Here is a 72,089-nt window from a genome sequence, read left to right as displayed (position 1 = left end):
ACAGAGCAGAGTGTTAGTATATGTGTTCGTTCAAAAAGGATGACTGAGACTGCTTCTTGCTATCTATAAAACGTTTATTGAGATATATTAAATAATTTGTGTGGCTGCACAGTCCGCCGAAGCTTTCTAAAGAGGTCAAAGTTTCCACAAACCAGTGTTATAACCAAAACTATAGAATGACTGTGTGGTTGCCTGTAGGGATATTGAGGAGGATTGCTCCCATTGATGAACCAGCTGGTTGGACCGCCCCTTATTCTGTGTTGTCCAATCATGAGACGTCACCTGTAGACTGAGTAATCAAAGAGAGAGGAGTAGAGGGAGGGGGGCAGAGCGGAAGTTTGATCTTCTCTGATCTTTCTATCCTGACTGCACTAACCAGAAATACTGACTTGCACACAACTGTATACAAATTCAAAATAATTCTCACAAGAGCTCTTCGTTTTTACTTTCAGAGTATGGAGGTGAAACATAAATGGCTATGACTACCATGGTCATTTTATAGGGATGAATTCTGAGGCACTGAACTGAGCCTTTCTCTCTGTAGATGTTATGTTGGCATTTTGTAGCAGCACAATCACTGCTCTATCTCTGTGTCTCTGTTTCAAGACAAAAAAGGGGATGTGAAACTCTTTAAATGTCAGCTCTGCAGGCATCAGTTCTAAAGTAGACTCAAAACCAAAACCGAGGTCAAGCTGACATTGTGGATGCACATCCAGACAGGTACAAAAACGCACAACCTCAAACCTCAAAGCACAAGTCAAAGTGTGATACTTCACTGCTTCTCAACTATTTAAAGACATGAGCTGTGGACTGTTCCGGAAACAAAGCAATTCCTTTTCTGATATTTGAAAAGTATCACAGCAGATGTGTTTCTCCAACGTAATGTGTCGACATACATGTACCGTTTATTCCAGATCATGACTTTTAATGAGTTTTGTTGATCCACCTGATCCACTGATGTTTACTTTTCTCTTCACCTCAGTTACACTCAGCTCAAGTTGCATTCAGTATGAGTATATTAGCTAGTGTGTGTTTTCCTCCACTAGCTAATATACTCATATTAGTGGGTAAGTGTAGCTGTCCCATAACCCATTAAAGCAAAAAAAAAACAAAAAAACAAAAACATAGACATACAGTAGACGCAGTAACCTGTGCCATAGAGCTTGCACCAGTGGTGCATGCACAGTGTTTATGTAGTCATGGGTTTCAATAAGTTTTAATGGGAATTGTTTTGGGTTTTTTTTTTAAATCTGGCCACTGTGGCCCTGAAGGTCAAAACACAAGTACATTTCACAAAACACGTCATTTCACAAAATACAACGACATTACAGAAAACACCAAGACATTTCACAAAACACAACGGCATTTCAGATTATGGAAAGGACAGGAACAACACTTCTTGTCTCTGATTAGACAGAACCCATGCTAAAATATATAAGCCGATGTGATTGGTCGTTAGTCAAGTCATCAAGAAATGAAAATCCAACAGTGTAGTTATTACCTGTTTTCTGAGCTTTGTCCGTGCACGAATTTTAAGCCACATTGGAAAGAATGGAGGACAAGATGGCGTTAATAGAGGAATATCTTTAATGATAAGTTACATTAAAAGTTACTTCATTAGTTACATTAAGCAGCTGCTGACAACTCCCCCTGTTGCCTCAACATAACAATGACAACTGGTTTTGCCAGTACTCACTTTATTGGAAGTGCATTTTAACAGTTTTAACAAGTTTTTTTTGTAACAAGTTTTATAAAAATATAATAAAGCCAGCCTTTCTTGAATTCATTTAACTTAAATTAACTAAATAATATTTAAAAAAAAAAAAAAAAAAAAATGGTATTACACTTGAGTTGTCCTCATGCTGAAAATGTAACTTGTTGCATACGCGATGTCATTTCCTGAGACACAAGAGGAAAGCAAAACTATATCTTTTTATTCAGGAAAAAGGGGAAAATAGTAACGCACAGTGACTTGGATAAGTAACTTTACTCTGATTACTGGGATAGTAACACATTAGATTAAAAGTGGTCAGATTAGAGTACTGTTACCAGCGTCACTGAAGAGGGCATACATTTAATGTCATTCTTGATATGCTTTCAACCCATCATGATATTAACATGTCCCTCTGAACCCTGAAAGTACGTTGAAGGACTTAGGACTGAGGAGACAAATGACGTTAGAAGGGCCTAAATATCAGAGCTGCACCGACCTGGACAATTGTTTGGTTACAGAACCATGCGGCTGACATGGCAACGACATCTTTCCACAATGTGTTCAGTACATGTTGTCGACTTTCAAAGTGCACATGACAGTGTCTACACTTCCTCATAGGTGAACATTCAGTGTATAAGTGTCATTTCTTGACTGGCAGCAAAACAACCAATCACACAAGCTAATGTTTTAGGGTTCTGTCCAATCAGAAACAAGAAGAGCTGTCCCTATCGTCTCCATAATCTAAAATGTCCTTGCCCTTGAGAATTGTGATGCCATCACAAACACTGGCATATAAAGGGTTAAAAGTCAGACATTAAATTCCGCCTCCCCACCCAAAAAAATACCATCCCAGGAAGACATGGAGAACCTTGCAGACTCACAGAGAAACTACAATGATAGAGATTACTTCTGAATGCTTCATCAGTTTTATCAAATTATCCCAGCACAACTGAGAGTCAGGAGTGGGTCCTGAAGTCCAAAAAGATTAAAAAAGGATGTGCTGTTTTTGTAGATACATTGGATTCCTGCCAGAATGTTGTATCAAATTAGCAAATTTAATAGACCTCCAGGGCTATAGCAACCACACTGATATCATGTCGTCATATTTTATCTGCACATCTGGGAGGTTTAAGCAACCTGCAAGTGAAATGGTTGGATTGGTCTGGATGGAGATTTTGGCACTTAGGGAAATAAAGTCAGAATCTTCAAATTCAAATTGGAAATTGGCTAAAATTTGCATTATTACTTGGATGGAAGCACAAACAATAAACAAGCAACAAATTGCAGGGCTGAGCTATTCACTGGCAGCTGGTGAAATTTGGGGGGTGGGCTAACAGATGCATAATACTGATTAAATAGTTAACACAGCAGCAAAAGGAACATCATGTACAATATACACAGTGACATAATTTTCCGGTACACTATACTTTTTTAGTGCTCTACATCAGTGGTTCTCAAATGGTCTGACTTCTGACCCACCTTAACCCCACTTAACGACAAACCACCACCCAAAGCAAAAAAGAGCATTCGACTTCTCAAACTTATTAAATGAAAAGTTTGAACCTGAGAGAGAATATAATAGTACCACAGTATAGCTATGTTGTTCTTGTTCTATTAAAACTATTTAGTTCAAAGCATTAATCATAAGGCTGACATGACAGAATATTTCACAAACAGCTATTTTGAACACTCAGTTGGTGTTTACTGAGAAATATTAACAAAAACATAAAAAAACTATACTATCCAACAACACTTAACGCTGTTTCCAATGTGTTTTATGCTGCATTCCCATTTTCTAATTTTGTCCGACAAATGTTTCATATCCGCAGTTCCTTGTTGGGTCTGTAGGGGAAGTTATTAAACATTTAAGGCTAACAACTGCACTCGTCAATAGGGGGTACCACTTACAGATGTAAAGTACACTGTAGAAATTTATCAATTAATATTGGATCAATATTAATTATAGGGATCATCTATTTCCAGCTCACAAGCACCTTTCCAGCTCACAAGCACCTTTCTGACAACAATTTAACTGAAACACGTGATTTATTTACATAAATGGTGAATAATGAATCATAAACAATATGAGGAATAATTTAACAGCTGGAGTAATAGAAAATGATGAGATAAACCATTCGTTTAACGAAAGTGAGAAGTGTGAACGAAAATGAGGACGCAAACGGAACTCAATTTCCTAAATTAAATTAAGCGAATAGAGTTAAGGTTTGTTTAGATTTATCACACACACATCAACTCTGCTCATATACGAGTTTACTTATGGGAACTCCACTGATGCTGCTCTGAATTACTCTTTGGTACTACTTGGAAAGCAGAAACAGAACAGAAAAGTGAATTCTTGGCTACATTTGCCGTAAGCCAGCCCTTTCATTCAAACTAAGAACAACTAGTTTATTAATTAAGTTCTTCCTGTCTTATAGCTTGTCTTCTGAGAAAAAAAATGATATTAGCAAGTAATTATGTAATTATGTAAATTCTGCTGCATCACATTTGAATGTGTTTTTGCGTTGTTTATACATGTACCCTGAACCTCTGGATATATACACATGAGCTACTGCCGATAGAGAGATAACTTTTTAAATATAACATCCTGAGAAATGAATCCATATATCTAAAGGAATATTAAGTAGGATTTATTCTTCAGGCTTTTTGGTGTGGGAATTAATTATAATCCAGCGTAGGTTTTTTGGACCATTGCTGCTCAGATGAACGTGTCATGCTTGATCAATCGCAAATCCCTGCCAGTCACTGTCATGGCAAGACATCATCATGGAATCAGTATGTGTCCAAACAAATTTTAAAATATATTGTTGAAGGTGGTCTAGACAGTTTTAATCTCAATCTGAAATTTTTAATAAATATAGCCTATATCATTTCAAATCTTCACAGTTATGATATATTTATATCTTGGGGGCTTTCTAGTGCTGTGAATGGCCATAATGGAGCAGCTTTTATTGTGCCACATATTTTTGTTTCATTTTATTATTCACCAAACATCAAAAAGATAGTGAGTCAGTCAGAGGGCAGGATTTGCTCATCTGTGAACAGTGCATTAAGTGGAAGAAAATGAGTCCAGGTTCTCCTCTTATTTATACAACTCCTCATTCTGTTTATCCCCTTTTAAAGCCAGGCCAACATTATTGACCTTTTGTCAATCTACTGCTTTTGCCCCTTTTATCTAAAACTGAGTCATTTATTTGAAATTAGTGTGCAATGTTACACATTCGGGGGAACAAACGATATAGCGTTGTGCAATGTCCGTGACAACAGAAAGAGATCAGTGACACATAGCATCCAAAATGTCATGAAGAGGGTGATGTTGTCCAGGATGGACTGCACTGTGTTGCATGTGTGTCTCTCAACAATAGTCCTTAGTAAGTCCAGCTTCCTGCCAGTCAGAATACCAGCCTTCTTAACCAGCCTGTCCAGTGCCTTAGAGTTCCTTTAACCCATGCTGCCCCCCAACAGACCACGGCATGAAAAAACCCTAACTCTAAGTAGCATTTCACTGCACACATTGCAAGATCTAAGGCCCTGAAGGAAGAAGAGTCAGTGCTTTCCCTTCCTGCACATGGTGTCTGTGTTAGCAGTTTGTTGTTGAGGCACACTTATAGGTCCCCTACAATGTCCTCCCCTCTAATGCTGACTGGGGGGAGCTGTTGCTTAGATTACAACTTGTATGTAAAATGTTATCTAGTTCAACTGCAGTTTTTTTTTTTTTTTTTGGGGGGGGGGGGGGGGGGGGGGGGGGTTGTTCAAAGTTCTGTTTTGAATTTAGATAAAAGTAAGCTGATGGAAACATGCTGACAGGCCTTTGCTATGTCACAAACCATGTCTGGTGTCACAAGATAAAAGAAGACAGACCTGTTTCTCAGTTGACATTTTGCATTGTCACAGTAGGGAAAACACAGCTGTACTAATGTAATGATAGTGAAACAGTGTGAGGAGAAGCACAACTTCCCCATAAGTGGAATGCAGTCATCATTAACACACCTGTGCCTTCCCCAGTGTGACAATTCTACCAGCGTCAGAAACCTCCAAGAAGAGCAGGAAGCCATCTGGGCAGGAAATTAGTCAGTTTTTTGATAGTTGTAAAAGATAAAATCATAAACTGTGTAATATGCAGAGTAGCCCTACATATTATATAATCAGATTTTCACTTCATGATTTATTGTGGGCAAAAAATGTCACAATAGCCATATTATTATGTATCTTCAAATACAACGACATTTAGTGCAATAGGCAAAGTAACATGGGACAAAACATGAAATCAGTACTTGTCAGGAGATGTGTAGAGGTGAGGACTGATTGATGAGGTGAGACGTTCAAACAAAAAGTATATAATAACAAACAAAAGGTGCTGTGTACAGCAGGAAAATTCAAAGACAAAAATCTAAGAAAGAATCACAGAGGAGGCTTGAAGTCAAGGAACATGGCATGAAGACAAGATCAGGGAAGTAACACGAAGACGGTAACATCAGGTAACATCAACGACAAGACAAGGAACAAAAGGAAGGCAGGGCTATAAATACACAAGAGGGCTCAGGGATGACAAAACACAGATGAGATAGATCAATGACACCATGAGAAACCAATTAACAATCAAGGGACACATGAGGAAACACAGACAGGAAACTAAGAAACTTGACAAAATAAAACGGGAAACACAAAATATGACACAGACAAACATGAAACACAGGGCAAGACAGGTAAGAACTGATAAACTTGACAAAATAAAACATGAAGTTGAAGTCAAATACAGGACAAGGAGAAAACCATGACAGCAGTGTACTTAGCCTAGGTAAACAGCTAATCGTTTCCCTGTTTCCTGTTTTTGAATTTTCATTTGTCTGTGTGCCACTACCTGCCATGCTCCATCTACATCCTTTCACCCTACCATCAATGTATTACAATGGTATTCATCGGTCAGGAGTGGAAGTGCACCAATAAATAATCAACGAGAGCAAGTGCAGCGAGCGAGCACAGATTCCGAGCTGGCAAGAGGCTGGGAAGAAAAAAAATATGATACAGTGGGTAAGACATGGGCCAAATAATTAGGCAGCACGATGTTATCATAAGTGCATTTTTAACACGATATTGAAATTAAATTTTTTAATACCACGATTATCGTCAATAGCAGTATACCATGACAACTCGTTATGCCAAGATTCTGAACTGACTGCATTGCTGTCAACTGTGTGTCACCAAAGAAAAAACCAAGTGAGGTTCCAGGAAATGTTGCTTCCTCTGCATTTCTTACAGACATTACTTTGTCAGGTGATTTGCCTCCATAACTCTGGTGGTTGTTGAGCAGAGAGATGGATTTAAAGATTTATTTTTCCTGCTGACTGTCAAAGAACTACAAATCGTCTTACGGTCAAATCACACCAGCCATTGAAATGTTGACAGTCAGATCCATCCACAGTCCATCCAAGTACTCAGTGGCCCTGTTCAGACCTTGCATTAAGATCAGATCTAGACTATCTGATCGCAAGTGATCAGCTAGGTACGTGTGCTCAGATCTCCAAATGCATCTCTAGCCAGCTCTCCAGATCTGATCTCAGTTCCGCACACTGTATGCAAATAAACCCCGACATCATGTGGGGTGCTTTCTCCTTGTCAGGAGATCATTTAAAATAGCAGTCACGAATGAGACAAATCTAATGCACGAGCACCCTTATTGAGTATAGGAGGTCTTTTATGTGACTAAGGAGTTTACACTACGAAAAAAATGTGGACACATGCGATCCAGACCAGCTCCAAATGTGGTCAGGGACAGTATCTCTCTAATGCCATCTCAATGCATCCTAGGGGTGTTGACGCCTGTCTTTTACGCTGGCCGCTTGTGATTGGATAACCCAGATGTTGTGAAACAGATGTTGATGTTAATGTAAGGTCTGATTAGGCTCAACAAGTACTCTGACCACATCCATATTTGAACTCAACCTTCATTTTGATCTCTGCTACACGGCTGTAATGCGTCATGAGAGCTTCTTACGTAATTCTGATGTTTTTGCATTTTGCAAAATCTTTCCACAGATGGACACAAAAACACCTGTCAAAAGAGTTTGCTGTCGCACACACACTCTGAAGCAATGCTAGCCTAGCTATTGTATTTGGTGATAAACATTTCAGATATATTCAGACACCTGTGCACGTGTAAGGAAAATCTATCCACCAAAAGTGGCTGTTCTTCCTTCAGTCGGTGTCTCCAGGAGCACATTTTGCCATCATGAAATACACACACAGATTCTGAAAGTGAATACAATAAAGATAAAACTGTCGTTGCAGATGAAAAGAATCTGTGCAAGTTGGAGATAACAGTCAGTTTTTATTGTCTTCTCTTTTATAGGTTTTAGCTTGTCTTCAAGTTTGTCCTGAGCAGTACTGTGTGAAGGTTTCAGGCACTTAGAGACCAGGACACACCAAACCATCATCAAAGAATTACCAGCTGACATTGCCTCCCCTGTGTCTAAACAACTTCAAGTTGCACTTGATCACAATGCAGATGACAAAACTATTGGCACATATGTACGCCTCCATGAGACAAACTCTTTGTACTTGGGAGTGGCAATAGTCTGTGTTCCTGATTCTAAAGGAAAAATTGGAAGAACTGAGACCAGCTTCATTCTTTATTATTACTGCTTCTCTTGTCATGTACTGGTTCTCTAAGCTGAACAGCCTGTCAGACTCCTCTAAGTTCAAGTTATAACAAAGATGCAGGACGCCTGGCCAGTCACAGTGCCATGGTTCCGTGTCTGTCTTTTATTTTGTGATGGTCTTTTGAGTTTCCTGTTTTATTTTGTTGAGTTTCTGGTTTTCCTGTCGTGTTTCCTCATGTTTCCCTTGATCACTCGTTGGTTTCTCCCCGTGTGATTGCCCTCATGAGTTTCACCTGTGTCTTGTCACACCCGAACCCTGCCTTCCCTTTGTTTTCTGTTACGTTGTTGTCTTACCTACCTGTATGTTCCATGTGTTACTTCCTTGCGTCCCCATGTTCCTGTGATTTTTGTCCTTTTGCTGTGTTTTTGATTCTTTTGTATTTTGTATTTACCTGCCCTCTGCAGCACCTTGCATTTCCCCTTTGTTTTCATTAAATACCCTTTTCCCTGGATTCCCTCCCTCATCATTTGTCCTGCATTTGGGTCCTCAACTTTAAAACATATTAACCCTGACACACAGATCCATTGCCCGAAACCAACAAATGGCCAACCATCGGCTTGGTGTATCACAGTTGTGTTGCCCATGGCACAGTGGCATCAGGGAGGAATCTGAACAGCCTCAAATGTACAGTCAGTCAGTGACAAGAAGGTTTGACACACTTTGCTTTGGGTTTTCCTCTGTCAGATTAATTTTGGTCCAGATTTCAAAACTCAGAATGTGTTCTTACTGACATTGTTTTGTTACGTTGTTCTCGATCTCAGGATTAGTACCTTGCAACTACTATGTAATTTGACTGGAAAGCATGGTTCTGATTCATAAAAAAGCAAATGAACTACATTTTACACAGTTTGCTGTAGTGGTAATATTAGTGTGTAATATTAAATGAAAAGTTTTTTTTTTTTTTTTGCTTTCAGCTTAGGTGAAAGGTCTCAGAAGATACAAAGACCAAACCTGATCTACAGTGGGGGAAATAAGTATTTGATCCCCTGCTGAATTTGTAAGTTTGCCCACTTCCATAGAAATGATCAGACTCTGGTTTTTATGGTTGTTTACTGGTTATGGGTATAGACAGAATATCAGTCGAAAATGCATAAAAAAACACACAATCTAAAAGTTATAAATTGTTATGTATTTTATTAAGGGAAATAAGTATTTGATCCCCAAGCACAACACAAGTCAGTACTTTGTAGAGAAACCTTTGTTGGCAAGCACAGCGATGAGACGTTTCTTGTAGTTGGTCACCAGATTTGCACACAGCGCAGGAGGGATTTTGGCCCATTCATCTTTACAGACAGTCTCTAAATCCTTCAAGTTTCTTGGCTGCCTCTTGGAAACTCGGAGCTTCAGCTCCCTCCACAGGTTTTCGATCGGGTTAAGGTCTGGAGACTGACTAGGCCACTCCATGACCTTAATATGCTTCTTCTTGAGCCACTCCTTTGTTGTCCTGGCAGTATGTTTTGGGTCATTGTCATGTTGGAAAACCCACCCACGAGGCATCTTCAGTGTTCTTGCTGAGGAAAGAAGGTTTTTGTCCAAGATGTTACAGTACATGGCTGCATTCATTGGCCCCATAATGCGGTGAAGTTGCCCTGTACCCTTTGCTGAAAAACAGCCCCAAAACATGATGTTTCCACCTCCATGCTTAACCGTGGGTATGGTGTTCTTTGGGTCATACTCACGTTTTTTCATCCTCCAAACACGGCGGGTCGAGTTAATGCCAAATAGCTCAACTTTGGTTTCGTCAGACCACAGCACTTTCTCCCAAGCCTTCTCTGAGTCATTTAGATGTTCACTGGCAAACTTAAGGCGGGCCTGTACATGTGCCTTCTTGAGCAGGGGGACCTTGCGGGCACTGCAAGAGTTCAATCCATAACGGCGCAGTGTGTTGCCAACTGTTTTCTTGGTGACGGAGGTCCCAACTGCTTCCAGATCATTAACAAGCTCCTGCCGTGTTGTTTTAGGCTGCTCCCTCACCTTTCTCATCATCATCCTCACTCCATGAGGCGAGATTTTGTGGGGAGCTCCAGACCGAGGACAGTTGATGGTCCTTTTATGGGTCTTCCACTTGCGAATAATGGCACCAATAGTTGTCACCTTCTCACCAAGCCTTTTGCTGATGGTTTTGTAACCTATACCAGCCTTGTGCAGGTCTACAATCTTGTCCCTGACATCTTTTGACAGCTCTTTGGTCTTGCCCATGGTGCTGTAGAAGTTGGAATGTAAGAAACTGATTCTTAGAGCAGGTGTGCTTTATATACATGACGAGTTAAGATCAGGAGTATTGGTAATTAGTTGACTGAGCACAGCTGTGTGCCACATGCGCACCAGCCAATCTGTAGGAGCCTGAATTCTAAGTGAATTGTTGGGGATCAAATACTTATTTCCCTTAATAAAATACATAACAATTTATAACTTTTAGATTGTGTGTTTTTTATGCATTTTCGATTGATATTCTGTCTATACCCATAACCAGTAAACAACCATAAAAACCAGAGTCTGATCATTTCTATGGAAGTGGGCAAACTTACAAATTCAGCAGGGGATCAAATACTTATTTCCCCCACTGTATATCAAAAGAGGAATCCATTTGCAAATTCAGAAGCATTGATGTTTCTCTGTCATCACATGACTGCGCAGAAGCAGAGCAGAAAATAAAGAGCAAAAGAGAAGAAGCCACACGTGGAAATTATACAGTATAGAGAGATGGAGATCATTACTGTGGAGTGGGGGAGGAGAAGGGGGAGGATGACACAGCAGCTCGCGGAGGCAAGGACGCCCAATCCTACGTCTGCAGCCGGCACCAACAAGAGTTGGATTAATTCGCTCTGACTGTGACGCACTCACTTGTCTGTAGGGAAAGACAAGTGCTATATCCTCCCCCTTCCCTTCCTCCCTCACTTCATAGCCTGACTCCCCATCCTCATAGCTTACTCCCAGCTCACCCTTAACTCCCCACCCCTGCTGGGTCAATCTCTGGAGCGCTGATGAGGCTCTGCTGGGGGTTGATGCTGTGGATTTGAGGCGACAGATGGGAGAGTTTGCAGTCAGCTGAGCTTCACGGCACGCTGACTCTGCTTGAGTCACACATGAATGTGCTGTGATGTCATCTTAGTTTGGACTTGCGTGTCCGTGGAGGGCGGAGGAGAGAACTGGGTCGCCTCAGCTGCTGCCCCAAGATCATTACAACTGCACAGCTGGGCTTCAACAACTGACACCGTTTTATGGCAAAAAAATAAACTTTGTGTAGACAGATTGGATAATAGCAAGCTGAGTTAAAGCTGAAAGCACAATGACTGTAATAACTTGAATATATTTTCCATTGTATGGTACTTTATACTTCTACTTCACTGCAATTGTAGATTTATTCGTTCACCAACCACAGACAAGACTAACTTTACACAGAGAACAAATAATCATCTTAAAATGCAAAATTGTAGATTATAAATGCCACACACCCACAGAGGTGTTTTAATGTGACTGATTAGACTTGAGATCAGAGTAAGGCTGCACACGCTGAAATTTACATTACACATTACCAATCACAAGATAACTTTTCTATACAACAAAACTGTCCGACAAGCTGTTAATGAAACAGTTTTGACCATGTTTTGCAAGTTTCAACCTACAGTATGCTATGTTTAAAAAAGACAAATACCATTTATTTACAGGCTGAAAGTAGTATTCTGTAAAACGAGTACTTTGGATAATTAAAATACATTTATCTGACAAAATGTACATAGCTGCTGAAATCCGAATGTGAATGTTTCATATTGCTCCTGGGGGGTTAATGTAGCAGATATTGAACCTGGCTGCAGGCTGTTGATCCTGTTTAGAAACAAGAGCATCAGAAAAAAACATGTTTGACAGACAATAAGTGCTTCCAGTTATTCAATCATCAAAGCTAAATATTCTTCATCTTGTTTAACATTCTTACGTCGTTTTAAAGTGTATATTGTTTATTTTGATTATAAGCTTTTGGGCATATGGAAATAGACATCCGGTTTGAGCTGTGGGTTTTCACCTTTTTGACATTTCTTAAACCAAAGTTTAGTTTAGTTTAGTTCAGTTTAGTTTGTTTCTAGGATCCCCATTAGCTGATGTCATTGGCTATTCTTCCTGGGGTCCTCAGTGCAATTAAAAACACAGTACATACTCACATTCATCGCTATTACAGGTCATTGTGACACATCATCATAATATAAGCAGCAAAACAGTCTAGTCAAAAATGATTGAGTACAAAGAATACACCAGACATCACATTACATTACCACAACAGTTCACCCCACAGACATTTCCCACAATATGTTATTCCACTGTATATTTCTTATTCATTGAATTTATAATTTTTAAATGGTCTATTACTACCTTTTTAAAAATGTATTTTGAGTTCATATTTTTAATGTTATTGTGTAATGTGTTCCATCCTATAATGGCTCTGTACATTACAGTATGTTTCAAAAAGTTTGTTCTGGGTTTAGGTGTAAGTAAATTATGATAACTTGATTGTCTGGTTGTATATTTGTTTACATTTCTGGTGAACACCACCCGATCTAAGAAATACTGTGTTTTTTTTTTTATCATTAATTACATTTCTAATGAAAAATAGAAGACTCAATGATCGGGCAATAATCCAGATGGGACAACACTACTTTTTGTGCACCCAGTCGACCACTTTCTTGAGCTTAATGCGCAGAATATGAGATAGCTCAAAATTTGTTATTGCTGCACTGTACATGGTAGAATCATCCACATACATAACCACCTTTGCATTATTCAACACTAATGGAAGGTCATCTGTAAAAACTGAGTATAAAATAGAACCTAAGCAGCTCCCCTGTAGAACCCCACAGTACAGTTCAGACAGGCTGCCATTAAAAAACACTCTTTGCCATCTGCAGGTCAAGTAACTCCTCATCCAGGACAAGGCAGTAAAAGAGGATGATCAATAATGTCCAAAGCAGCACTAAAGTCTGCCCCCACCTATCTTTTGTCCTTAATGCATCTTAGCCAGTCATCAGTCATTTGAGCCAGTGCTGTACTGGTTGAATTCCCCTCTTTGTATGCATACTGGTTACTCATAAATAATGAGTTGCATGTCAAATAATCTTGAATTTGAGTATAAACAATTTTCTCCAATAACTTGCTCAATACGGGCAGCAGACTGATTGGGCGACTGTTAGGACCTGAGAGGGCAGATTTACCATCCTTCAACAGTGGAATAACTTTAGCCTTTTTCCAAATTTCCGGGCACACACCATGCTTAAGACATTTATTAAATATATGGCATACTGGGTAAGATATCTTCAATGTGAAATGGTTATTGAAATAATTTGCTATGTCTAGTGGTTTAATTAGTAATAATTCATTTACAAAAAAATATTCAACTCATTAATCACTGATGTTGATCGTCATTAGTTGCATTAGTGAATATCATAACTAAACCTCAGACCAGGGTCTGTTTGCGTCATCAGTCTTTTTTTGTATCCATCTAAAAAGATTTCTATTGTCCTTTTTTGGGCACTGTCCCTTTACTTTCTCTGACTTACTGAATCGGTGAACCAGTGTACTATTTATTTTTTTTTCCTGAGGAAGCACACTCTGCATAATTCAGTCACTACAGAAACAAACACTTCGGACGCCTGTTTTCATCTGTCAGCAGCTCACAGGTCCTCCCACCCGTCAGTCAAGCTGAGTGACAGCTGCGCTGATGCATCGTGGGTCTGCAGAGTGAGCCAGCTTCAGTCTCCGTTCTGACAACCTGATCGGATGACAGACACAAAAGTAGAGCACAGAGTCACTGGCCTGTCCACTAAAAGTCAGCTGTGAGGCAGGGAAGGTCAAAGGTTGCAGAGTGTCCTTAAATACAAGGTCTGACTAAAACTAAGATAGCCGACATCTGAAAACACCTGACAATAATTTAATTTTAAGTTTATGGCTTATAATGGAAAACAGGAAAACTCCACAACCAGTTAACCTGCGTTTAGACACATCGAGCAGATGCAGAGCTTCATTATCACTCATAGATTTATAAAACCAAGATCAGTTTCTTGCACCAACTATGGCCCCAAATACACTAAAACACCAAATTATATTTTTTCTGACTCTTTTCTGCTTTTTCCTGTTCAAGTGACATTTGTTAGAAACTTGACAGCTCTGTTGAGCAGTGTTGAACAGGAAAGACTGGCTTGTGGTTGAGAATCACAGACATCACTGGTTTGGATTTATTTATGGCATTTGTTGATTCCAAGAAAAACAAAGCATTATGTCAACAGAGGGCAATTTGTCACATTGGAAAGTGCTCTTTGTATGACAGACAGCATCAATCAGAGATGTTCAGGGAGTCCGTGGATGCAGACAGTGTGTCACTTTAATCACACAGTGTTTGTTTCCTGTAATGATAGGGGAAGGAGAACACCACATCCACACAGTGACCTCCTGCAGGGAGCTGGCACAGCGGCTGTAAAGATCCTCGGCACAAGTCTCTCTGAAATGACATGCACTTCAAAACCACGTGTATATGGAGCCAGAACGCTGACTTTAATATTTGGCATAGAAAACAGAATCTTAGGCATTGAAGAAAGAACTTGGCATTGAAAATAATATTTCAAAAGTTGTCTATCCTTTTAGGATGTTGTTGTTGAGGAGTGGCTAGGGACACGTGAACGCGCCTCCAGGTTATAAAATTGGGCTGAGACTAATGGCAGCAGCCTCTGCTGCTGCTTCTTGTCACTACTGAAAGATGACATGAACGGACCAGTCTGGAGCTCCCCAGCCGGCAGTAAATCTGTTGTTCTCTTTTGCTGTTATTCATCTAGGACCTTGTGACGTTAAATTTCATCTTTATCTTTGGTGTGTTACAAGTGCAAATACTAGCTAAGCTAAGCTAGCTAAAACAAAGTAGTTTCCCAATGTTGTGGTGAGTCAGTCCTTATAAAGCAGAAATTAAGTGGTATAGTATGGTGAAATCTGTGCTTGCTAATTTGCTCACAAATATTTGTTCATAAATAATACATAATTATGCATTTTGGTTACATAACAGTAATGTTTGACTCACAAACTATTTCTCCCCAAAATGTGTGAATAATTAAAAAGTATACAATCAAGTGCTTTGGATCGGGCCACATTTCCCCAGCAGAGCCTTTACTGTCTACATAATTAGCATCAAAACTCATCAAAACATGCTGGCATTAATTACACGGGTGTAGTGAGGTGGATACTAACTTCATATGAGTGCATTGAGTACTGGGAGCATAATTTGACGGGACATTGTTGATCATCAGTATGCTCCCCCTACAATATTAAGTAAAACCTAAACAAAAGCAATTTTTTTTTTTTTTAGTAGCATGATGTTCTAAGTGCGAATAGATGGAGCTCCCTAGCTGTCAGTAAGTGTGTTATTCCCTTTTGCTGTTATTCAGGTAGGACCTTGTGGCGTTAACTTTCATCTCATGCTTTATAAGGATCGACTAACCACAACATTATTTGAAAACTACTTTATTTTATGTAGCTTAGCTTAGCTAACAAATGCTATTTTCAATGCCACGTTCTTTGTTCACTGCCAAAGATTAAAGTCAGTGTTCTGGCTCCATACATGCAAACGGCCAATAGATTACCAAGGTAAATTTAAAGACTTGACTCAAAAAGTTAAACCTCAGCAAGGGGATAGAGAATCATTCCTGTCTAAGTCTGTAAGTACACTAGCACTAAGTCAAACACGGAAAGATTTAAATGATACTTATAAATATCATACTAATGCTTTTGCCAGTGAAATCTCAGCAAACAATGGTCATCCTAAAAAAGACACAACAATGAAGCCAACAACTGCAACTCCCACAAGGTATTTTAAGGCTCCACACACTGCGTACCACGCGGCATGTTTGTGAGCTCAGCAAAGCCACTGCCTCACCCTTATTTTCTCTAAGGAGCTGTGGATCTGTTGCAGAGAGCATGCCAGCCTGGTAGGCAAAGAGGGACAGGTGGTCAAAAAGTGAAATATTTGTGAACTTTCATACTACTTTTGATGCTTCTGTTTCCCCTTTTAAGTTGTTCAAGTTTAAAGATGATCTCCTTCAACGTTTTTGCTAATAACGTTATATGAACAGTTATTTAGTTTCAACCAGACAGTAAACTGAATTTAGATGAGATTATGAAGACCCAGAGCTCTGAGGTGTCATGACACTTGTGCCGTGTCTTGCTCATGTTCAGCTGTATTACCAGGCTGATGGGAGCTGTAGCTGTTTTTCAGTTATTCATCTTTGAATTTTTCTCACAAAAATGTGACACATTAGAAATGGCATATGTTCTCCTTCCATATTCATACCAAACATTTTCGTTTCCAAAGCCTCCGAGACACAGTCCGCATATAGTTGTTTTATGAGAAGGGGGCAGTGTCATCAGAGGGAAGCTGCATTCACATTTTAAGTATCAATAGTTTGAGTATATGTGAAGTTTGGCGTTGAAAAGAAAAGTCTTCAAAAGCCATGAATAAAGTCATTTTATGTGTAAATGAAGTTAATGACAAAACAAGTTTAATAAAAGTATTATTTCTGATCATTTCTGAACTGTGTTAAAGGCTTAGTGAACTTATAAGAAGCTCTTTTAGACTGCAGACGGCTTTTAGACTCCACTTAGCTCTGCTGTCTGAAATGAGGCACAGGTCATAAACCAGAAAATTAAGGAAACGAATTTCCCTGCGCCCTCACAAAATTCACCGTGGTGTTCCGATAATTTAAGTTAAAGCACAGGCTGTTGTCGTTGTCAGTATACTGGAGCTTAATTTGCATTTAGATGACATGACGTTCAAATTGGGGTGAGCAGTTTGGGAGTGGATGTCCCTCTCAGGGTCGCAGAGCTACTGATGGACGCTTGAGCTGCTGCTGAGAGTGAACCTGTAACCTTTCTGAAACAGAAAAACACTTTTCAGACCACCAGGCCATCCTGCCCCCAATTAAATCTGCCTCCAGAGATTGCTAACATCCTTCTTGATCTTTAACAAGTATTGCTGCAGCTTGTGGTTCTGACAAGAAACCTTTAATGGAAGGATATGGCATTTCACTTGTGGATTACACATACTGCTTTCAGACTTAATGACAAACCCTCAGCTGTTGTTTGTTAAAATGTGTCAAGAACTCAACAATGTGAAATCAGAAAAGTAATTGTAATTATCTGTCATATACAGTATGTATATATATATTGTGATTAAGATATACAAAGTGTCTGTCTGGAGCTCCTGAAAGAATCCGAAGAAGCTTGAAGTGATTGAATACAAAGAGGAGGTCTGATGGAATGAAAGAGGAAAAATTATTAGTTTTATTATCCTGTTCTTTTCTACAAAGCTTTAAAATGCATGTTCAGATGCCAGCGTTAGTCTGAGTAACAAGAAAGTTCACCCAGAAATTGGCTCTGTGGCTCAATAGGTAGAGCGTGTGGTCTACAAATCTCAGAGTCAGCGGTTTGATCCCTGGCTGTGTAGCAGCAAGACCATTTACCAGTATTATAGAGACGACAAACAAACCCCCTTGGCCAATAGTTGCTCCACTTCTGCATGTTAGATTAGCTTGTTTTAAACCAGTATAAGCATCCATGAGTTCAAACTTTTCATCACTCTGATTTCCAGTTATCCTCCGTATTTCTTCATTTCTCTGGAATATGTGTGAGTTTTTAGGTTATTTAAACCACTTGCAGTTGATGCCACTTTGCTGCTTTGCTTGTCCCCACCTCCCACATCAAGACCCCATTATAATCCCCTTATATCTAAGACCATTGTGCACGCAGCAGGAACATTTTCAGTGTTAGAGAATGTACCCAATTTATTGTGTGTCCACACCTGAAGGACTGTCAACCATCATATATATATATATATATTATAAAGTTCCTACTTTAGGATAAGTACTTTCTTGAAAGTGTAAGTTGATTGGGGGAAAATATGAGAGCAAGAACAGAACCCGTTGACATTACAAATCAAAGCAAAGCTATAGAAATATAGAGATACTGATGGCAGAAGCCCAGGCTATATTGAGGTATAATGTGTCATGTTGTACCAAACTAGTTGAGGTTGCTCTGCCAACCACCCATAGCTATTACACCAGAGTCACATAAGGGTTCATAAGATATAAGTGATCCAAATTATTTGAAATCCTGAATATCTCAAGCAGATGGGTTTTAGGCAGCATCTGCTGCTACGTCAAAACAAATATGTTAGACAGCTGTAGCATGAGTGCTCTCCTCCCAGCACTGTGCTGACATTTGTAGTTTGCACTGCAGCAGTTCAAGTTGACTAACAGAGAAAGACATTGGAAGGGTGCTACTGCACGCTATTCTGCAACTAAAACGTCTTTGCTTATATGCTTTCCAGAGGATGAACATTCATTTTTGGATCGCCACTGTTAATATGAAGCCATTGACAAGCTATATTTGGAGCACCAGGTTCATCATATTATCTTTCAGGAACAAAATCTAATTCACAGAGGGTCTTATCTTATAGCTCAAACATCAATGCTCATGAATAATGCTAATAGTGACTGAGGAGGAGGACTGAGGAGAAACTGACCTGGAAGGACAGATGGATTTAGAGAAATCTACCATTCCACCATATTTTGATAAATCAAATGTCACAGACATGTTCAAAACACACTCATCCTTCATCTAATCTTTTCTCATAATTTGAGCTCGACATTTGGATGGACGAGGATGGGGAGGAGGACTGCTCATGCTGGATGGAGACAAGTGAATGATTCAGCTGATGTGCAGTGAATGAAAAAGAGACCTAAAGAGAGAAGGTCAATCTAGAGCAAAAGAAAAAGCAAGAAAAACTGACCACCTTCAACCTACAACTTCCCACATGGTTCAGGTCATTTGGAGATCCAGGTCACAGTGGAAAAGCAGTATTAGGGTCTGGGACCCCCTTCCCTGGTGTAATCCAGTCTTGAATGATAGTGAAACTGGTGTCCTCTCTGGTGTTATAAAAGGACCAACACAAATCAAACTGTACATCCAAATAAAGTGATTATTCCAGCTAAAACAGTCCTGTTCAGTCCCTGTGGGTTTTTGAAGGGAGGTGATTAGTGTTTCTATAATTGCCTAATCTGGTCTTGGTCAGGGTCTCTGTGTAGCATTAAGACCTGTGATGATTCAGGTGAGTAAGTATTTCAACTCCCCTTAGATCTAGGAGCTGAGCATGATCAATCGGGTTTCCTGATCCTCTAAAACTCTTATCAGGTCATCAGGGACGGGTCTGTTTTGGCCTTACTGTAACAGCTCCCTGACTCACTCCAGCTCAGTTTCCGTGCAGGTGACAAGTTCTCTCCAACTTTTTGTCCTTAACTGTAATTTCCATTCTGTTTATTATGTTTTATAGTTGGCTATTTCGGTATATCCTTTTAGAAAAAAACTTTTCCTTCTCTTAAGTTTAAGTTTGTGTCTTGTTTATATCTAGTCTTTTACTAAACTGAACACAGGGACAAATCAGGTCTAACTGGGCTATAAGGTCTGTAGACGTTTTGGACTTCTTGTTCCCATCTTCACCATCTTACAGGACAGGACGTTTGGCTCCATGTTAATAAAATGCACCAAACCACGCAAAAAGAAGGACCTCCAATTTTTAATGTCTTCATTTTTACAACTTTCAAAAATAGTTTCATTGTTTCCACAACCCTCTGTGTATTTCCCCTATATTTCAATCACGTTTCTACCTTCTGCGTCCTCAAAATTATGGATTTTCTCTTTTGACCCAGAACTCAACTCAACGAAGGACCTGAAATCAAGTCTGATCTGTCTGTGCTGAGCATCGTCTTTTCTTCCATATGTTGTCTGTTCAGAAGAAAACTGTAGTTTTAGGGTTACCATGCTTGTTATGTGCCTCTGGGCAAAAAGATAGACACATTTTTAATAAATTATTCACAATTCACAAATCTTTCATATAATAAAACTTCCACAAAAAAGTTTATTCTTGTTTGTGGTGCACTTTAAGTCATTCAAGGTAAAAGACTGAGGTTTTGCACCCTCACAAACTGCCAACCTGGTTTAATTAGCTAAAAGTTTTATAGGTAACCATTAATTCTTGACTTTGAAATCACCCTCAGGTCAAAGAATTAAAAGACATCGCCCAGCTTGTTGAGTGACTATGAAGATGTGTAACTGGAGTGCAGTAGCTAATATAAAACTTGACATGTGTGTTGCCTTAAAATAAATGATGAATACAGTTAAAAGATCTGGATAAAGACAGGCCCTTGAGTTGGGTCTGCTTTTTCAAACAGTGTCAAGAATGAACTAAGAGCATCAAATAACTAGTCAGGTTGGATGAATCCTAAGCCCTGACTGGCTCATGTGGGACTGAAGGTGCAACAAAGCAACTGTCTTGCTTATGGGCAAAGCAGCAACAGTAGCAACTCTTTGGGATTCTGAAATAAGGTGAAAGGGTCTTTATGTTGCCTGGGGTGAAAAGAAAAACAGTTTGAAAGTGTAGAAGACACGAATCCCAGAGACTAGTGGCAAGATTTTTTTAGTCTTAGTGACAGTGCATTTTTGCCTGGTAAGCATGTCCTATCCTGTTTACTACTTTGGACCCGTCTCCTCCCAGCAGCACAGCTTCTGGTCCTGCTCATGCTGCGTTCACTGCATGTCGGAATAACCGAAAGATCATGAAATGAAAATGTACTGGACAGAAGTAGACCACTCTACTCATCTGTTGAAGCTCAGTGAAGATGTGCTCATGTTTCAGTACATCACAACTACAAGCAATGCAGAGACAACTTTGCTTGACTTCAATCCCTCAAATAACATTTGAAGAAAAATCTGAGATGGACATTCATCTGGACAGTGCAATAAGAATTATTTTAGGTACGATGGTAAAAGGTACTGTGCTGCTGAAATATGTTCCATAAATCTCATACAATGCCCTGAAAACATAATAAAACCACATCCATAAAGATTTTATGATGATGAAATAAGATAATACATTCCATTGAAAATGTGTCACAATTAAACCTTCTTGTCTAATAATGTCATGATGATGTCAAACTATTAAAATAATAATTCTAAGTCTTTCTCTATTTTTTTATATGACTGTTTTGAACCAAAGGACATAACAGGATCAGTGTTTTTTTAATAAGTAATATATTTAATTGAATGTATGTTTTTTTCTTATTTCATCATTGTTTCATCAACAACAGTTTCAACATTTAGCACAATGCAAGTGAACATCACACTATAAAAGGCACAAACTTGTATAAATAATACTGACCCATAAAGAAATATGACTTCTTGTGGCTATAGTTCATTTATTAAAAGAGATTAGTTATTATGATTTTTAATTATTATTTAGAACTGGGGACAATCTAATTGCATCTGTGCTTTTTAAATGACTTAAACATATCTAGATCTAATAATATTATCATAATAACATTAGTTCTGCATATTTATTCTCCTGCTGGGAAGAAGTGGTGTAGAAATAACAAACAAGTAAGTTTAGTAAGTTTAGTAAGTAAGCTTTAAAGTCTTGATTCATTATTTAAATGAGAGGATATCAGATGTTTGGAGTGGAGAGGACGCAAGGCCACATCTACAGTAGAGGCTGTATTTTTGTCAGTGGTCACATGAAATTCAAAGATGCAAATCATTGGGGAAATCTTTCCACTCCTGTAAGTCACTTAATGTGACATTATCATGAACTCTAAGCGTCACTTCAGTGCATCTTTTGTGGACGATAGCCTGGATATATTTTACTTAATTAATGCTTCAACATTTGTTTACACATCCTGACTTGTTTTTTCACATCCACACACAGTCATCACAGTTTATTTGCTGTTTAAAACCAGATCTTTTTTATTATATTCTTTGTAAATTTGGCATACTGTATTTTATATTGCTTCTTTTTCCCCTTATGTTTATTGCGCCAAACACTAAGACAAATATCTGTATGTGTGAGCAAATCAGATTCTAATTCCTTCCTATTCCTATTGCGTTTTCACATGAAATCATAATCCAAAAAGAAACCTGCTAAGGATGTCAAATAAATGTAATACTCAATCAAACAAATATCTCATTTAACTGCTCCAATGATGCACCAACCTTACATGTTCCATTTGCATTGTTTCCAAAACAGTAGACTCTATTTAGACGAGCTTTTACACACAGATTATGCTTTTGTTGATGACTAACTTGTAAAGTTATTAAAATAACTTATACCTAGTGTTTATCCTAAAACAAGGGTATCAAATTTATTTTAGATCGGGGGCCACATACAGCTCGATTTGATATTAAACGGACCGGACCACTAACAAAACAGCATAATAACCTATAAGCGACAAAACTTTTTTTTTTGTTTTTTTTTTGTTAGTGCAAAGAAGTACAGGTAAATTAGATTTTATAAACTATCCTTCAAAAAAATAAATACATTTCTTAAGAAAAATAAGTGCAATTACGGCACATTGCTATGTGCTGTTTTCTGACTAAAATCGCTGGACAAATTAGGGCTAACAGTTATTTTCTCTGAAAATAAATCTTCTATGTAATTTTCACAAGAAATCTGCTGCAGGCCAGATTAGACCCTATGTGCTGCATTGCTTGGGTGGGGCACGCCATCGCCTGCCTGGAACACTGGGGGCTGTGGGGTGCTACGTGGCTGTGGTGGCTCTCAGGGCTGGGTACCAGATGTGCTCCCGCACACGGGTGGTGGGCACGGTGAGCTAGGGCTCCTGACCCAACTCTAGGCCCTGGTAATGATTTCACACATATTTAGGGAATGCTCGCATGCATGTGTGGTGTCACCTGCCAACTCATGTTGGGTCACATCATGAAGAATTGATGAACCCTGCGGAGAATGGGCTGAGCTGTTCTTTCATTCCTTCACTACATGCTGTAACTTTGACTCAGCTCCTCCATTGGAACACCTTTACCTACTTGGACTGTGAGATCTACACAGAAACCCTCTGGACTCTCTTAATCCTGACTTGGAAAGCACAGGATCCTTCACTTCAGCACTTCCTACCAGCTCCACATGCCTCCCTTCCTCTGTCCATCCTTCCACATCTTCTCTGTCCTTTGTCCTCCCCCTCTTTTCACTGAGGTGTAGCTCTGCCTTCCCTGCCACATAAGGTCACTCCCCTCAATAAAGATCAACAAACCAGATCCCAGGGAGGGCCGAATTATACAAATGAACATGTGCGTGTAGCCCATGTGCGTGTAGCCCATAGCGGTGCCCAAGGGGTTGGGTGGGGTGCCTGCTAAGAGTCTGCAGGGTCTGTTCAGTCCACAAGTAGAGACAAATGATAGATGTTGTCTCTTAGGCAAGGTTGCCTATCTTTACTGATCTTCATATCTTTAAGTTTGTTTTTCACTTATTGTTCCTACCTCATCTTCTCATTTCAATACTATTTCCTTTTTATTTATTTTTTTTTTAACCCAGTGACAGCTTTGTGACACAGTAGTTTGACAGTAAAACACCCCTAAAGCTCTGCCCCTACACCTGCCTCTGCAAATGAATTATCGGTCATAATAATAAAGTTCTAAAGTCAGAACTGTCAGAATTGTACAGTAATTCAGTTAATGCACCGTTCAGTATTATATAACTACTGCACTAGTTTAGTAAGATGAGGTAACTACTGCCTATTGTTTATGGACTGTTCAATGCTCACTTTAATTTGTATTGTCTAATTTATCATCTGCCCACTTGCTCTAGTGTAAATGATATTACAGTTCCTATTTATAGTCTGCTTACATTAACCCACAAACCCATCTGTTTAATATGCTCATAGTACTACATTCAGTCACTGTGAATATTTTCACCTCGAGTGAGGTGTGAGGAGTAGGTTCTCATCTGTGAATATTGTCCAACAGCTAGAAAAACAACCTGTACCATACCGCTTATATACCACACTATTTATGATAATTGCACTTGTGTTTAGATGCTAAACTGCATTTCATTGCTCTGTACTTGTACATGTGCAATGGAAATAAAGTTGAATCTAAAATAATCTAACCTCATCTAATTTACCGACCCTCCAGTGCGCCGTGAAGGCAGCGCGGCGCTACGCTGCCATGTTGTTGTTTTATACTTGGGCCAGTAGAGGTTCAAGCTACTCTGTCTGTCTGCGTTCAAATCGAGCTGTTTCTTGGGGGGAGCCTCTGCTTTACTCACATTATCTGGAATACAGCGGAACTTCAAATCACTGCAAAACTTACTGGACACCGAGTGCTGCCGTCGGGTGTGTATTTATTTAGTTTGATTTCATTTAAAAGTCCCATCTGTTGCTCCCCTGTCACTCCTTCGCTAGGACTAGCTGAGGTTTGCTCTGTGGGTTAGAGGAGCTACTTTTCCCCATTCACGCTAACAGGGAAAGGCTGCTCAGCGAAAACGCTGCCCGTCGCCTTTTCTTAAATTGTAAACTTAAAAGTAAAATGTTCGACAGTTCATAATGGTTTACAGGGCTAAATAGAGCCGCGTTGGCTTTGACCCAGACCGCATTAAATGAGACGCCGTTTGGGAAGCTAACTTTGGAGCTAGCTGGCTAATGCTGTCCACTGACCCCACTGACAAACTTGGCTCATAACTCGAGAAGTCATGGAAACCTTGAATCAAACAATGTACTTAAGTCTTAGTATGAAATGAAAACACAGATCATACGTGTCTCGGTTCTATTAGCTCATCTTGGGCTGGGGGGATAAAATCATTGTGGTTTATTTATTTATGGCAGGTGAGGACAGACTGGAAGCCCTCCATTTATCAAATCCTTCCGTCCCGGCTCAGATGACTTCAGTTGGATATATGATTAATAACTTTTCCAAGAAGTACAAAGTTTAAAACTTCTCTGCGCGTACTCCACCCACCTTTACCCTCTCCGCACAGGTAGCCTGTAATCATCCGGCAGAGATCCATACTGTTATTACACCCTTGTGGAAGTGAATGTGTGATCCTGAAAGCTGGTGAAACTTTTTCTACCACAGAAAAAGGGAAGTTTGTAAGTCTTGCCATGTCTGAGTTTCTCCAAATCCTTCAGCAGACTTCTCTTTTAACAGGACTGCGCATTTAAAGTAAATGTGTTGCTCACATGTATTGTGCCATGCTCTGATTATCTGTTTTCATCCAGTAACGTTGTTTCTTAGGTTAAGATATGAGTTCTTGAAAGTGGCTGCTGTGTGGCCTAACCCAAAGCCACATGGTTGTATTTTACGTCTGATGACGGGTTTCATTTCTAATGAATAGACTAACTAGTTGCCGAAATTTTCATATCCAAATCTCTTACTTTGTCCAAGTAAGTGCTGTGGTACACCAAGCCGTAAGTCGGCCATTGGTCCAGTGTGGCTTTAACATCAGTGGCTGTAATCAAACCCGTGTTGCTGGAACAAGTCGGTCAGAGAGATCCGTCTGGCTGGCTGATCAGCTTAGCAAACCAGTGCACAAGAAGATGAAGGGAAGCGTACCAAGTAGACAAAAAAAGGGCAAGAATGATCTAATCTGAAGGTTCAAAGACACAAATATCATCTGGAATGAATAAATTGTAAACCAGCTGATCAGCATGATTCAGGAGGGGCTTCTTAGCATCGCAGCCAATGATGGTATGAAGAGTTAGGCTAATTCCTGTCATGGGGGTTCGGGTCTGCAGTGCATTCAAATTAGTCTAGGTAGTCACAATGCGAGGCGATGTCACAGTTGGCTTCTGTTGTGCTTCTTTGGTGTGTCTATACCTTAACAGTTCAAAATATTAAGTTTAAAATGATATCAAATCAAGAATATTAGGAACTTGACACGTTTGATTATCTGGGACTAACAGAGTGGCTGTTATTTAAATAAAAAAATAATGCAAAAAAATTGATTTCCAAATCATTTTTATTTTCTGCATATATGCTATTGATATTAAATCAGCTCATACTGTCAGCTTTACTGTCATTGCTTCTTCTTTACCCAAGCCTCTAATCACTTCATTAGTCTTCATTAAACAAAAACATTTAATATTGACCATTTAAACTAATGTAATGATTTCTGTCTTATATAGGTTCAGTATAATTGTTGTGTACTGAATAATTGTGGATTTGGAACTGTTGGGCAAAAGAGGCCATTTTAAATCACATTTTTACAGTTTGTTGTGGACTAGTCATAACATACGAGTGCTTGGTGGTATGACCAAAAATGTATATCATGGTATTTTTCAAAATTCTGACAGTACCATGGTATTTCATGGGATTTTTTTTCATGCATAATCAGGTTCATAACTTTTTCTAGAGACAGGAATTAATGTAGTAGGTTGACTAAGGATGAACTATTTTATCGTCATGATGAGTATATTGTTGAATAATTCCACACTAGTAGTGAAATAGGTTTGTGTGCCCCGTGTCAGCACTGCAACTTTAGCCTGACAACACTTCTTCCGCCTCGCTGTGACACAGTCGAACCATGCGTGTTAAGGAGCGCTACATACAAAAAGGGTCCCATCTGAAACAGTGTCTCGTGCGCTACGCTGTGTAATCAGATACACTGGTATGCTAGTATATTAAAAATTTATATCATAACAGAACAAAAAAATACTGGTATTTGGTATGAACCGTATACTGCCCCGCCCTACAACATATTATTCCATACATTTAACTGATACAAAATACTCATTTTTGTGGCTGTAGACCCTCCTGGTGAATGTACGTTTTTGAGCTTGGAGCAGACAGACTAGACTAAACGTTGTATTAATGTTGGGGCGTTAGAGAGGGAGAGAGAGAGAGAGAGAGAGAGAGAGAGTGAGATAGAAAGCTAGAGAAAGATGTTTTCTTCCGGCAGAGATGCAAAATTAAAGGAAGTGGTGGTTGAGATAAAATTGATCTTGTTAATTAAAGTGTGTTGTGTTCAGCGTGGTGGGTGTTTTAGTGCTGCTTGGTTATTATGTTAAACTAAGTTTATTAACAGAAGCTTTCAGTGATAGATAGATAGATAGATAGATAGATAGATAGATAGATAGATAGATATACTTGACCCATGGCTAAGATTGAAATAGATTTTAAATTTAGACAAATTATGTCAAGAACACTGGGCTTGCTGCATTCATTATAATGATTTAGTTTTTTGTAAATGAAACTAAGTTGAGGCCATTTAAAATGTTTAAACTTGACAGCCAGTACTGCTGTTACACTCAAACTGAGAAAAAGGTCAAGTTTCTGAAGTATCTTCTGTCTTTCTGTCTTCAGCATTTTCACTTCATACTTCCTTAGAGGACTGAAAAAAGGAGGCGGGGTAGGATTAAAGTAAAGTAAATGAAGAACTAAAAGGGATCTTGTGATTACTAATACCCAATTAACAGAAACTCTTGTTTTCCATCTCCAGTCTAGTTGAGTTGATAAGTTAAGTAAATTAACACCCTCCTCCTGGACAAGATGGTGAGTTTCCTGTTAACCAAGTCTTACTCTTTGTGTATTAGTGTTGTAAAACTCGTTCTGCCAGAGTAGAAGAGGGCGAGGTGAAGTAAAGTTAACCACCTGACAGGCCGACTAAGCCGTCTCCCTCACCTCAGGCTCAGGGAGTCTGCTCCGGCTTCCTGTGTAATCCAACACCCAGCGCATAATCCCACTGCGTCTCGGTTTATAAATGGATGCAGATTACACATTTAAGGGGAGTAAGCTACTTCCCGTCTGACATCTCAAACAGAGAATAGAGAGTGCCTGGTTGGTGTTTGTGGTAATCGGTGTCACTAACAAGAATAAAGTTTAGAATTTTACTTCTGTCTTATTTAGCGCTTTTTTTCTCTCTAAGAGATCATGGCAGCATCATTTCCTGTGGTTTGGGGAGAGAGGCAGTTGAGATACTGATATGACTGACTGTGGGTAGTACAGGAAAAACAACTTATCCTCCTACTGATGAAGGCTTCTGTGTTGAGAACAGCCCCCTAATAAATATGAACAGGAAGCTAGCTGATTTAAATTGATGCCTATCTGTCCTTGAAGAGCAATCTGACACCTGTTACCCTCCTGAGATTTCAAAAATGTTTTTACATTTAAAAGCTGTTTGGGTTATTCAATACATTCAACATTCAATTTTTGGCTTTTCGATTTTTAAAGTTATTTCATATTTTTCATGATTGAAAAGTAGTATGTGCTAAGCACTTCAGACTCTTATTTTGTTTTTGGCCTTGTTCTTGAGCCTCACACTCTTGGCTGGTTGGTTGGTTTTTGTCAGGTCTCTCATTATTTGGTGTAGTGAATATTTCTGGGACTGGATAAGAAAAATAGATATGGCAGCAACATATGGACAGAATGTCAAATCCATCAATGTCAACCCAATAATGACAAAAGATGTAAATATAATTAAGTTTACTCAGCAGAATTTAAGAATAAGATTAGAGTTCTCCTCACAGCGCACATTGATGCAGACATGAAAGTAGCGGACACACCCTTTCCACAGCTGGGCCCGACCCAGCTAGCTCCTTTCCCCGTAACATCCAGTTTTCCTGGAAAGTCCGCCATGAAAATGACATTCTGAAAAGATCTGCAACCAAATCGATAGCCTTGCCTCCTTCCGCCATTGTGAGTTCAACAGATGGCATCAAAACGTTAACAGGGACCATTTGCTTGTGCAGCTCACAGTAGATGAACATGGGCTGCTAGCTCGGGGTAAACGGAGCGGCACTGACCCTCCAATCAAAGGAAGAGAAAACAGTGACGCTACCGCCACAGACAAGGCCCAAGAATCTGACAATCTTTTACAGCGATGTTACAATGTGTTTCAGCCTTCAGCCGCTTGCACTTTTAATTGTGAATGCTCAGGCTGATTCCTGTGACACGTGACGTCTGAAATACGATTACATAAAAGTTCCAATGCAAAGTTCAACTGCCAGAAGCACCGCAGCTGAGAGACGGACAACACATAAAATGAAAAGAAGAGGCTACTGGGAGAAATTTAATGAGATTAATGGGAAAATATTAACATGTAGGTCAGTGATTTTGATCTGAATGTTACATTTGTGCAGTGGTTACCGCTGTGCTGAGCTCAGTTTGGGCCTTGTGATATGCATCTGGTTTATTTATTTATTGTTGTAAATAAAACATCAAGGAATGTGACTCTCATTCAAGGCACAGACCTTGTTGTGGATGAACACAGTAAGCACTCCTACATAAAAAATCTAGAATAGATAAACACAGGACATTTGCTTGTGCTTTATATAAAGTTAATGTTGTTTGTGCTAGAGATGTCTTGATCAAGTTTCTTCGACTCCTGATCTTATGCCAGTCTTTTAATATACAGTATCAGCTGTTCCCATCCCATCTTAAATAGATCACAACAACCACCTTGCCAAACATTCACATTGCATAGTTTACAAATTTCTAATTGACTACATTTTCCAGAGTAATGTACTTCGATAACACCTGACATGTTTTAGACTTAGAGTTAGACTTAGACAGACTTTAATGGTCCGCAAGCGAAATTACTAAAAAAGTACTTACTAAAAGTAAGCACAAAAAATGAAAACAAAAAAAAACAAAACAAAAACCAAAACAATGTCTCATTGTTTTGGTTCCTCCTCTTCTTCCATGTTGAATTTTGGCAGCTTGTATTACTTTCTACCGTGCTTTTATCTGTGACATTATTGACTAGTCATTATAAACTTGACTTTCATCACATATTAGTTGACTAAAATATGCAAGTCAGACCCCTAGTTTGGACATCTTTCTTTCAGCTTTGTTTTTGTTCACCTCTTCTCATACCTTTTAAATCCTATTACACATCACTATCCAGGCCTGACTGGTGCTCCAAACGAATGTAATGTCTGTTGTGTTTTGGATGCTGACGACTAATCTTGTGTGAGATCTAAGAGGAAGAAATGACAAACAGAATCAGAATAGGATCTTTCAAATGAAGATTGATTTGTTTTAAGTGGGTACTGTAATCCACCCTGTTGATCTAATTTGTATAAAACCACCTTGAAGTCAGGACGTCCCAGTCATTTTAATCAAATGTTCCATGTGTGGAACGTGTTCTTGTGCACATTCTGCCACTTGGTGTCTGTGTATAAGCAAGTCAGCTGTTTTGAGTTCACATCTGTCTACAGATGTAGACAACTGTTTCCATAAACTACATGCCGGACAGCTAAGGTAGTTAAGTAACAGAGCAAGGCCTAATAAAGGCAGTAGAGTGTGGAGTCCCAATCTACTTTCAAAATCTACACTTCTCATTTTCATACCTGGCCACACCATTACTCAATCTTTCATAGCTTACTACAGTCTCACTTCTGTGTTTTTCATGTGGCCTCAGCAGAGGATTTTATATCTCTGTCACTGTAAGTTGTTTCTGCCCAATTTTCAGTGCACATCTGTTTTTTTGGCCAACATTAGCCTGACTAAAAAGCTTTTGAATGTCTGTTAGTAATTTCATGGAAATACTCTTTACCTGTTTTGGCTCTGTCATCACAGGGGTTTTCACTGTATCAATGAAATAAGTGCCTATTTAGTTGTCTGTTTGTTTTTAATGGCAGTGTTTGCTGTGATTTGTATTCTAAGAGAGAGGGATTGAAGTTGCACTTGAAAGAAATTCTTGTTGAGGGGATAGCTGCAGTTTGAAAAAAAAAGTTTTCCCTTGAATGCAGAAGTCTTCAAGCACAAGGTTGAGAGTTTGGGGTAGCTTTGGAAGAAAGTTGGAAGAAAATGAAAATGCAGATTAATCAAGGAAAAAATGTATTTGCTGTAGCATGTAAAAAAAAAACAACTAATTTTAGATGAAAAGGTTGTTGTGAGGATGCAGGAGAATAAGCCTTAGTGTACAAGAAACATTCAGCCTTGGGCATGTAGAGCCCTTTACCCATCGAATCACTCAGTACGTTTACATGCACAGCTTAATTGAGCTATGCTCCAAATTCCTCTTTGCTTGTCCCGGTTTACATGTAACGGAGAAAACTAAATACCTGATGGGAACATGTCTTCCTCCGCCACCCTAGGTGGCCACCTTAATAATACCACCTTAATACGGCCCCCTTTCTGGTTGACCTATTACATCTTATAATAAACGAGTCATTCACGTGGTGGACAGGCATTTCAAACAACAAGCTGAATAATAGTTCAGCTTTTTAATCTTGTAAGTAATGTGCACGCTACTTATGGTGCAGATAAGATGTGCGCTTTTCCCTCAGGACGTTCTTCTACCGACTCTGTTTACATTCTTCTTCTGCGACGACTTTCTTTTTGTCATAAGGTCTTAAGTTGTCCAGTTAAAGTCTATCATGTGCATGTAAACTTACTGACTGACTGAGGAGCTTCAAGTTTTGAAATCCTGGCTAATTAAAAAATGGCCAGAAGTGCAAAGTTAGGTGAAGTTAGTACTGTGCAGACAGCAAGCAACATGCACGCCTTGATGTCATGTAACTGGATGAGTGATATCAAAATTTGTTGTTGGGGAAATTAGTGAAGCATTTAGTGACGTTTTCACACATTTAAGGAACTGCTCTGTTTGATGGATGTCCAGGTTTTTCAGCCACTTGTTAATAATGGAATTGGATGGTGCTTGGTTTGTAAAAGACATAGCAACAACAACAACAAATAGTGCAGCATCTATCTATCTATCTATCTATCTATCTATCTATCTATCTATCTATCTATCTATCTATCTATCTATACACAACTTAAGAGTCCCTTCAATTATTTAATTATTAATTTTCTTAATTTCAAATGAAATTGTAATCTTATTTTTTTTTTTAAATAAAACAATTGAAATATCCTTGAGCAGAAAAATTTAAAGTTTGGTATTTCACATGGGTTTGCGATGTGTTTTTTTTTTTCGACTCCACTTCAAATGAGGCATATCTAAAAATGAAATACTTGACTTCAGTTGCTTAGACGTTTACTTTATGTTGATTTTGATGCACCTACAATAGCAGAATGTCAATGTTCAAATTTCCTTGCCTGTAATTGGAAGCATAAGTGTTGTTGGAAGGTCTTTATACAAACTGCAGCTGAAATCATCTTTCATTAAGCTGCAAGTGTTTGGTCAGCTATATGCTTGTTGCTATTTTGGGGCAACGTTTCTCATATAATTTCCTCCTGCTCATTTCATTGATGAACTTTTGGAACTGATGCCTGAGTGCAAGCCTTCTAGTACTTACATCATTTGTGAAATGTCATGCTGCAGCCATTTGGAGTCTGTGTGTAAGCACTGCTTGCTCTAAAATGGAAAAACCATGCTGTACTACACTGTAGTAATGACATATCCAAAAGCGCTTAAACTGCATCTCCACTGTTTAAAAACAGAACCGTATTTGAGACATGACGTGTTATAATAATGATGCCCCAAAGCATGTAGCTGTGTGATTGCGTGTATTTAAATTGGTGGAGAGGCTCATGTTGCAAGGTTTTGTTTTGCGATTTTAACCAAACCAGCCGCTGAGCTTGATAAAGGTTTAAAAAGGGTCCAAAACTAACACACGACAAGCATCAAATGTGGATAGAAGAGTTTTGGTTTTCTTTATTCCCATGAATTGGGGTCCAGTTCAGTTCGGGTCTCGCTCAGTAGAACATACGCCCCATGTTGACTGAGTCGCTTCAAACATTTTATTATCCGCCCTCGTTTAGCCTTCTGCTTTATTTTCTTTATTTTTTTTCCTCATTGCATAGTATTACAAAATTAAGGTGAGCTCTTTGACTTCAGCTTTTGATAGAGTTGATGGATGCATAGAGCTGAGTTTAAAGTTTATTCTGTTTATTGTCACTTCCACAGTATGTTCATTGGAGCATTTGTCTTAGTGCCACTGTGCTATGAGACACGCACAATAACTACTGTAACCGCACCTACTGTTGTACTACTTCACTACTCTATCTACTGCATCAGAGCACAGCACGGCACAGAATGCAGAAGATTATCTAAGCATAACATAAACAAAACTGCTAAGTATGTAGTGAATGTACACGGCTATTGACACCATTGTATCAGTGGACTCAACTCAACTGAAAAATTTCCGGCAACTTAAAATGCCATAGTGTACCGGTATCTTATTCTTCATGGGTCAATATTAAAGCGTTTCGCAGCTTCCCACGCTGTACGTTGCTCTGCATATTTCAGAACTTCTCCTTGAAGTTCACAGCTGGGTTCATGTAACTACTGCCGTCTATTAACAGTTGTTGTTACTACATCTATAATTGGCTGACATTAACATACGCTAGCGCATCCGCAGTGACTTAAATATATGATTATTTTTTCTTTGATCCAGCCTTTATTTGTTCGTGTAAACCATCATTATAAGTCATTATAAGAGACCTGGCTATTAACTGAATACCGGCCACTGTTAGAGGAAATATGGTGTACAGTGTAGACATAAAAGCTGTCCAAATAGCTGTGCAGTATTTGTTGTGCAAGCGTCCGTTTCGGTTTGAGAATGGCTTGCGTAAGTTTGGGAGTTGTATGGGAGTGCGTCACGCACCGACTTTGAGAGCACCTTCAGGCCTGAACGCTGATTGGATTTATTGTGACCCTGTGAACTGAGATCAGATCAGATCCGCTCAGGAAATGAATAGCGATATCTAACCAACCATTCGGTTGCAGGTGCATTACTACATCCAGTTACACACCAGATCACAAAAAATGCTGCTTTATCTGGCACACTAAGTAATATTCTGTAGTGTGTGTGTGTGTGTGGGGGATTATTTTCAGATTTTGTGTAAGTTTTAGATTAGAGAGAAGAATGTCTGGCATGTTTCTCCTGTAGTGCTACAAAAAGTGCCAGTCACATGCGCACTGATTTTGTTGTTTGCCGTCGGTATCGGGTAGAGTTGTGCGATATAGAACGTCTACGGCGGTATCGTAAACGTTGTTTTGACGGTGTGCAATTTTACATTATCGAGTATTTATAATATCTCAGAAAAAACAAACAGAAGGCGCATAGACAGTAAAGGAGAAGTGCATGAAAGTCCTCATGTGAACCTGTGCCTCAGAGGCCAATCAGTGGGCAGGATTCAGTCATGTGGTGATAACGTGGTCCCCCCCCAAGCAGCAACCAAGCATGGAAAATCACATTTTATGATGTCGTCAGATTATCGTTATCTGAAAATTATCGCCCACCCCTGGTGTCAGGATGTTTTTCTCATCGAGAAGCTTCTACTCTGCCTCTGATGAAGTGGGTGGTTACTGTAAAGTTTATTAAAATGACTAAGCATGCCTGGGTTTTATTGTAATTTTCTAGATCGGGGTGGAGATATTTCTTTCAGAACAAATGAGTCAGACAAATGGGAACAAACAACCGGTATGCTGAATGTTCTTTACCACCTTTTGGTGTCGGTTATTATCGACCTGTAGCCTCTCATCTCTCACACACAAACAGCACAGAGGTGGAAAAACGTGAATGTTTCGCTTGAGTTGATCAAAAGTACAGTAGTTACTTAAAGTGCAATAATAACTTTTGTGAGTAAAACGTCAACACAAAATGGGTACAAATATATACGCACATATCTCGGCCTGGGCAGAAGTTGAGGGCCACGCAGGTCTATTAAGCAAGTACATAAGCAAGACATATCTCCAGGCTTAAAATGGCCTGATGTAATTTATTTTTTAGTTTGGGAACAAATTATTAGTCGTAGCCGCTACCAAATTTATGATTTTTTAAATGTAATAGTCTGATAATTGTGTCTGCACCTTGTTTACAGTTATTCTTTGGACTGAATTTGTAGCCTGCGGTTGTTTTCTCTTCTGTTTGGATAGTGTGGAAGATTTCGGTGAAGACATTTAAAAGTATTGCTTTTCAAGGCGCATGCAAAAACGGTGTGAATTAACAATGAAGACATGGAAAATCAACAACCGAAGCCAAAGCTCAGGTCATAGCTTTCTGCTACCTGTTGGGTTTATTTGCACTGGAAAGGCTCAAAGGTTGATCTGCTGCACACATGAGTTCAGCAGAATGAGAGGAACAGATGGAGGCCTGTTCAGAGCACATTCCTCACAAGCTCCATTCTGACGGCCTCATTTTAACACACACCAACATCATAGACCAAGCTATAAAAGTGTGCCACTGTCGTGTGTGTTTTAAGGCCGAGACCATGTACGCTCTAAGAATGGTTTGTTGTTTTTTCTCACTAAAAAAATCTTCTTTATACTTAGTCGTACAACATGCTGAAGTGGTGGCACCTAATCTGGCACAGGTGCTTCCAATGCCAACATTTTAGTTTGTAGGCTTGAGTTTTACAGTTCATAGATAAGTAGATCAGTGTTAAGGTGTGGCTGCTGCTTTAGTATCCGATAACTTTCAGCAAATCATTTTTCTTGGTGCTCTTCGACGCGTTTGAACATATCCGTGACTAATCAGTTTGCTAGATTGCCTCAATTGTTCACTAAATCTGTTTGAACCTGCAAACATGACTGATAAAACTCACCCTTCAGCTTAATGCTGAATACAGTTGATTTAGGACTGCATAAGGAAAGGCAGAACAAAAACAGAAAAATAAAGCATTGATAGTAATACCTGCATTTGATGGTTTAAATAAAGTTCCAAACACTTGTTGCAGATAAATTGAAGGGAGAACATCCTACTATTTTCAAACACTTTTATTATCAGAACTTGTGAAGAACAAGCAACATATGAACATGTTGAACATAAAATAAATCCAAAACATGATGAATATTAAATGTGTTATCTGTAGGTAATAAGCATTTAGATAGCTGTGTCATAAAAGTAAAATGTGATTTGAAATGCTCCTGTCTGATGTCCTCTAAACGTATGTTGTTTTCTTTCTTCCTTGAAGTTATAACTTCAACCAGAAACGCTTTTTCCTCCTCAAGTTAAAAGACACAGTCCATGCGCTGCTAAAAATAACTATAGCCTACAATGGTTTTTGCACTGCAGCAACTGGTTCTGCTAATTTGTTCTGGTCTTATCTAGTCTGGTAGCATGCAGCTACCTGAGTGAATGTAATATTACTTGGAGGTAATGTAACGTTAGCGTTACGTTCGTTAGCGTTACTGACTTGGTTACCGTCTTTAGCAAGGTAATATTTAAGCTAGTTATCCTAGCATTATCCTAACTTAAGCCATTTCTGACTCGGTAACGTCTTTAGCGGGGTAATATTTAAACTAATTATCCTAACTTTAGCCATTACCGATTTGGTTAAAGTGATTAGCAAGGTCATATGTAAGCTGGGTCATCTTAACTTTAGCTTGCCAACATATCAGTCAAGCGTGACAGACATGACAAGGCACATCATGGGAAATGTAAAACTTGATGAGTTATGGTTTTTTTTCACAAACTAGTAAACTAGTAGGCAAATAATGTAATGCACTGGTGAAGCACATGTGCTGTCGACTCTTAAGTAGTACTTCACTCTGCCGTGTGGAGTGTGACATGAAAGGAGTTGGATATGTAACACAAGAAAACCATATTACCTGCATTTTATTAGTGAAAAATTGGCATCAGTCAACCAACATTTGGTCATTACCGGTTGTTCTCTAACGGGTATAATCAGACGATTAAATCTGCCGACCAATCCATCGTCGGCCCCTAATAGTAATGCTCAATAAAAGAGGCCAAAGAGTATTTACTTTTAGTATGACAGTGCTAACTTGAACTGCTGCAGCTGTTCTATATCTTTTTGTAAATCACTTTGAACAACAAAAAGAATATCAAAATCAGCAAGGGCAAGTTTATAGTTCAGAATATTTTTTTTCCAGGATCGTCTTTCAAAGGATTTGTTTACTCGGTTTTATTCCCATGGAGGTCATCTTTTGATGGTGCTTCCTGTATGGCCTGCATGACTAACAGAAAAAGTTAAGCAGAAATGGATGTGCACCTTACTACCTAACTAGAGCTGAAATGACTCCCTGATAGATGCTATTGCAGTTCTTTTAATTGTGTGTCACTTTTGAGGGAAGAATGGATGTAAATGTTCTTGTCTCATCTCAAGCTGGTTGTAAACTGCCCTTTTGCAGGAAACCCCTCAATTACAAGCTAATGCAAGCATATGTTAACTTTACTCTGAAAGTTTCCTTGTGTCTACTGGAAGTTGTATTTTTTTGCTGATATCAGCATGACCTTAAAAGGGAAAGAGTTTCGGTTGGGAAAGGCGTTTAATCTGTATCCTGGTCAGCGTTTGAAGCCAGATGAGGTTAGTGGAGGGAGCAACGGCTGGAAATGACTGTTTGCTTTTTAAACTTTCTACAGGCTTAAAATGAAGACGAGGAAGCTCTGCCTGGTCATATAATTAATGACTTTTGCTCTTGAAACTTCAGATGTGTATGTCTATTTTTGTAATGTCTTCTTGGAATAGTTTTCCTTTGAAAAGGTAGTAATAATGGGACTAGTAAGATAATACAGCTTGTGTGGTAATGATCATTATTTTTACTGCTCTGTAACATGCAGAATGAAAGGGAAGATGGTTTGGCTGTTGATAAGTCAGTGTCGCTGAACTATCATTTATCATGTGGTTTGGTCTGTTACTACTTCTGGACCGCCCCTTCCCCCTCCTTTCAGATGACTATGGTTTTTAATCTGTCTACTTGCCTTTCCATGTGAAACCTCTTGGGTACAGAGTGTTTATGAGATTAGAGGCAGCAGTTCAGATGACCTGAGTTAAAACTTTTCTTGCATAAGAGTAAACTAGGGGAAATCCTGTGTCTTTTGCAGTCCATATATCTTGAAAGAAAGACAGCTTATTAACAGTGACGTTGAATGTTGAAGGAAGGAAGTACCAGCAAAATGATAAAATCCCATTGGGAGGTGACCTGACAAATGACCTTCAAGTGAATTTTTTTGCAGTACGAAGTGCATCCTGTCTGTAGACTTAGCTGTAAAATCTTTGCAGTTTCATTGACAGTGAATTCAAATGGTACATCTGCAGGAGTATAGCAATAGTCTCCTGTAGAATAAATCCTTTCACTATCAAAATAAAATGCACTAAACTAAGTATTTAATCTTGTGATAAATGTGCTTTTGCTTTTTTTGTGTTTCATGGTCACTGTCTGGAAATAATAACTAATTACTAAATTAATGAGGAACAGGAACACAAGGTAGTTGCTATTTTAAAAAAGTAAGTACTGAAACATCAACATCAGGGCGAAAAACCTGGGTGAACACGGCGATCCTGTTCACATTGAAGCCGCATTGAGCCGTGCCGATAAAATGTCAGGTCGATTGCTGGGTCTTTGACCTGCGTTGTTTGACCCGGATCGACGCGAGTCGACCTGGGTTTTTCGCTCAATGTGAAAGGAGCTTTACACATTTACCACCCACCTACACCAGAGCAAACGCTTCCACCCCAATGGCACTCCTTGATGACATGAAGAACAGCACCAGGTGTTGACCTGGCCTCCAAATCCACTAGATCCAAACTGATCAGGTATCTGTGAGATGATCCATTGAGCCCCCTCCCCTCAACCCATAGGACCCAAAGGCCCCCACTAACAACATCCAGTTTCCAGACACCACAGAACACCCCCAGAAGACACATTTAATGTGTACTGCAGATGTTCTAAGTTTGTATGATTTTTTTCAGGCGTTTCTTCTCTAAAGGCACAGCAGACGGTCTTTCATAAATTCAGTTCAAGGTTAGGTAACATTGGTTGCAATTTCCACAGCAGATTAGCTTTCATTCCATTTGTCTGTGTTCATTTTAACACCACAGTTACGTAATCCTTTGTATGGTTGTGATATGGTGTTGATGTTGACACACAGCAGTAGGGCACCATGCTAAGGTTAGCCACAAGCTGACAAGGGCTGCTTGAAGGAGGCTGTCTGTTGTCAAGGAACTGTCCTGTTGTATTTTGCCTGGACAGGCTATGTATATCCCAAGGTACCACAAGCCATATTTACTTATTCCTTAAACCACAAAAAAGTTAATCCCCTCACAGTGGAATAAGGCTCCTTTTTATAAGCCGTAAGAGGAGGATCAGTGGAAAAACCTGTTGTTAGAGCTAGCAGTGGCGGTCAGTTTCCTAGCCCACTGCTGAAAGACGGAAACTGTTGGATGAACTGCAGTACGTTTGATCAACTATAGCACTAGCGATTCTTAACCCCCATTCACTGGGCACTGGTATTACCTGAGGGACCTCTAGTAATTTGTAATAACTGCAGAGTGATCTTAATCCCATGCAAATCAGCCATGTTGTAAAATTACACAGCCAATTGCCCACTGTGTTTCATGGAGGTCCTATGATAATACTCCTCCAATGAGGAATGACATCTCTCAGTACAGTCTCATCATATCACACACCACATAAATCTTTAAGTGAACTGAAGCAGTCAAAAATGCAGTGGTTAAGCGGTAAGGGTGCATTATTTCCTTCTTGGAGAAGAGAGTATCAGAACTATGGCCTATCCAGAAATAATGTCAGTAGATTCGAGTTAAACAGGGTGTCATCTTTAAATGAGCTGATATTTCCAGGTAATATTCATTTCAAGCGAATGATGCTTTAGTCTTGATAAAACAGTTTATATATATATTTGTTTTGGTTGTTTTTGTTTTGTTTTTTCTGAGACAGATTTGAAAGGATGCTTATCAAGTCAATTCAGTAGTACATCACAATCTTGGTTTAAGCATTTAGCATGGTGAATTATCTCACATGTTCATATGTTGGACTGTTTTTGTTCTCATTGGAGGGCGTCCGGGGTGAATGCGTGCTGAGTGCATGCTGAATGGTGTATTACATCTGCCCTCGATCAAATTGCAGTGACTTTTTTTTCTTTTTGAGTGAAGGGCACTTTGTACCAATCACAGCCAAAGAATGCGTTTTATTACATTTTCGTCTGTACGTCTTTTTTCTGTATAATGTTGCTTGTAACACAAGTGTTGCAGCTTGAAGACAGAGCTGTACAACAGACAAGGCAAGAACAATGACAGTGCGTCATCCTCGACAGCATACCCTCCGATTACTTCCTAAGGATAAATGGCTGCCCTTGTTTCTGTGGTTGCTGTTTACAGCCTAGAGAATCGCTCTTTCTCTCTTCACTCCCTGTCTTTGTCATCGCCACTTTCCCCCTTCAGCGTCTGACTCATAGCTTCCCTTCTTTCCCGGGCATCCCATTGTGGTGCTGCTGGAGATTTAAGTGCAGGTCCCGATGAAGAGTTGACAGTTCTACTTCATCTTTTTCTTTGCCAAAGATACTCCTCTTTACCTCAGGCGTCTTATTTGTAAACAACCTCTTCTTGTTGTTTTCCTCTAAGGGATAAAATAGATCTGTGGCATTTTCCCTGACAAACCACGGTAATTCCCCTAACTGGGTGGCATATTCATATTATTAACAGTGGATTTCTCGGGGAACTGTAAGACTCATTCATTGAAATTTTCAGATTTTTCAATGCCTGTTCATGGCGTCTTCACAAAACATCTAAAAATGGCACATAGTTGTGCCTAACTTTGACATTTAACATTAATTGCCAAGTTATGTTAGCATATGCATGGTATGTGCTGTAATTTATAATCAATTACAAGATTTAACGTTCGCAGTGCAACACAGCAGCAATATCATGCTTGACTTTTTGTTGGGTGTGTTTGAGATCAGATTTGGTGGAGTCTAGAGGACAAAATTACTACATTTTCCATGAAAATATCGTAATTTATATTGCAGTAAACACTATAAAATAAAACTGCACAATTTAAACAGTCCAAATAGTGTTTGCGTCGTACCTGTAATGCTAGCTAACATCAGCGTCTTGTTCGTTGTGACACAGTGAATGACAATTCAGTGTCTACGTTATACAGCAGGTAAAATAAGTATTGAACACATCACAATTTTTCATAGTAAACATATTTCTATTGTGGTGCTATTACATGAAATTTTCACCAGGTGTTGGTAACAACCCAAGTTATCCATACATAGAATGATATTTATTTAATACTTTGTACAAAAGCCTTTGTTGGTAATGAAGCTTCAAGACGCCTCCTGTTTGGAGAAACTAGTCTCATGCATTGCTCAGATGTGATTTTGGTCCATTCTTCAGTCTTTAAATCTTGAAGGATCTGTGGGCCTCTGCTATGAACTCTGGTTTTTTAGCTCTTTCCATAGATTTTCAGTTGGATTCCAGTCAGCTGATTGTCTGGGCCATTCTACCAGCTTTATTTTCTTTCTCTGAAGCCAGCTGAGAGTTTCCTTGGCTCTGTGTTTGGGATCATTGTCTTGCTGAAATGTGCACCCTTGTTGCATCTTCATCATTCTGGTAGATGGCAGCAGATTTTTCTCGACAACGTCTCCTTACATTTCTCCATTCCTCCTCCCCATTACATGAAGTTTGCCTGTACCATATGCAGAACAGCCCCACACCATGATGGTCCCACCTCCAAACTTCACTGTAGATATGGTGTTTTTGGGGTGATGTGCAGTGCATTTTGTCCTCCAAACATGGTGTGTGTTATGGCATCCAAAGAGTTCAATTTTGCTCTCATCTGACCAGACTATGTTCTCCCAGTATTTTACAGGCGTGTCCAAATGTTGTGCAGCAAACTTTAAACAAGCTTCAACATGCTTTTTCTTCAGAGTCTTCCAACTTCCTTAATGTTGTGTTCATTCTCAACAAAAGCAGAAGACGACCAACCGTTTCTGTAGTGAAACTAACATGTGCTTGAGAAGGTGTCTCATCTATGGCACACTACAAGTCAAAAGTGTTGAATTGAATGAGAAGATGTGTCCAAACTTTTGGCTGGTAGTGTGTATGTACACTATTTGTGCAAGCTCAGAAGCAACACAGCACCTCCTTCGTGCACAACTATAAATCACCCGTTACTGTACGGGGAACCATCTGTGTGCTCCGTGAGGCGGAGGAAATGTGTGGTGGAGTAAGAGGGCGGCTGCTCAAGAGCCTCAAGCAAGAGGCCCTGATACTCTGACCAAAGAATTGATCTGGTAATAAAATTCAGTATGTTAGTACATTCTTTAAGGACATGCAAAATGTTGGCATCAGTTTCTTTAAAAAAAAAAAAAAAAAACAACAACAAAAGAACAAAAAAGAAATGTTCTGTCCCTTACTCTAAGACAATGGCTGTAAACAACAAAAGCGTGCGTCCTACACCCCCCGTTGTGTGAAGTCTCAGTCTCATCTGTAACAGAGAACAAAGTGCCTTGGTTTTAGATTTTTCTTTTTTCTCTCTCTTTCTTTTTGGAGGTTTATTTTGGCCTGGCAGTAAATGACCGGATCTTGTAAACTGAGAGCGAGGACAGCTCTTCTAATGAATTAATCATTGGGCTTATCTAAAGCCACTGCTGTTTCTGTAACCCAAGGTAGCACAGCCAGTCGCCATTGACATTCAAAACAACAAACTCCAGCTGAGTGTTACTAAACTGCCCATGTGAAAAAAAGAGCATCTACTACTCTGCCTTTTTGAGGCGTTCTCTAGTTCCTTATCATGCGTGCTTCATAGAGTTGAGGTGGTATTTTGTGTGGCTGGAATTAAGCAGCGGAATTACAGGGATTCCATACGTGCTAATCCATGAGGCTGGGTTGTGATTTTCCCAACTCAGTCAAAGATATTTAAGCCCAAGTTTGACATTTAAACAATCAGAGATAAAGGTGTGCTTCTAGTTTTTATGCATCCATGATGGAGAAGCAGAAAGAATTATGTTTTTGCTTTATGTACAATGCCTGGACTTTTCATATGAAGCCATGGTTTCAGAAACTCTTAAAGGGCTTTTCTTCAAATTTTACAAAATAATAAATAAATTTGCAATAAATTTATTAGATTTAATTTTGGCAAAGCTCTGGGCAGGCAGGCTCCTGTAATCTGGTCTTCAATTAAAAATTTTGCCCCGACCTTACTCAGTTTCAAACTACATCCGTCTAAGGCCGCAGATGGATAACCGATATGCTCATTTTTTGACACAGAAGTGGGTAAAGTTTAGCTCCGCAGAGGGTGATGCTGGCATGATGGGTTCCGTCTGCCTCTTTCCAGTTGGTTGAAGATCCCTGTCTGTTCTCAAGGTGGAAAACTGACGCCAAGCAGCAATGCAATACAATTACGAAGGTTTGTCCTTTAACGGCCGCTGTGATAGGTAACCACTCACCAAGTATATTACATTTATATTTATTGGACTAAACCCAATATAGGATTTCTCATGTTTAAAGAGCAAACACAATGTAAATAATGTTTTACCATGCCTTCTACATAGTTAGATAAAAAGCTGTCACCTTCATTAAGTACCTATATTTTTTATAGTTGATCACTAATTTTAAGATAAGGGCTTTATTTATATTTTGGGAATAATATTACAGTTTAGACAAGCATTTGAATTATTATTAATATCAGAAATCCCCCCTCCAAAACATCTATCCTTGTCATGTTCCTGTGCTACTCCACATCACTGCTGTAGCCAGATTCTTGCCGTCTGTTTACGAGGCAGGTGAATTTGCTCTCTCATACAGCCTCGGATCAGCAGACTCTCAGCCTTCGTCCCTCTGGAATTCCTTTGTTTCAGTAAAGCTTGACAGCTCAAAGAAAAGGAAAACAATTACCCACAATCCACGAGACTGAGCCCAGAATACCAAAGACCAGTAGAAGTTGTAATAAAAAGAATTCTGTTGCAGTAAAAGGATTAGTTAACTAATCACTTCAGCCAGTTTTCAGAGAAAAAATCCCAGGTCTGAGTTTTTAAAGTGGCTTATTTGTGTTTTATACATTTTAAATGAAATCCTTTGGAGTTTTGACTGTAGGTTGGACAATGCAAGTAATTTTTGGTCAGATTATTATGTCATTATTTTATCTGCAAATGTCCGAAGCAGTAGAAAAAACTGCGCAAGCACAATGTTGTTTGAAAAACTATTTCCGATTTGTTCCGAGACCATGGCGGAGTAAAGTGGACCTTGGTGGGGCACCATAGTATTAGTATTACATGGGAAACCCTGTAAGTTTCAAGGTGGCTAAGGTCCTTGGTGTTATGTTAATAACTGGTGTTATGTTTATCTTTTGGCTTATCAATAAGTTATCACCATTATTCCTTCAGATTGGTTTCATATTCGCTGTTTTTCTGTCTTGACTCATCACTGTCATTTATTGCTACAGAGTAAAAAAAAGCTCATTCTTTCTCCTGTTCTGTGCATTTTTCTGGATATTTCGTCCCACTCTGTCTCACTTTGATTACTGGGTTGGGAGCCTCCAGCCTGTATTTATGCATGTCTCTCCCTGCAGCCTTTTGCTCTTTGTGCCTTCAACTCTCCGCTGATGGGAGCTGGTTGCCCAGTTTCCTGGGTGTGGGCAAAAAGCCCTCGCTAACAGGGTTGACATGTCAGCAGACCCTCTGTCCTCCTCAATGCTTTCAGTAGCAGTTCACTCTGGGTTATTAGTGTGCAGATCACTGGGGAGCCAGGCCCAGGCTGCACTGGCATCTGCTAGCTAATTAGCATAGTTTCTAACTCTGTGGTTTGTTTTTTAAAGGGCAAACATCAAGTGCTATCACACCTACACCCTGTTTTCTATATGTTACAGTTAGCTTAGCCATGGAGTTTATTCAAGTGCAATCCACCCACATGTGAACAAAGAAGATCTGTACGTTAAAGTCACAACATCTAGTCAAGGTCTTGTTTGTTATACAGACTTGAACAGATGGATAACGTTCATCCAGTGAAGTTTGGCAAGATTGTGTGATAATGTGATTGTATTCTGTGGAACTTTGTGTATTATTATGTATGTATATTATAATTTTATTTCACTATGAAAAATCCGATAAATGTGTTGCAAATGATTTGACCACCTGGATGAAGCCGGGGCTAGCTGTCAGCAGGAAAGAGGAGCAATAAAAACAATAGTCATTTATTGTGGCCAGTTTGTGACTACCAGTCCAACTCCTGCCAGCCGGTCTGCCAACTCCTGAGGGAAATATCTTCTCAAACTAGTATTTAACCGTCTCAGTTCACCATTTGATCTTGAAGAGACAGTGGGTTTTTAGGATTTTTTTTTCATCCAGTAGAACAGATCTACAACTGAAGGCAGCTCTCCGAAACTGACAGTTAATATTGTGTCAGAGAAGTTTGGCCTTTATCTTGATCGTGAGGTTATTTACAGTTTAAAAAAAATCCTTTCAGTGAATCAGTTGTGAGCTCTGATGCCTCACAGGTGCCAGGCTTGTTAAGGCTGACTGAGAAGGACTGGATGCAATGCATAAAAAAGGATAAATAAATGAATAGAATATACACAAGTCAAGATTTGAAAATGAACGAACCTCGGCATCATCTGAGTAAATAAAACCTAAGAAGGTAACAATGAACTCCACCTCTGGGGTTGTACGGTAGATTAGAAGAGTTTGTGTGGGTGTCTATACGATATCGTGTACATCATTGAGCATGTGAGCATCCTACGAAGGTCACGACTCTACGCTCAAGCCTCCGGGCCCAGCAGAGAGTGCCAGCAGCTCTTAATCTCCGTCATCGCTGACCTTTGATCTCCTTCACCGTGTTTTCAGAAAAGCCAAAGGGGAGGGCCTTGAGTTCTGCTGGGTGTGCTGCCATCTGGGTCACAGCAGAGAGAAGAATCCTAATGCTCTTGGGTTTTAACTGAAATCTCTCTGAAAAGCTTCTTTATTTTCAAAGGATTCACACACACTCCTTGATAAAGGTACTGACCTCACTGATACTGGCCTTGGCTTTTTGGCACTTTCCTAACTCAATCAACACCAAACATTCTCTTTGGTGGTGAAATTACAATTACCGCAAAACAGCTGAGAACATTTTGCCTAAATTTGTTTCAGAGGCATCCCTTTACAACGGGAAATACATCTCACTCATAAAAAAAGTGCAGTCTTTGTGTCAGTCACTCCTTTTTACTCCATCTGTTGCCTGAGAACAAAAACTGAAAAATGGGGAAATGACAACGGTGTGTGAGGGTGAGTAGAAGAAAGTTAAGCAGGTTAAAGGATGACAACGCAGTGGTGTCACTAACATGTTACTGTAGTGTGAAACAACATACAGAGAGGGAACTGCTGTTTGTTAGCGATTTATTTTGATCAGTCGGTTTTAATAAAAGTAGTTGACATTTCAGACTTGGGGTTGTGCTCACAAGCCCAGGCGTGTATATATATCTATATATATATAAATGTTCTTTGTGGGCTACAAAAACGTACCAAGGCCACACTGATGATGCAGTGTCTTAGCTTTAATGTAAGAGTTATTTCTGTGTCACATTTTAAACCAGACGTTTTATTACAATAACTTTTGCAACTATCTCTTTACCTCTTTGAGAGGTGACGTAATCACCATAAGTCACCAGACAAAAAAAATAAAAAACTCAGATTGGCCACAGATGGTTCATGTGTGACTGATTGGTACTTTTTGGTTTTATTGTTGATGAGGTGTTAAGTTGTTGAGCAATACCGGACTTTAGTGGTTCATTTTGCACACTGCCATTGTCCCAGTGCCCATATAAAACCACATCTGATAAAGACTCAAAGTTTACTCCTCAGTGTTGGCATTTATTGGCCAACACTGTTATTGGCAGATTGTGGCGCACAGCCAACATGTGACGAATGTTTGAAATGACCGAAGACTCGGGAGCTTGAGTTACAACGTGGGAAAGAAGACTAGTGAGTTGATTTGTAATGTCACAAGAAAAGGACACACTGACGTTCGTGTGAATTACAGTACATTTAATTAAGCTTTTAACTATGTTATAGGTGGAGCAGAATGCTTTCTCTATTAAAAATGCAAAATAATTTATATTGTGAAAAGTACAAAACATGAAGAACGTATCAGCAAGAATGATAGTAGTGTAGTTCTGACGTTGGAGGCGCCGCTCTGATTGCTTTGTGGGAAAATTATTTGTCACTGTGTCTTGCTGATTCATGCATAATTGGAGCCATATGAAGTCATAAATCATCTTAGATATAGAAACGTTGTCTTATTTAGGGCTTATAGTGGAGGGCATTGTGTCGTTATCTACTAATTTCCTCTCTTTCAAAACTTTTCAACCGGTGTTGAAACGCAGAATTGTAAAAACATGAACTTGATGTCTTAATCTGGAAACAACAAAGAGATGTTTTCTAAGTCTGACTGTTAGCATCGATTCATTTGGATAACAAAAAAACAGGTTTCATCAAGGTAATCAAACAAACGGATTCTCCATGTGTTTGATTTTAATTGGTTTAGCAGTGTTAAATAATTGTGGCAGGTTGTTTGTTCCTGTAAAACGCATTTTTAGAGGCACTCGTTTAACGGAAGAGTGGCTTTTAACGTTCCTCTTCTTTCATCCTCCCTCCAGGTGAGGTGAAGATGGTGGACCGGCTTGCGAACAGCGAGGCCAACTCCAAGCGGATCGCCGTGGTGGAGAGCTGCTTTGGGGCCGCGGGTCAGCCCCTGGCCATCCCAGGCCGCGTGCTGATTGGTGAGGGCGTCCTTACCAAGCTTTGCCGCAAGAAGCCCAAGGCGAGGCAGTTCTTCCTTTTCAACGACATCCTGGTCTATGGCAACATCGTCATCCAGAAGAAGAAGTACAACAAGCAGCACATCATCCCGCTGGAGAGTGTTACCATTGACACAGTACCAGATGAGGGCGACCTGCGCAATGGTTGGCTCATCAAGACACCCACCAAGTCTTTCGTCGTGTATGCCGCCACGGCTACCGAGAAGTCCGAGTGGATGAACCACATAGGGAAGTGTGTGGACGACTTGCTGCAGAAGAGCGGCAAGTCTCCGACAGACGAGCATGCGGCTGTATGGGTGCCAGACTCCGAGGCCACCGTGTGCATGCGATGCCGGAAGGTGAAGTTTACGCCGGTCAGCCGCCGCCACCACTGCAGGAAGTGCGGCTATGTGGTCTGCGGGCCCTGCTCGGAGAAGAAGTACCTCCTGCCCAGCCAGTCATCCAAACCCGTTCGCGTCTGTGAGTACTGCTACTTGCAGCTGACGTCAGGGAACGTCGCACCGCGCTTGGACTCCATCAACCGGCCGGGGTCAAAGTTCCACAGCAACAACCTCTCAGACGACGACGACGAAGACGACAGCAGTGACTGAGGACTGCCCCTGCCTCCTGATGGCCCGCTTCGACTCCGCGTCGAGGAGGAAATTCTCTGCTGATGATTTTCTCATTTCATTTCTTTTTTTGTTTTTATCCCAGATGATTGAATCATGGACCACTGCGGACAGGAATTCCACCTGAGGATTTAATTCATTAATTTGTCTTGGAGTTCCATCTACAAACCAAAATATTTTTCCTCTAATGTCAGAAGGGATAGATATTATCCTGAACATGGTGGTCAGTCAATTATGGAATTAACTGGGTGACCAGCAGAACTCTGGGAAAAAGTCTGACTGTTCACCACAGCCGCTCAGTCCGCCCTTCTCCTCTGCCTCTTAATTAGGCTGCCGTTCGTCACTACAGAAAACAAAGGTGCTAATGAGAAACCTCTGCTCTGTCCTCTTCTTAAGTTAATTTTTTTTCTGTTGATGAACTAACCCAAAGTGATTACATGTCATTTCTGCAGGGAAAAGCAAATGTTTGGGCTTTAGCCTCTATCTCCTCTGTTCTTCAGGTATTAAATCAAATAAGACTTTATTGTAATGTTATTCTGGCATATTTCTGCCCTATTTTATAAACTGTCACCAGCTAAATGTAAAAGTTCCCCTTTATGAATAGCAAAATGTAGATATTACTCTAAATGCAGGGCTTTTTTAGCGGGTAATATAATTGCTCCCGACCAATCAACTAAGCTTGTCCGTAACTGTAAATGCTTAGCAGCTGCCCCAAAAATGAACTTCTGCCTTTAGCATCACGTAGTGCCTTGTAGAAAATTGAGCTCAGCCTTCAGACAGAAAAAGGTTATGAGTTAATGAAACCAGACTGCAAAAAAACAGGAACTTCATGATAGGTTGACTCTGAAACACATTAGGCTGGATGGAGTTTAGTGTGTGTGTTAGCAGCCGAAAGACAGGAAGGGTTCGGTTTGGACTCTTCCTGGAAACCCAACCTTCAAAGGTTCTCCAGTTTAGCTGCTAATCATTTGTCTACCATGGTCTACCTTGTGTTTCCATAAGTTCTTACGATGCAGTTGATTCAACTCTTAGTCAGGATGTGGCTTAGAAATGGTTAATTTTGACGTGCTTCCTTGCTTGTGCTTCTGTGCAGTTCCTGTCTGAACACATGCCCTGCGTTCTTGGTTGGCACATTTTCTGTGTCTCAAACAAGACGTGGCGTTGCACCCTCTTGACAACCGTAGGAGTACTTTTCTCGGATTTAGCATTGCGTCATGCATGACGTTCAGTGGTAACTAAAGACAAAAAGTGGCAGAGGCGATGCTTAAAGGTGTGAGTCATGAAGTTGTCAAAGAAGGAAAAGGCAGCGGTGAGGAGGGTGTGACGTTTTCTTACACCTGGTGTGACCAGTGTTAAAGATTTACTGGACCATTTTAACGTATCATTTGTTTTTGAATTAAATGACCCGATGATATATAGAATAATCTAATGCCTCACAGATGATAGAGAGCAGCCATGTTTGTGTAGAAAGTCTTTAACACTCAGCTGATACCTCCAGTGATTGATATGAAATGCAGTGATGAGGAAGTGTCAGGGCCTGTTGTGAGCTTTCCTTTGCAGTCACACTGTGACTGTGTGTTGCACTATAGTGTGTGGACTAATTCCTCTCCCTTCAGTAGCTGAGCTGATGTCCTGGAATGAAAGTTATGAAATCAGCAAACTGTCTTCCTGTCAGTAACTCTTCACTGTGCTGCTCCGAGGTCAGAGAACCGCTCTGTGTCGCAAAACAAACGCACCTCCTCTGAACTCCACTCCTCTGCCGACACAAGCTAACAAGGCTGTCCTCTCCTCCCTCCTTCCCAGTGTCCTTCCTTCCTCTGTCACCAGCAGAGCTTTGCTATGGAAAGCACAGTCTGACGATCATGTGACACCCTGTGAACCCAGTCATGTGATCAGTCAGTGAACCAGGAACTGAGAAAGGCTGCTCAAGGGGATGTTGTGACAAACTACCTGCCGCAGCCTGTAGAGAATTCAGACTCTCACATACATTCATACCATGGGTTTCAGCCAGAGTTTCTCTTCCTGGTGAGTCCTCTGAAGAGTTTCATTCCTCTAACCGGCAGTTTTCAAAAAATAAAACAGACTCTTCCCACATTTATATATTCCTGTATGTTTCAAAAAAGTTGTAAAAGTCAGAAGGGATCATTTCAGGACCCAGATATTTTAAAAGATATTTTAAAAATAAAGCCGTAATCCTTTAGTGAACACCTTAAAAGCCAGATAAGTTCCTATGATCACGTTCTGTCACAGTTTTAATTTTTCCCTGCAAAGAGGTCTCCATGTGCGTATTCATTTTTAACATTTTTAACCTCCTCTGGGGAAAGCTAACAGCAGGATTACCCGAATGTGTGTGATTTTAATTGGTTACAGTTGGATATGTTTGATAATATCGTCTAACCAACGACTGGACTTGACACTTTTGTCCGAACCATTTGCAATGCAAAGCAGCGGCAGTCGTCTGCCAGCGTAGAAACAGGCGGCGTGGTCGTTCCTGTTGCACGGAAAACAACAGACTTATAAATGTGCAGCTTGAGGCCACTGTAGACGGCTGTATCGATCCCACTGAAGTGCATCTGTTCAGCCAGACAAGCATGAGATGGAAAAATACAACAGAAACACCTCCTCTGCTTGTTACACCCGACACCGTCAGAACAGACTCGCGGTGTTGGACCTCATCAGGCAGACGGGGAGAGAACTGTGAACACGGCTGCTCATTAAGTTGCAGAACATTGTGGTGCTGCTTTTTGCCTCCATTATGGACCGGGTCAGACCCGTCCTCTGTCTGTTTAAAAAGACTACACAGGTTTTGGGAATGAAACTCCTCAGAGATGGCATAAAATGGTGAAAAAAAAAGAAAAAAAAAAGTAATATGTAATAAACCTATCTGAGAGTCTTGAGTTTGGAAACTGAAATGATGGAAGGTTTAATTTTACCTTTATCTGAGCTCAAATAGGGAATAAAATGTGTTTATGAATAATAATAAAGAATAAATGTGTTAGCTGCTTCTGAACTTTTTACAAGTGACTACATTTGGAGTGCAAACGGAGCATTATCTTTCAACACAGTGAGTTATTTGCATGTTTGAAGAGGTTAGGGCATCATGAGCAACGCCTCATTTAAGCTGCAACTCACCAAGCCGCAGAACAGGAAGAAGAAAGGGATCCTTTTATTCACACGTCTTTAGAGTTTTACAGATTTTATGTTATTTGCAGTTTGTGTTTCTGTTGCTATAATAAAGGCAACCTGCGTGATTAGACAAAATCAAATGCTAATGATCACTAACCAGCTGTCCTTTATACTGTGGCTGGGGTTTTGATGGGGGAGGCGACTCCACCGTCAGACCTAGGAGCACAAAGTCCAGCCTCAGGTTTGCTGTGGATTGCACTTAACAAAGTCTGCACATGGACTCTGATCCAGGTTATTACCACATACTGTCGGATCCACAGTGACTCTGTTGGATGTTTTAAAACGAATCTTCATGTTGTTTTAATCCTGTTGATTTTTTTTTTTTTTTGTACATTTGTACAGATTTGTTTTGGGTTATTGTATTTCTTTTGTTGTTGTATAGTTCTGATCCGTTGTGGAATGACGCTGTCTCAGCTCTCCTCTTCCTCTCAGTCACACCAGTAGGATCTGCAGCCCTTTCACTGTCACAAAACCGGAGGGAAATAGTCACAGTGGCAGGTTGATTCTGACATTCACCAGCCAACCATGTAGACGTGTTCCTGAGGGAGGTCAGAGGTCAGCAGCAGTAGCTGGCAGATATTCTGTGATTAAAGACACTTCAGGAACCTTGTCTAGAGCATGAGTCCTGGTTTTAAAGCAGGGCAGGGGAACAGACACGTCTCACTGACTCGGCTAATTTCTCTCAAAGAGCAAACATTTCTTGCCAGCGTCATTTCTAATGTGAAAGGCAAACACGGTGGGAAGTGTCGTCACCGCACATGATTTGGCAGACAGAGATATTTTTCTGTATTTAAAATAAATCCATCCACAGTCCCATTCAAATTGACTCTATTTCAAACAACCGTCCTCCCCTGACACTAATGAGTGGAAATGAAACGAAAATATCTCCGTTTCTCCAAACCAGCCGGAGTGTCTATAAATGGTTTATTTCTTCTCTCTGCTGGTGTTGGTACTTAATTCTCCTTCCTGAGCAGAACTTCTGTCTTTTAAATACAGCTGTGTGTGTGTGTGTTGATGGTGTGAGCAGCACGGAGGCTCTGTCATGTCTGATTGTTTTCTGATTGTGTCCGTGAGGCTTTGATTAGGAGAAGGACGCGTGTAAGCGAATGAATAACCAATGTAGAGGTTACCAAGTAATTACTTACTGGGAGGGTTTTGTACGCAACGCATAAGTGGAAGGTCACCTTAAGAAAAGATAAGCTTAGCAGTGGCTGAAAGAGTAATGCTGATGTTCATTTGTGTGAACACAAATCAACACACACACACACACACACACACACACACACACACACAGGTCTGTCACAGCTTTTTAGGTAGGATGATGTGTAACAGAAAAGTCCGGCTCAGGTTGCTCACAGTGTGACGATGTCTTCAGGTGTGACTTTATCATGGAAGAAAAAGGTGCAGATCCTGAGGTCTAAAGGCTTAGGAGACAGCCTGAGACAGCTGAACGAGAGATCATGTGTCGCTGAGTTCAGTGTTGATGTGCGAGCTGCTCACTTGTCGTCTTGTGGACTTTCAGTGTTCTCTCTTGGTTGCTACTTGATGGTTTCATTTTCTTTTTCCCTCCCTAGTTCTTGTTTCAGTTTTTTGGGTCATTTTAATTTTTTTAAGCTTCTTAAAAGGGCTTCAATCAGAATGTAACCCTGCATATCAATACTAATTCCTTCAGAAATCTTTAAGTGTATATTATATATAAATAATGTATTGCTTAAAGTCAGCCTGTTGTCTTGTGTTCTTTTTTTATTCGGTTCGTCTGGATTATTTCTGGGAAAGAAATGAGAAAATACACAATTTAGTGTTTCTATTTGAGTAAATGTAAGACATTGTTATTGATATGTTTTTCAGATTCCAAGAGACCTGCATGTTTCAGGACTTTATTTCTGATAAAAACAACTGAAAAATGTTGATACACTCAATACGACGTGGGAACAGAAAATTGAAACCCTGTGAAGCTGCATGTAATGTTTTTAATTGTGCTGTTATTAAAGAAGCCGGGTCTAATGATCGACTAGGAAATTCGTTGAAAAGGTTTGGATGCACAGCTCAGAATATAGTGGCTTACCAAATATAAAAAGAATAAGAAAAAAACAAAACAAAACTGACCACTTAGCATTTACAAGCAGGTATTGTTTAATTAAATTATTCATTTTCTTTTGGGCTGACATGATACAAACACGGTAGTGACCTGCGCTAGTACTGGTAGAAGTTGACATGAGACATATCTGAGGTCATTAAAAGAAAATTCTCTAAAAGAGTTGCTCATTATTGGACGTTATGGGGAGATTGTGGACCATAAACCTCGCAGTAACAGATATTTTTAGATATTTTTCCCGTAAAAGCAGGTAAAGCACAGGTGTATTAATGATGGCTGCGTTCCACTTCAGGGACATCATGTTTTGAAGGAAACTGAATGGAACTGAGCCATTATTAATTCCACTTGTACTTTGCTCCCATGACAATAGTATGCTTTGTGACCATGTAATGTCTTTTTAAACATTTTGTCTTGTAACTGTATGAAATGATAAGGTAGAAACAGACTCTAAGGGGTGTACCTACAGTCTGCCGAGTCTGTAGCTTTCCACGCTGTCATTGTGACTTTCAGCTCATTGTTTTTCCGTCCTGCTGCTCGGCTTCACTCTCACCTCTTGCGTAGCGTCGTTGTCAGGAACAGCAAGCAGCAGGTTTCCAGAGGAAACTCTCAGAAAAAAGCCAATGATCATTGCCACGGACAGACACGGAGACATCTCATTCAACTGCTGCCATACCGGACTCCCTGTGGTGCTGCTCTACGACACAGCTCCTAAAAATAGAATACAGAAGAAGCCTTGTGGTCACTGAAGGACACTAACTGTCCCTTCCAACTGACAGTCTTAAGACGTCCTTTACTATTTTGGCAGCCGATTAAACCTACACTCAAGTCAGATCAGGTTTATTATTTAACAGAAAAATGTTTTCTATGTTGGTTGCCAGCATCAAACACACATCGTGGTCTATAAGTCTGCATTGCTTTGTGTAAGTCTGTGAGGGCTGTGATCAATTTAAATTATTTCTGATTCATTGTATCATATTGTGCACAGCTCCAAATCTCTTGCTTTTTGTCTCTGTAGAGAGGGAATGGTGTCACATATAGACACAGTTAATGTCGAAACCTGGAAAAACAAACACACAACAGACTATTTTTGCATTACAGGACCAGCTGTCATTTCACGTTGTATGTACACTGCATAATTGAAAGTGCTCTCTGTTACTGAGACATCATTACGGACTCCCCTTGTCACTGGCCTGGTTTTCTAACAAGAAAACAAGAGGGATGATGTCGAAATGATGTCAGATTTCAGCCAAAGTCTCAACTAGTCCTGACAACATGGCCTAAAAACATGTGGGCAGCTTAATAACAATGTATCTGTAGGGGAAGTCCAACATGTGATTTTAAAACCGTAGCCTTTAATGTGCTTCTGGTTCTATCCTTTCCTCCAGACGCTTCAGTCACTGGCGCTGTCTGATAAGGTTTAGCTCGGTGTTCCAGTTCATCCCTAAGGTGTTGGCAGGACTGAGTTCAGACAGGTCTTCCACACCAAAGGCTGTGAAACCGTTAGGCCTCTTTCACAGCTGACACTTTGAATTGTCTCAGCAGGAAAGGTGCAGCCGTGTTATTAATGATGGCTGCGTTTCATTTGGCTGAGATTCTGCTTTTGTGCATCCTGATTCACTGCAGAAATGGCAACCTCTGAAAAGTGAAGCCAAAGTGCAGCAAAAAGCTACGGTTTCTCTGACGTCCATCCTTATGGAGTCGATCTATAGGCCTCTATATAATAATGGTCAGTATTACAGCAGAAATTAACATATTTACACAGCCAATTTCCCCATTCATGACAACAGTATGGGGTCTGAATCTGAATTTGTGTCACCACCTAAATTAAAGGCTTAAGGTTATGCATCATTAAGCGTGCAGTCACTTGGAGTGACAGGCGGATGCTAACACGGGTTGATCAGACTCCCCTTTGATTATTCCGGAATTAGCTGGGAGTCAGGTGGAGTCAGGCACTGCCAAGATGAGTTTAATTAAAGTCTGTGGTCATGACCTGCTGGGCTACTCACTGGAATTAAGCCATATTTAATACACCTATACCTGTGTTATCACGAAAATATGTCTGCTGCAAAAGAGCTCTCTGTCTGTGTCCAAGAAGGGAATTGTCCTGTTGAAAGAGCAGGGGGACAAATCCGAACTGTATTTGCAACTTTAAGTGACAAATGAGATTATATTTTCTTCTTCAGAGGTGATTGATTTGGTCATAATGTGCATTAATTAAAATCACCTCAGACACCAGTCAGCTGCTTCATGTAGAATCTGGCCTGAAGGTTTCACAGATTTACCTGCATCTGTACCAGGAAATAAAGGAAGAAATTCAACACTAACTCAAGAGGTAACTGCTACACATGATGAATTAATTATAACCCGTCAAAAGACCTTTTAAACACAGCCTCGACAGCTTTTTCAAAACAAACCCTGGATGGACCAAAACACCCAAGTTCAGGTATTAAACATTAATTGTGTATTAATTATATACCTTCAGCGGTATCAGATGCTTTCAACACTGTCCTCACCCCTAGACGCCTTCGTCCATGCTAATGAAGGTGGCACTGCAGTGAAGGAGAATACTAAGACATTGAGGTTACTTTATTAAGAAAAAAACATTTGCAGAGAAGAGAAAAAGGTTTTCTTTAGTTTTGACATTTATCCTTGGCTTTTAAAAACATTATATATATATAGTGGTGTCTAAAGTACTTCTGGGACATAAGTTTTCATTTTTTATGCATATTCACCATGACATTTTAAAGCATTGTTTTGATGCCGTATCTGACATCTGTAACACGTATCAGGCATAACATTATGACCACCTTCCTAATATTGTGTAGGTCTTGTGTGTCTCCAAAACAGTTGTGACTCATTAGAGAATGGACATGGGTCTTCTGAGGTTGTCCTGTGGTGTCTGGTAACACAATGTTGTTAGTGGGGGGCCTTTGGGTCCTATGGGTTGAGGGACCCTGTTGGGTTGAGGGGCTCTGTGGAATGTCGGGTTCAAAAGTTTCCCAGCAGAACTGTGCAGCAGTAATTATAAAACAATTGCTGCATAGTTTATATACGGACATTCAGTCACAAAGCTCTGCAAAGATCGTTTACAAAGATCGTAAACAATTTTAACACGTAAAACTCATAATACAACCTGCTCCTCGGGACAGAAGTGGCATACACTGGCATCTGACATTTGACATTTGGTAGTATCGGTGACAATGCACTGATGAATAATCAGTGATGATCAGACATTGGGATACTGTCAAAGTTACACTGTGTAAATCATTCATATCTCATTCAGATATATAATTCAGATATTATCTTTAAAGCCAATATAAAAAGAACTTGTATCAATTTAACTGAAATACTCTATGTTGTTGGTGAATAAAGTAAAACTGAAATTCAGTTAAACTGTATACTAGGCCGAGACTCGTTGTGTAATTTACGGCTCGTATGTGAAGGCACCATGTATTTACTCTTGCCGCCACAGAGGGCGCTGCTGAGACAGGCTGAGAGCTGTGAAAACAATCCACAGGCCGACGTGGAAGAAATGTGAGCTGGCGGGCAAAATAGAGAAAGTTGGTGGAAACAAATTTATACTGTCAAACGCATAGACATATCACTGCAACATCACCGTCTAAGAGGACGATATAACGGTCCATTTCAAGGTCAGGTCCATAAACACTGACTGCAATTCCTCGGTCTGACAGGAGGCCTCAGTCAGCTCAGTCCGTCAGCAACCTGGTTCAACATGTAAACAACAAACCAAGCTTCTAACCGTTGTCCTGCTAAAAGCAAGCAACATTTACCTGGCTGAAGGTAAGGTGACTGTGTTTTGTTTGCACATGTTGAAGCTTTATTTCTATTCTTATCTTCTAAAGTTAAGAAGGAAACTTTAAGTAACACTGGTTACAACACCTTGTATACATGAATGACCTAGCATAGCTTTAGTCACTTAACGTTATGTGTACACTTGAAGTCCAAAAGTGCTGCAATACGTTATGTTAATGTGCAATTAAGTAAAACTAAGAATAAAAGAGGAGAGAAAAGGTTTCTTAGGTTGGTTATTTATGTAACTTTTCCTACTAGTTAGAAGCTGAATGAGTGGAGACTTGCATTTATTGAATTAACTTGAACTGTTAATGGAACAAAATGGTACCAAATTTTGTGAAAAACAAGGCACCATTTCCATCAGAATGGAACATATTTGATATCCAGTGGGTGGTTTTCTGCCGGAACAAGCAGAAGTATTGTTGCTGCCCACATCAATTCCAACTTTTTAAAAACTTGTTTAATCAACTTGTTGCAAGCCTTTAAGCCATTTTTGTTGCAGATCTCCAATGATAAAAACGTTGCTGCAGACAACAGATAACTCAGACCGTCATTCTCAGTGGAGCGATATTTATCTGTGCGTTGGATTCTGAAAAAAATGTGAATTTATCTTTTTTTTTTTTCATTTTCAGTCCTCTGCAGAGTTCAAACAGCAGCATCCCTTTGAGTGACAGGTAATCAAAGCAAGCAGTAGCCATTATTAAGCTGATAATGGGAGATAATAGCAGTAATCATGGAGGTTATTTTAAAGGGATACTAATCCTGCATTACACCAGTGCTGGATAAAGCTCCAGGTCGGACGGAGGCCACTGGCTCTGATTCTGCCAGGAGCTGCAAAGTTTTTCTTTTAATTCACTTGAAAATTGGATATACTATAAAACTGTATGTTCTTTCCGGTTTTTGCAGAACACTATATCTTAACAGTTACAACTTACGTTAAATTTGGTACAAGTGTGTATGGTTTTGGTAGGTAACAGTGTTCAGATGCTTCTCCTTCAAGAAAACCTTTAGGTTTTTGTCCCATCATCTCTGACTTGATTGCAAAAAATGCTTTGCTTTATTACCAAACTAAATGTTAAACAAAGCAAGTGTGAAGGGGATTTTTTTGTCTTCAGAGAAAATGGCAACATGATTACAGTATTTAAGTACCTCCATGAAATCATTAAATCTAAAATGACCTGTTTTGGGCAGACGTCTCCAGAACAAAACCTCAGCTTTTCATTACTCTTCAGAGGCGTCAGGATATAATTTTATTAAATGCTAGCACAGTTCTTGGAATTGAAAATGGGAGCTGATGCTTAAATGAAAGACTGAATTCAAATAAATAAATTAAAAAAAATGATTGAAAAATGTTTCCTGCACTTCTGGCTCCACCCTGAACTGAAATGTATCTCTAAATAGAAGAATAAACAGCCAGGCGTTTCTTCCTTCCTTTGAATGGATTAGTGATGTGCAGCTGGTGTGCTGAGCCATCATCATGGAAAAACAAGAAATAAAGATGCTTTAAAGTGGTGAAGAATTAACATTGCATTGCAAGAATTATAATTATATAGTAGCTCAGGTGTGAGCTCAAACAGATTCTGCTTCTTTTTTTCTCATTGATTGGCGTAATGACGGCGCCACAAAAGAGGAGAACAGTGAATTATGCTTCTAATCATCTTTAGAGGACTTCTTGCAGGCATCTTGTAAAAGTTATAGAGGTATAATTACATTCACTTCTGGTAAATATATAGTATACTTATAGTTTCTAGTACAAAGTAGGGGACATTTTACTCTGGCAAGGCTGCGGGCCCTGATGGGGTCAGCCCCAGGGTGCTCAAAACCTGTGCCACCCAGCTCTGTGGAGTCCTTCAGCATGTATTTAACATGAGCCTGAGTCTGCAGAGGACTCAAAGGACTACAGACCTGTGACGCTGATCTCCCACATCATGAAGACCCTGGAGAGACTCTTGTTGGAGCAACTCCAGCCCTTGGTCGAGCCACATTCAGACCCCCCTCCAGTTCGCCTACCAGCCCCAACTTGGAATTGAGGATGCCATCATCTTCCTGCTCAACCATGTCTACTCCCACCTGGACAAGACGGCGAATACAGTGAGAGTGATGGTATTTGACTTCTCCAGTACTTTCAACACCATCCGTCCGGCTCTTCTGGCTGAGGAGGTGATGGCGATGCAGGTGGATTCCCCCCTTGTGTCGTGGATTGTTGACTACCTGACTGGCAGACCGCAGTATGTGCACCTGCAACGCTGTGTGTCAGACAGGCTGATCAGCGACACTGGGGCCCCACAGTGGGCCTCTCCCCTTTTCTCTCCACCCTCTACACCACGGACTTCAACCACTGCACGGAGACCTGTCATCTCCAGAAGTTTTCTGATGACTTTGCAGTGGTTGGATGCATCAGCAAGTGCGATGAAGTAAAGAACAGCGCTGTTGCATGTCACTTTGTCACATGGTGTGAGCAGAACCATCTACAGCTCATTGTGACAAGGAGGAACTTCACAAGGTGAAAGCCATCCTGGACAATGAGTTGAACCCACTCCATGATGTGCTGGCCAGATACAGGAGTTCTTTTAGCACCAGACTGATTACACCATGATGCACCACAGAGCGCCACAGCCCTCACTCTGAGGGTGCAGAACCCATACTTATTTATAGACATATTTATACTGTGTGCAGTAACTCATGTTCACTTCATCTCATGTACCAGTACATATTCTCTGTAAACTATCGGACTCTGGACTTACTATGTGCAATAACCCATGTTTATAACTATAGTGATCCTGAGATTGTACAATAACACATGCTTCATTATTTTCATATACTTGTATATATTTCCTTTTAGATTCTCACCATGTACAATATTTTTTCCCCACTGTGCAGTACCCCCATATTCAGTGTCACTGTAAAGCAACAGCTCGGAACACAGGTTCACTTACACTTGTACATATTGTTATATATATATATATATTTCCTATATTTCTTATATTTTTTACATTCTCTTACTTATCCTTATTGCCTGCATTGCTCTTTGTTCTTAACACTGGTACACTTGGAGTAGGAGCTGCTGTAATGAAAAGTAATTTCCCCCTGGGATCAATAAAGTAATTCTGATTCTGAAACATCCAGTTTGGACCTCAACAAAACAGTGCACATGCAGAAGGGAGCATGTGGATTTGGAGATTGGCACAGTATTTGTCAGAGTTCAGTGTGCCATCACAGACAGTGAGATGACCAACACCAGCAGCACTCATGCATCCCCAAACCACAATACTGTTTCTACCATATTTGAGAGTAGATACCATACATGCTGAGAATAATGCTTTGCCTGGTCTTCTGCGTACCCTCACATTAGCAGGAGGAAGATAAAGCTGGAAACTGGGCTCATCTGACCACAGAATCTTCTTCTAGTCCCTGACTGTCCAGTTCTTGTGTGCTTGAGCCCAATGACGCTGGACTACCCTCTGTCTCTCATTGATCAGGGGCTTTCGACAGCCTTGTAGGACCTTAAGCTATGATCTAAAAGTCGACTACGTTCAGTGTGGGTGGAACACTGCACAAGAGTTTGGTTTGACCACTGCTGTTGGAGCTCCTGTGATGTCATTCGGTGGTTTTCACTGCACATGTGGTCTTTTCTTGCTGAAGAAAACCCATCGGACGCCCATTGCTTTATCTTCCAAGCTGTTGGTTTCGTATTTCTGCAACAGCTGAAGGACTGCATCTGCACTTCCTGGTGATCTTGTGGCAGCTGTATCCTTCCTGGTTGAGAATCTGTATCTTCAGGCGTGTTTCCTGTGTTAGCTTCTTTTTTTTAGCCATTTTAGTCTCTGAAGAACTTTCAAATGTACTGACTTTATATAGACATGAAGCACGGCAACAGAAAAATGTGTCTTTTAATAAAAAGCACAGCCTTCATTAGTGGATTACTGGTACCAAAATGACCTAATACTCAAAATGTCTTATGTATTTTTATGGAACCAATCAATGGCCAATTAATGGCTGTGTTTGGAGTTGTTTAGTAGTTTGTTTGTGACTGTACTAAAAGAAATTGAGCTTGAAGACCTAAGAGTGATTCTTAATGCAATATTTCACAAAGACATGGGTCGACGGCCACTGTTGCATGTTTGAAACAAAGAAAAAATTAATATTTGAATCTGTGCATTATTTGAATAGTTTAATGTTGAATGCAAAATTATAATAATAATGTATATTTATAAGTAGCACTAGGCCGAGTTTAATATAGAACACATAATCTCTTACACTTAATCTCTGATCAGTTTTGGGGTTCTTGGCTTGAAAAATGTTAGGGGTAAGAGTTAGGAGGTTATGGATTACTGTCATCTGTGTACATCTGAAGATGCGTACACGTATCAGTGCACTGTTCAGCAAGATCATTAATTTGTAGACTAAATAACAGAGGACCTAATATTGATCCTTGTGGGACACCCATAGCGCACGTTGTGCAACTGGACTGTGCATCATAAACTCAGTGTCTCCTGTTTGATAAATATAAAGACATCCAGGCAAGCGCTATGTGGGAAAAGTTAAAATTGCAAAGTTTTGATATGAAGACACTGTGATTGACTTCTTTTTTTTTTTGGTCAAATGACCCAGGTCACTGACCCGGCATTTTATTGGCTTGACTTCAATATGAACAGGAATGGCGCGTCGACCCGGGTTTTTCGCTGTGACATTGACATTACATTCTGATTTTGTCACTCCTGACAGGCTGTATCATTGTAGAAGCTCCAGCTCAAAAACAGCAAAGTTTTGTTCTACTCCCATAAAGACCGATCTCTGATTCTCTGATCTCTGAGATTTTTGTTCCTTTTTTTCAAACAAGTCAAATGTGTTTTTGCAAGATTGTTAAAGGAAACGCATAGGTGAATTAGCCCTACATCATGTTTGGGAAATTGCACCGATTTTATTTTTATTTAACCTTTATTTAACATGTTAGTCCCACTGACAAGGGATACCTGGTCAAGATACCAGCAACACCGTTACAGAATTAAAAGACAGAAACAAACAACAAATAAATTAGTTACATAAGAACATAATTAAAACACTTTACAGCATAAAGAAAGAAAGCCGGGCTCTACTGTTTCCATCAGAGCTTTAAATTCAGTCACCGTTATGAGGTTTCGCAGATGCAGTTTGGATCGAAGCTTCTTCCAAGCATTGGGGCCTAAAACCTAAAAGTTTTCTTTCCCAATTCCATTCTTATTTTTGGAACAACCAAAAGTAAAATGTCTATTGAGCAGAGATCGTAACCTTCTTGTTTCCATGTTGAAGAAGAAGATAAATAAGAAGGAATTTTAACCAGAACGGCTTTACAAATGAACATATACTAGTGACTGAGGCGAAGCGCATGTAACCATGACCAATTTACTTTAGTGTAGAGAAGACAGTGATGGGTGAGAGAACCACAGTTTGTAATAAATCTCACTGCAGTATCAGACACACATATAACATGCAAAGACAATGAACAGATGCATTCATATACAGCATATCTCCATAGTCAATTTCAGAAGGTGAATTTCACTAGTTTCTGTTTTACATAAAAAGGAAAGCAAGACTTGTTTCTATAATAAAAGCATCTTTTGATTAGATCTAATCAGAAGCTCATTAGCCCACAGTTGTCACGGTATGAAGGACAAACTAGGAAATATATTTAAAAGAAATATATTTCTTTATAAAAATCTGGTAAATATTCTGTAATTGAAGGTAATTGACAATTGGTAATTTAACTTCCCAAAGAATAAGACCCAGCATGTATGTATTAGAGCAGGGTTTCCTTACCTTTTTGACTTGTTTTGATTTGTAATCAATAACTAAATGCAAGCTAGCAATTAGAACAAATTAAGAACAAATACAAAGGCTCAAGGCTATTTACAATTTGATACATATTCAAAAAAACTGAAGAGAATTTTTGATAAAAAAAAAAATAAAATAAATACATTCAAAATAAAAGTTTTAAATACATAAATAAACTGTAAATAAACATAAATAAAGTGCAAATGATAATATTGCCTTGTAACCTGCTGATGAATTTCATGGCAGAACTAGAAGTTACTCTTCTTAAAACTTAAGTCTGTGACAATTGAACAATAATAGCAGTCACAACAGTCATTTTTTGACATGCTAACATGCATAAAAATCCCATTTTATGTTCATCTCTTAATGGGACATTTGGGCCTGCCTTTCAGATATGATCAGATCCAGTCTGGGTGGTATTGGGGAAAGGCTCACTCTTAGGTTAGCCTTCAGTGATGCTCTGAGTCTGTTTTGAGATTTGGGCCACAATGAAGAACCCTGATTCACACAGGTATGTAGTTGTGAATGAGAGACGGAGTTTCACAGCCCTCAATGCTAGATGCAAGTATTCCTTTGAGACAGCAATCCAGAAGGAGCCCCACTACCCCACTGCCCCTTTAAAGTGTTTTCAGTGGAAACTTCCAGAAGCTCTGATTCCAGATGTGAGGACAAAGCAACATCATTTTCCGTGGGATCCACTGAAAATGGCTCCACAACCCACATGTGTCCCTCTCTGGGATCCTCAGGAAAGTAATCCTGAAATCTATCTGCTAGTTGTGAGAGGTGCAGAGAGACTGAATCTTCACCTGAGGGGAGTTTTCCAAAATTTCAGACAAAAGTGGAAACATGTCCATTCTCTCTTCCAGGGCCATCTTGGTCCACAAAGCAAGTTTCCTCCTGAAGGCTTGAACTTTGTCTGCAACAAAAATATATGTTGCTATTTCTCCCTTAAAGCTGGATGTTCAGCTGCGTCAGCAATGAAGAAATGGCACAGAGGTAGGCAAGTTTACCTGTGAACTTGGCGTCAGTATAATAATGTGGAAGAGGAGATTTTTCTCAGTGAGAGAAGAGAAAACCTTGAGGACAATTCCTCTTGAGAGCCATCTCACCTCACTGTGATAGAACAGCTGGACATGTTCTGCTTCCATCTCCTCACAAAGCTAAGCAAAACATCTGGAGTTCGCAGCATTACTTTTAGTAAAGTCGATGGTTTTCACACTTACATCCATCACCTCATGGAACTCTGGTGACATCTTCTTTGCTGCAGGACTTTCACGGTGGAGGAAACAGTGTCCATTTAGCTTTTGGCACATGATCAAGTATCTACCTGATGATGCTGCAATGCCTGCTGGTCAGGCTGCACTGTCACTGCCCACTCACAGTTCTGCCAGTCTAAGCCGTTCCTAGTGAAGTAGTCGTCCATGCAGCAGAAACATTCCTGAGCTGTAGCTCAAGTTGGTATCTCTCCCCAAAACAGTATGTCTTCTTGCAAACTGCTGTCCCAACGATAGCGCACAAAAACCAGCAGAAGCGCAGCATTTGTGACATCGGTGGACTTGTCTAGCTGCGAAGAAAAAAAAATGGCTATTTTTTACTCTCTCCAGAAGTTGATGCTGTATGTCTGAGGCCATGTCAGCAAAACGGTGACACACAGTGTTGTTTGAGAGATGGTCATCAGCTTCTTTGCAGTAGCCTCCCCGATCATCTCATGGCACATATCCACAGCGGCAGGTAGAACCAATGTTCCTGCTATGATGAACACGTTCTTACTGTTCCACATGCCTGACTAAGAGGTAGCTGGCTTTTAAAGCACATTTTGTGTTCCAAGCCAGTGACATGATAATTTTTTTCTGCATTTGTAAGGCATTTTCCTTCCTCTTGAAAAAAATCCACCGAATCTTACAAGGGTTGGATGTTTCGTTTCAAGATGTCGTCTCAACTTTGATGGCTTTAGTGCTTCGTTCGATAGCTCAATGCACTAGGCTCTTGGCTCCTCCTACCTCCATTACCAAAACCGAACTTAATAAAGTCGGGGTTGTACTTATTGGATTGGCATCACTCTCATTTTCATGTTTTCTTTTTAAAAACTTCTCCATTACTGGCCTCTGCAAAACTCCAGGCTGTCATTGTCCAATCATACACAGAAGCTTGCTGTGATAGCACCAGTAACTGAGGGAAACTTTCGCAACACTCCAATCATACACGAAGACCTTTCGCAAAAGCGCTGCTCCCCGTAGTTACTGTTGCTAGCCCGCTAAACTTCTGTGCGCATCTGTGCATGGAAGAAGAATGACGGTATTCTTCTGCTAATGCTTATTGGAGCGTGTTAAACAACTGGCGCCTCACTGCCGCCAAGCGGAGAGAAGCTGCATTGCGGCCCTCGCGCCCCCCAGAGATGCAGAACTGATTTTTTTGCGGCCCATTAGGTGGCACTCGCAGCCCAGGCCCCATGGTTAAGAATCATGGTGTTAGAAGAAGAACACTGACCTCCACTCTTGCAAAAGTAAGTTAAAAAATCCTAGGTGAACAACGAGTTATTACTGTGGTTGTTGTCTGGCAACATTTTCATATTTAAAGCATGATGACAAGACTGAAATTACTCTTTGTATGAAAGCACTTTGATAACCAGCTATTACCCACACAGCTTAGCTCTCCACACTCTGCTCAATGGAGTCTAATCAGGAGCTCATTCAGGCAGCCAGACATTTTCTTTTGTATTTTTGCATTTGGGACACACTTTTCCTGAAAAAGTTGACAGTGCATTTTTTCTTTAGGAAGTCTTGCTTTTTTTTTTTCTTTTTTTTTTTAGTTTCAGCATTCAATAATGTTACCTGAGCCTGTACCAAAAAGTTGCACTTGAACACACCACAAATCCAGGTGTCTCTAGGTTTGGAAAGAAAATATCTCTTCACACCAGCAGGTGGCAGCAGTTTGTAGTCCTCATTCACAGGGGCAAACGGAAAGAATTGTATTAGCTATGAGGCTATAAAGCTACTAACTGAGCTGGCGTCTCCTGAATCACACTGATCAGTTGGTCTACACTTCAGTCATTCTAGATGATCGTGTTGTTGAGAAAATGTTTGTGTATTTGAATGTTCAAGAGATGAAGATGTAACACAAAAAGAGCCTTCTGTGTCCCTTTTGAACTTATTTTTTTTGTCTTCCTGTGCCGTCCTGTGTTCACTAAGCCGAACATTCAGAGTGGTCTCTCTCAACGACTTGTTCCACTGCACCTCTATTTGTATACAGCATAACTAGCATAAAAGATTTTGCAAAGTGAATAAATTCTGCATAAAAATAACTTACTACAAGTTTAATTTAAGAACCAAACTGAAGCAAACTCCTAAACCTCTGGGATGGTTTGGAAAACGGTCAGCAGTGATTGTGCGATTGGTCGCTAATGGAATAAATCACGGGGAAAAGAAACAGCTTGGTCCATTACATTTAAATTGTCGGTAATCTATTATTCTCTCCATCCTCATGCAGCCATGGGCAGACTTCCATTTAAATTTGTATTCACAAACAGATGCTGTGGTGTTTTGGAGGCTGCTTTTTTTTTTTTTTTTGTGGCATCACAGTTCAGAGAATAGGTGTGACTCATTCAGATGGCTCAGTTCGGCTGTGGCGTCATCAGGCCACCAAAGTTCAGGCTTGCGCCTCACTATTCTGTCACTCAATATAATTACTGTGTCTTGTGTCCTTTCAAAAGCATCGTCACTTTCTTATTTTGCAGTTCAGTCTTTGTAACCTCTGAAAACACACTCAGACTTGCAGAGTTCAGAGTCACAGTTCATCACAGACACTTCCAGGAATTAGTCATGGCAGAATACAGAAATTTGAAAGTAGGTCATTTAGAAACAGCGTTACCTGGAGGTTTAACACCACCTCCTAAAAATATAGTTTTCAATCTGTTTTGGGGATGAGAAATGCCTTTCTATATATATATATATATATATATATATATATATATGTATATATGTATATATATATATATGTATATATGTATATATATATGTATATATATATATATGTATATATATATATATATATGTATATTATATATTATATATATATATGTGTATATGTATATATGATATGTATATATATATATATGTATATATATGTATATTATATATATATGTATATATATATATGTTAATTGTAATATATATGTATATATGATATATGTATAGTATATATGTATATGTATGTATATATATGTATATATGTATATGTATATATGTATATGTATATATATATATGTATATATATGTGTATATATATATGTATATATATGTGTATATATATATGTATATATATATATATCTTTATAGATTCCAGGTTCTTAATAAGAAAAGCTCAGCTGATTAAAAGCAAGCCTATAGGTATCCCTGCAGATTTCCTGAATCAATTTTATTTGATTCATTGTTAATTAATTTAGAGATGATTCATTTTTTATTCAGTTTATTTAAGTTTTATAATTTAAATGATACCCAGCCCTGTGGACGACCTCACCTCAGAAACTAGTTGACATGATGCTTAAATCGTCACGGCACAGTGGAGAAGTTGACAAACCGACTAGTGGAATAGTCCATACAATGCAGAGAGACTGTTAGGTCTGACTTTAATCTTTAATGAACTTGGAATCACCTCTAAATTGCCTCAACTCTAAGTTGTCAACCATCTTTTTCTTATGTGTTTTGTTACAACAGAACCAAAGCTCTAAAGCTCAACAACCAACGTGGAATTTCGTCTAAAAACAGAAGGTTTACTTGTCTGCATCAACTTTTGTTTGAGGCTTTGACTATGTACGTATCAGAAATACAATTGGCTCTAGGTTTCTTGTTCTAAAATAATGAGATTAAAGTTACTTTACTAAGGATGAATTAATTTAGAGCAGAGGTCGACAACCTTCAACACTCAAAGAGCCATGTGGACCCGTTTCGCACAGAAAAGAAAACATCTAAAATGAAGATAACACTGCATATATCGTTTTACCTCTCTGCTAGGCCTATGTATAAAAAACTATAGTGCGTTGCATTTATGAAATGAAAGAACTGCTACAGAGAAAACAAAATTTTATTTATGCATATGAATACATTTTGAACTTGAAAAAAAATCTGGTTGAACATAACAATTCATATATCGTTTTTTTTACCTCTATGCTATTAAATGTCATTCAGTTGTTATATTATTGACTATTGAGTGAATAGTTTCTGCTATACTGAGGCGTTCGCGTGGAACAGTGAACGACTTTGATCAGCATCCTTCCTCTGCACTGCTCTCCACAGAGGGCTGCAGCAGAGGGACAAAAGACTCGGTGTAGACCCCTGGTCAAACACCGAGGTGGTGGCAGAACTAGTCATGAAGTTGGTCAGATTGTCACTTCGGTTCAGACTCAATGCAGTGTTTCCACTATTATCAGATTAAATTAGGACATTCAGTCATTTGTTTTGGGCTCAGATTTAATTTGCATTTTTTTTATTAACACCTCTTACATTTCCTCTAATGCTACTACTTGATTGACCTTTGTTTCTGTTTTATTTACAGCTGTTATTACAAAACATGTCTATAAATAATATTTGTGTAACTGCAGTAATTGACTTTTCATCCGGTAGAAATGTATTTCTCTAATGCAGACTTCGGTTCAAATTTGTAATTTGTGACTTATTTTATGATTATAATTATCTTATTTTCATTTGTATTAACATGGAAATACATACTTTATCAACAGATTTCTTTTTCAGTTAACATTCTGAGACAATTTCAAAAGATTTTCATTTTCAAGTTTCAAGTTCCTATTTTTATTATCTGTGAATTGATGTCTCTGTAAATGTTGGGAAAACATCCATAAGTTCCCACGCCCCACACTGACATCTGCAAATGTCTTGTTTTGTCAGATTCAATGATATTTAGCAGAACAGCAGACAAATTATAAATCATCTCCATTCTCAAACAAGCTTTAAGGGGGAAACAAAAACTGTATAATCCAACAGTTTGATGCTGCTACTGTATCTGCTGTCTCCACAGTCCCAGTGTTAATTGTCATTCTTCACATTTCTCAGACAGAGAAAGGTATTCATGTTCTTATCAGTGATAGATGGGAGAAAATTTGCATCTTTTCTCCCATCTTTGGCTCATGAAACTGTGATGAGGTCAGGAACTGCTGGGAGTAGTAGTGGTAGTAGTAATGCATTAAGACCTGTTGTTTGAGGGTAGCAGCAGAAACACTTAGGTTTCCTCTCACTTTGAAGAAGTGAAAGCTGTGAATTCCAAGTGCAAAACATCCAGAAGAGAAGTGTTTTGTCTCCTGGGATGGACTATAGTCATACAGTGACAAAAGCTTCTGTCTACCATAAAGGGGTGAGGTGAATTTAAAAGGAACATTTAATGCTGCAGAGCAGAGGGCTCTCAGGTTGCAGCCATCTGTGCATTTTAACAGCCATGTGTTTAAAAGAAGAATATTTGCTCAGCTGGGACCAAGTTGAATAACTCACTGATGGGAAACACTGACGAGTCAGAGGAAATTGGAATTCACTCCAAGGCAGAGCTGCAATTTGTCATTATATTTGGGACATTATTGTTCAAGGGGAGTCTAATGACACGTTCCAGACTCAAGAAAGGAAGCAGTAAAGTATGAAATTAAGTTTCCCTGCTTCTGTATTCCACTTCATCACTGGTCAGTGCCCATTGATGAAGAAAGAGTCAGTGCTGAATGGAAATGTACGTTGGTTGTATTGTAACCTGTTGGATGAAATTTTTTTGTCCAGTTTTGTTTTTCGTTTTGCAAACCAGCACTAGAAGAGCTAGTGGAAGAACACTTGTAACTAAAAACACATTAGAGTGTACAATAAGAATCTCATCTCTGTAGTTTGATTCATGGTAGGGGATGTACTGGGTACCGGGATTTAAATATGAAAGTAAAGGGTATAGCCATCTTGTTGTATCTTCTTAGTTCTTGTATTTATGTGTGTATGCATGTTAGTGTGCCCTTATATAGATACCAGGGACAATACGTGTTTTATGCTTTATACTGGAAATGTTACAAGGAACAATTCTCCTCAGTGATGCTCTGTAGCACTTCCTGTATTTTCCAGTCATCCCCTCAGATCCATCGGCATTGTATTGTTTATCAGCTCTTCTTACTCTCGTCGCATTACAAGTGAAATCTATGATGGGTTTTGCAGCTGTATGAAGCAGATGGTTTAGTTTTATGTTGATGCGTTCCAGCTGTAATACCAGTGATGCTGGATTAGCATTATGAGCAACAAAAGTTACAACACAGTCAGCATAGCTGTGACATCCAGTCTGAAACAAACATTAGTGTGCTGCTCTTCTTACTTTAAATATACATACATAAGTAAAATTATCATTTTCAATACCACAAACAAGCAAGATGCTGGGCCAGGATATCAGTTCCAGTTATTTAGGTAATTCACGCTGACATGATGTTATGTGTTTAAATCATAATAAATAAAATTCAGCCCAGCTTAATTTATACAGCTGGCAAAATCTAGAAAGTCTCTATAACTTACTTAAGTAAACATTTCTACCTATAGCAAACTGTATAATAGGAAAGGGTTTGCCAGTTGTGCAATACTCAGCTCCTTTACTTAAGAAGATCCGCACTGTGAAAAGACTCCACTAAAAGCAAATGTCCAGAATTCAAAAACTTACTGATGTTAAAGTGGGTAAAACAAGACAGTTATGTAAAGTACTTCAGTTGTAAATTATAAGCCAAATATACAAAAGTAGAATTACTCATTGTTCAGTAACATTGCCCTTATTAGTATTTTACTAATACCTGCTGGTTTACTACTGCTACATTCATATATGTTGCAAAGTTGCATTTTACTACAGCTGATTAAGGTTGAGCTATTTTTAACTACTTTATATACTGTTTCTAATCAGCAATTCATCATGTTGCCTTACATAATCGTATGTTAATACTTTGGCTATCCTGTGACAACCACATATCTCTAAAAAGTTCATGAGCTGAGCAAAACGTGTTTTCTATTTCACTGCAAAGCATTAGCCATTACATGGAGGGTTTATCACTTGCTGCGCTCTTTACAAATGTTTAATCCATCGGATGTACGAACAGTTGCACAGAAGAAAGTTAATCCTACCATAGAAGTTAAGGTGCTTTAATGCTAGCCACCGTTAACTAGCTTTAAAATGTCAAATACCCCAAACCACAGTTGTAATATGCTGTTATTTGCATCATTAATATTGTGTATGTGAATTTGCGGCAGGTATATCATGGGGTCCACATGTCTGTGAAGGTTCTCAGTCATTCAGGTCATGGTTATATAAAATTCTACAAGTCCAGTTGCCCTTTTGGATATTCACATCCACTATTCACATTTATAAACGTTATCTTGTTTAGCATAGCAATGTTAGGCTAAGTAACTGTGCAGCAACTCTCCTTTTAAATATATGAATATATTCTGTTTAAATACAGAAAACTATTTTTTACTGTTTGCTATCAACCATCATATATTGCTTTGGTATTTGTGGGACTAACAAATTCTGATCTTCTAGTCTAGTTCTGTAGATATTAAATAGCAATGCACTAATATCGGTTTAGTAATTTTATGCTTTATGTGGTCAAAACAATACAGATTGTGTTTATTTAACAAAGAGTCGGGAGAAGCAAATGTAAAATAGAGGATTACATGATAATAATTAAGAGTACATAGACAAAGACTGTGAAAAGAACTTCCACCCTGAAATATTCGTACATTAAGTGAAAGGCATTTTGGGCAAAAGTTGTCGAAGTTCTGGATCAGCCTTAAACAAATGCCCAAGCCCTGCTAGCTTTGGACATGTTTTTCTTTTTTCTTTTTTTCTTTTTTTTTTTTTTGCTGTCTGGGGCTTTCTAAACAATCACAGTTTTTATCTCCAACA

The 72,089-nt window shown here is 39.5% G+C and overlaps 1 protein-coding gene across 4 annotated transcripts; it reads left to right on the top strand.

Annotated features, from left to right (window-relative positions):
* Positions 1-24,452: 24,452 nt before the first annotated feature.
* plekhf2 (pleckstrin homology domain containing, family F (with FYVE domain) member 2) lies at positions 24,453-53,180 on the top strand. Of its 4 annotated transcripts, XM_047598630.1 has the most exons (3): positions 24,487-24,597; positions 25,087-25,350; positions 47,505-53,180. In XM_047598630.1, the coding sequence occupies exon 3, from the start codon at positions 47,516-47,518 to the stop codon at positions 48,254-48,256; it is 741 nt and encodes a 246-aa protein (XP_047454586.1). In that variant the 5' UTR covers positions 24,487-24,597; positions 25,087-25,350; positions 47,505-47,515; the 3' UTR covers positions 48,257-53,180. The 4 variants fall into 4 exon arrangements, with proteins under 4 accessions (XP_047454588.1, XP_047454586.1, XP_047454585.1 ...); XM_047598632.1 differs by lacking the exon at positions 25,087-25,350 and having other exon boundaries at positions 24,453-24,597; XM_047598629.1 differs by lacking the exons at positions 24,487-24,597; positions 25,087-25,350 and adding an exon at positions 29,122-29,297.
* The last annotated feature ends 18,909 nt before the right edge of the window (positions 53,181-72,089 follow it).

The sequence above is a fragment of the Mugil cephalus genome, chromosome 11 (genome assembly GCF_022458985.1).
Source record: "Mugil cephalus isolate CIBA_MC_2020 chromosome 11, CIBA_Mcephalus_1.1, whole genome shotgun sequence".
NCBI lineage: Eukaryota > Metazoa > Chordata > Actinopteri > Mugiliformes > Mugilidae > Mugil > Mugil cephalus.
Note: the sequence above shows the minus strand (reverse complement) of the source record. Positions and strands in the feature narration are given on the sequence as shown.

Excerpts from the sequence above, each read along its gene's own strand:
- plekhf2 (XM_047598629.1), top strand. The coding sequence starts at position 29,186 with ATGCAAAGTTCAACTGCCAGAAGCACCGCAGCTGAGAGACGGACAACA. Across the intron at positions 29,298-47,504 it reads TAATGGGAAAATATTAACAT|GTGAGGTGAAGATGGTGGAC; the intron begins GTAGGTCAGTGA and ends TCCTCCCTCCAG.